Here is a 55363-nt window from a genome sequence, read left to right as displayed (position 1 = left end):
AGTGATTTTAATACCAGGTATCAAACATGTCATCATCGTAAACACTGCTCAAAATTAAGCTTAATTAAAGCAATCTAATGGATGTGAAATCACTCGGTGGATACGAGCCCGAATAAAGGGGATGAAGCATTCAGCTCAGACACACACACGCATTAACAATCACTGGCTTTATGAGTGCACCCACTCCCATCAATCACAGTGCTTCACAAAGCCAATGCCAATCCTTTCATTAAGCTGAGGAAGAGCCTCATAATTAAGATAATGCAATAATCTAATAGAGTCGTTGCCTCTGTCTCTCTCAGTTTAGAGCACCTGGGAGGCACCACTCAATCTCCATAAAATGCAGACGACGGACAAATCAGTTTCTCCTAGTTGATGTAATGCTCTTTGAATATTCATAGAGTTTGCAGAATTTTAATCAAAGTCAGTGATGGACTGGAATATGAGCCGGGCTGAGCAGACACACACAGACGCATGCAAGCAAATGTATAATTCATATTGCTTAGCTCACGGTAGTCTGGCCGCAGCTGGCTAAAGGAAATGTGTGGGTGTGAAAAGTGTGTGTCCTGGCTTGAGGGGTTTTGGCTGCACTTGCTGGACACATGGCAGGTCCAGATGTTCTTGTTTCATATGTGCATAGCTCATCAAAAACTCCATGCCTGTGCCACCCTTGGGCCCCTGCCAACCCAGACACCAAGCAGGACTCACTCTACCATCTGCCATGAGCGTGTCCCAATGCATTATGGGCTTGCTGTGTGAGTTTTGTGATGTCACAATAAGCTGATGCACAGGACAACTAGCTGGTTACCTTCCGACATGGCAAAAGACCTTTTGGCCTACATTACACAACCACCCAACGTCTTTCATACAAGTGTGTTTTGTTCTAATCTATTGCTCTCATGATTATTTAAAAAGAAACTTAATCGATGTGCTACTGCTCCCCAATATTTTGTTTCAGCCCTGTCCAGTGCTCAGTCTGAAAAACCCTACAGACTACATCCAGGCAGCTTATGCACAAGATTTGAGTCATTGAACTGTGTGGCTGTCAATACCTTATTTACCAATATGCACATATGAACACACACAAGCACACACACTAGAAGCACTATAGGCGTAAAACTGAAGGGACCAAACAGAAGCAGGTTTGGCACAGAGTGATGATGTATCCCCAGTGACTGCCTGCTATTTGGTTTTGCTTCGCTAAGCATGTCCCAAGTCTTCAGTCAGTCTCACTAGCCAGCACTGGTCTATGGGAGCGTGTCAGAGATGCTAATACTCTCCCTCCATCTCTCAGACTCCCTCTCACTCTCTAAAGTTCAGTTTTTAATTCAGCTCAGTTCACTTGAAGTAGTAATGCAACTAAATGATAAATCAAATGATTCTGGTACACTTTGTTGTCCCTTGATACTTCTCATTGATTTCTTTACAGTTTTACACAAATTACAGCAATGACTGCATCTGCAGAGCTTCACCTTCATTCCTATCATTCAAGTATTTTATCAAAATATTTGTCTTTAAGGAAATAAATGTTTATCAGTACTTACCTACAACCCAATTTATAGTCCCAATCTAGTTAGCACCTACTGATTGACAGCTTAATCCTGGCTAAATCTCTTACCCTATTGCACATTTAGTTTGTAACATTTATTCTTACATTGATTTCCTAACATTTTACAAATTGCAAGACAAGCCATAAATACAAACCAGTGTTGTTATAAAAAAATATTTCAGTCATTGAAAAAGATTAAACAAAATTAAAATATATCTGGAAATATAAAAGTAATTCATAATTAATTAATAAATATTATGATAGTATATAGATAATACTAAAATAACACTGCAACAAACTCATTTCTCTGTTTATTTCTCTTAATAAGTGGAAATGGGCATATCTCACTGTCCCAGTCTCTGCTGCTGTCAGTGTTTGGCTGCCTGCTGGATGCTGACAGTTAGATTGAGTGTCATCAAACACCATCCCTCTCCTCCTCTCCTCTCTCCATCTCCTTCTTCCTCCATCAGATAGAGAGAGAGAGAGAGAGAGAGAGAGAGAGAGAGAGAGAGAGAGAGAGAGAGAGGAAAGTAAAGAGACATAGGGAAGAAACGCTATTCCTACTGCCAAGTTTTATTATGCCTTTTTTCGCTGTGCCTGAAGCATTGAGGTGTGTGTGAGTGGAATACAGGTATACCCGACTGAATTGTCAAAGTCTAACAGATCCTCTGTCTGCATCCTCCTGAAGAGATCTGAACATCTGGACTGCTGATGAGTTCTTCTCATCTTCCGCAGGTTTTTTTTTTTACAAGGGAAATAAATACCTAATGAAATTAGCCATTAGTGAAAGTGATAGTGAGAACTTTCTGCCTCATCAGGTGTTATGTCCATATGTGCACAAACACACACATACACACACACACACACACATCTTGTATCAGAGCCACCCACAGCAAAGAGATTATTTACTGCTGTTGTATGCAAGCAAAGTTCCAGTTCCACATATGAATGATTAATATGGCTATAAAATATAATCCCTCTGTAATCAGAACTCTCTGACTCTCTCACAGACTTAATACATCTGTGTGGTACACACACACACACACACACACACTACATCTGAGTAAGAGAGAGACAGACACACATTATTAATTATTCATGCACTCATGAGTAGCATTAAAATTTGCCTCTAAAACAAAATAAACCATAAATGTTTTTGTCATCCTCAGCTAGCTGCACTATAAACCCAGGTAACCTGTCTCACTTGTGTAAATGTTCTTTTCTTACCAAAAAAAAAAAAAAAAAAAAAAGCAAAGCACCAATGCTGTGGCGCATTAGAGCAACACAACTGCAGTCATACTAAAATAGCTAGATTTTGTTCCTGATTTATTTGAAAAATGATTTAAACATGAGCGTAGTAAGCTATTTCTGAGGTTTCAGGATTTCTTTATTCAAGCAGCTATAGTACTTTGTCTTGGACACCTAAAAATAGCAGTCAGGATATGAAAACTGAGGACAGATTTAAATTTTCTAGTGTGCACGAGTTGAGCGCCTGAGACATTTACAATGCAGTACACTTATTGCTATGCATATGCATTTGCTATCGTTAACATCAAAACTTGTGTATTGGCCTTAATTATCAGCTAGCTAACTAACAGTTAGTTAAAAACCCTATTTGTGTCATCATATTATACAATAACAGTACTCCATAAACAAGCGCACAATGCAAACAGACACATGTATCAAAACAGCAGTGGACAAGATATTCTCTGGATTAAATGAAACAGAAACTGCATAACTGTGGTGTTAAATTAGACATAACACATTCCCCCTAACAACCTGCCCCAAACAACATGAATTCACACACACACACACACACACACACACAGTAAGTAAAGTAGTGGAGAGTAAATGCTGTTGTAAATGTGTTTTTTTTTTTTTTTTTTTTTTTTTTTTTTTTTGCACACAGGGAAACACCAGCCAATCCAAAATGAGATTAGTGAGCTACTATTTCACGCTGATCTGAAAATTTGAATGTCTTAATTGCAACATGGGAAACCACAGAGATGACCTCAGCTCAGGGTGAGAGGGGTTGTGGGTAAACAGAAGGGCCAAAGGGAAGCTAATTTGCTTATTTAAAAAAGCCAGAGAGTGGATGTGTCTGTGGATGTGATGTGGGTTAAGACTGTCAGTTGGACATTTTATTCATGCTCCTTATGCATGTCTCAAATATACACTTATACAAGGCTGTAGCACCCTACTGAACCAGGGTTTGTGTGTTTGAATGGACCTTGCAGACACCTGATAGTAGCTTTGGATATCCATCAGCATTATCGGAAGCTCTTTATCTTACTCATTCAAGAGCGGTTCTCAAACTGCAACTGATAAGAGGTCAAAGCTGACACTGATCAAAGAGGAGGCATTAGAAAGAAACTGGAGATGGCCTGAGCTCTTCGTGATCATAATCGTGCAACAGGAGATGCTTTCTTGAGCTTAAAAGCTTTGAATGCGATTTGTGCTACATAAGCAGTGGAATACATCTAATTTATCTTCATTTTCCTTGTGCATGGACTACAATGAAATCTATCATTGTGCACACAGGTTTTCAGAGGGCACTACATTTTACCTTCCTCTTTGGCCTGAGGCAGAGGGCACAGGATCCACACTTATACATACACACAGATAAGCCCCGCCATTGACTACTATTAATCCTGGCTGATTTGCATTGTCAGAGCGCCTGTGTTTGAACAATGCTGTTGTTTCCTTGTTTGCTAATTTAGGAACAAACATTTGCCTGTGCAGCAAACAAGCTCTCCCAGGATGTGTTATTAATAGGCTAATTAAGCCAGCGGTAATGAGCAGGATTACAGCTAATTATGACAAGATTTGTTTTGGCATTCCATCTGGGAAGAAGCAGTGGAGTGTGTACATCTACCTGGGAGTTCATTACTGCCATCACCATGCACCTGAGTGCACAGAGTACACCGCTGGGGAAGGAGGGGGAGCGCTGTGTGGTTTTATGTAAAAGAGAACAAAGGTAAAGAAAGCATGAAGGTGTGAACGGTTAGGGTGGCGGTATCCTGCTGATATACAGCTCACGACAAACAATACAGTTGTGTTGTTAAGACATTCAATTTGGCATTCAAACTCACCCACCTGGTGAGCATTTCTGCCATGTTATATTGTTGAGAGACCTGACTCTCCACTAAACTCCGCCCCCTTGGTTAAGTTACTAAGGCAGACGAGCCTTAACGAACATTCCATTTGGAATGAAGCGGAGATTTGTGCAAACAATGAGACATTTAATGTTGAGAGCAACCAAAGACTTTAGATATAAAAAGATAGTGCACTCATATTACTTTTTGAATGGAAGAAAGTGCAATGCACAATATGGCGGAATAGTCCCACTTTCTAAATAAAAGGGCAAATCGCTACTAAAATCATAGGGTCACTGCACATGCGCAATGGCCTGAAAATTAACCTTTTAACAGCATAAGAAACAAAAAATTATGAGACAGTTGTTTGACATGGTTCAAATATGAAATTAATGCTAAACCATTTGAACAGCTTTGGAGAACCGTTCAACCTGGACACTTCAAGGGGGGCGGGGCATCCAGAAAGGCAGGCTTTCTTCGACCCTTTATTTTCAGTAAAATACATGTGCAAAGACTTGATATTAAATATTAGTTGTTTCGATATTAATCTTCTGAGCTGAAATTAATTTGGACAATTCCTTAAATATTTAAGTTCAACATGAAACAAAAATTGACAACAAATTGAACTGTGTGTTTATTATAAGTTATTTATCTGTGCATACAGTTGCTGGGTACAAACTAAAGATTCCAAAAGGAAACAACAAATAGTGGTAATATTCAGAGTGTGCTGTATTACAACTGAAAAAAATCATTTTCTTAACCTTTATCCCCATACTGAAATCTCATTTGGCCAGTGATTAATTCTTTCTGAATCTCAAAATATTAGCATCCAGGACAGTGTAATAATCTAGGAAACCAAATCCACATGTTAAATACATTTAAAAAGCTTTTAATCCTATTTTTTTGTAATACACCGTGAAAATATGTGCCAGCTGATGTTACGAGTCTTTAAACGGGCATGAGAAAAGAAAGAGAGATGACATGATAAGAAAAGAGATTGGGATTTACAGCTAAACTACATTTTTTCCACCTTCATCTCTCTAAGAGAACAGCCAACACAAATCCCTGCATCTCACATACACAGAGAGGGAGAGAGAGTGAGAAGGGAAGAACAGAAATAAATATACTTCTAGCGAAAGCTCCTTTTGAACAAGTGGATTTATTTGCCTGGGTCAAAGATTAGGTCACATGTAGAACCTCAGCTCTAGAAATGTTTGCTCACATTGTTCCAGTATTAACCCCTATTGTTCTGAAAATTAAGCAAATTATAATTAATATCAACGTGACAACTCAAAACCTAACCATAAACATATTCTCAAAATGAATAGAAATTATCAACATCATTTTATTTTAATGATGTCCAGACTTCTTGTTTCAGAAATGTCACTAACAATATAGATAGGCCATAAATAGACCTACATGTCCATATATATGTCTGTCATTTTCCATTTTGTTGAGAGAGAGAGGGAGAGAGAAAGAGAGAGGATATTTACTGATAAACTTGAATAAGTTTCCCCAAATAAAACTGCTTTTATTCTTCTCAACATGTGTTCACAAAGATTAGGCCACTGTAATCTTGGAGGGTTTAATAATACGCAAACACACACACACACAGAGAGAGAGAGAGAGAGAGAGAGAGAGAAAACCGAAATGAAACAAGGCTACACTGCTTCAACAGATGACTTTAATCCTGTTTATTAAATTATAAAGAATCCGTGAGGATCAAGAATAGAGAGTCGAGGATTTAAGCGATTTGTGGATTTTTTTTTTTCCTCAGAGTTATATGATGAAAGTAGAAGTAGGGGAGCTTTGCGAGTGTGTGACAGCAGACGTGAACTGGGATAAATTGCTTGAGAAACAGAGCACAACCGACAGGATCAGACGCAGACGCTTATTTGTTCCAAATGTATGACGTATTAAAGGGAATAATTCACTCATTCTCACACAGTGGGAGGCAGATCCCAGAACAGCATGTGTTTGATGGAGTACTGACAAGTCTATAAAACAAACAGAACAAAAAAGATCAATAATCAAATCAAATCTGCAGGCTGTTTTCAAAATTGTACATACCATACAGAAATCTGAGACTGATTAATGAAAGTCTATGTAAACTGGGATTTCAAAGTGAAAACACATGGATGTGTTGAATTATGAACACTCATTTAAATGACTAAGTTTCTTACCGCTAGGAGCTTTATATCTCATTGACATGCATTTAGGAAGAATGGTGGAGGCAATTTGTGACCCCAGAAAAATCTTCAGAGCACTCTTTGTGAAGTCTTTTAAGAGATACTTGGATGCTGTGATTGGGGAAGATTAGAGCGAATGAGAATTAGCTGGCTGGTTTTGGCTGGGTGGATTCGCCTGGCTCCTGGGGACCTCTATGTCACTGATAACTTCCACTGAGCTGTTTGCTAAGAGGATAGAATGTGCTAATCCAAATCAAAAGACATGCCATGTGAATTACATCCCCAAACAGATAATTAGACCGATTTGGATGAAACCAATAAATCTCGTCATGTCATTCTTGATACTTGCATACGCAGAAATCAGAACTAGCAGATGATCTTGAAAGACATTAACATGTTGGCCTATTAAAGTCAACGCGAAGCAAAGAGCCATGAGAAAATCAAATCAAAGGTGTGAAAACTGGATTAGTATTCTAAAATTCAGTGTAATGCTAAAGCAGCTGTCTCTATGCCTTCTAATATATATTTAACACTCTTAAATATAGTTTAAGCAAGGATCAGCATTTATTTTACTTGATTTGCTGTGCAGATTTTGTCTAGTCCACAATGTTTTTGTAGTTCTATTGCATATAGAGTGTGCTTGTGCTCATGCACACAATAAGAAAGTTGGGGTGGACTGTAATTATTTCGCTCCCCTCACACATAGAGGGTGTGTTCAAATAAAGTGAGAAAGAAGAAAACGGCAGAGAGGTGTGTGCTGTCTTGTGCATTTGAAACTGTGGTACCCAGGGAGTTTCCAATGCACACATAGGCACAGATGACCATAACACATACCCACAATGCATCTGGGCCCCTAACACACCACACAAAAAATAGCTTCACTATAAGACAAACACTGTTTTTTCACCTGTGAATGTGGAGGAAGACGATAGGGCACGAACAAAGAGAAGAGTAAGAGGAGTCAGACAGGCATGCTATACAGTAGGTCATCAAGATTCTCAAAGGCATTAGATCTGACTCACACCTGGGTCACACTAGCCGGCATTCTGGGACTGCAGGGAGCAGGTGTATGCGTATGTGTGCTTTTATGCGTGTCTGTGCAACTGCATTGAGCAGATGGTAAGAGCAATAACTGACAAACCCTGAGAAGGAACAGAAAGCACCTAATAATTATCCCTGTTTTCTGACACGTCAATTAGAATCCCAGCAACACCTTGCCAACACATATGTTTGTATGTCTGACACTGAGGCCATGTGTACTAGGATATACTAAAGCAACATGCTGCTCTGAACAAAAGGCCATTGTTTACACTGAGAATGACTCATAATAACATGTTCTTTCTTTCCTTTCTCCTCGCTGTTTCGGTCTCGGTCTTGCAGGTCTCCAGAGGCTAAAAGCAGAGATGTAGCTGTGGATCCCAACAGATGGAACGCTTGTTAGAACAAGAAGTGCACTTACAGGACCCACTGGGCTCCCCAGAGGACCTGCTTCTCAGACTCAACATACTTTCAGATTCAGCTAACAGCAAGTTCACATTGCTTTTGTCAATTTTAAGCTGTCAGTATATTTGCAAGCACACCTGGAATCATGTGTTTGCACATTCGAGCTACAGTCTTCATCTGTCTGTCCAACTGTAAATCTGTAATATTAAACATCACACATCACCTCTTTTTTAGATTCATGTCAAGGCCAGTTGTAGTCTGATTAATGTGTAGTACTATTTTATAATTAGTAATAATTAATAATAATAATAGTAGTAATAGTAATAATAATAGTCATACTAACTGTTTAGTCCAACTAGAATCAAACTTTTAAAGTGCATGTAAATGTAGCCTAGTTAAAGAGAAAGTTCACTTAAAAATGAAAATTCTGTCATCATTACTTGTTACTATCCCTTTAAATGCTGGATTTGATTTTCAAACATTTAAATATGAAAGCTCTAAAATTGACATTTTGGACTGTTTTTCAAATGTATTTCCCTTAAAATCAAGATGTTCCCCTCTCTGTGTCTGCATTTTTAGTTTATGGCATTCAAGGTACCAAAAGTCGTGGCAATTACGACATGAGTCAGATCCCTGGACTTCATCCACTTAAGATTTTCATTCCAATGAGGCAAAAAGGCAATCCATACCTCTTCGCAACATCCACATGATCGTATCAGAGCCTGAAGCACTCTGGTAATCCAGGATTAGGCTTGGTTATGAATGCAGAGACCAACTGTAAAACAGTAAATAATAATAATAATAATAATAAAAAAGTTGGTCAGTTGGTCTCTCCTTCCTTTAGACATATCTAGTATCAGTTTGAAGATAAAGCAAGATGCAAGTATAGATATGTAAGCAATACACAGGCTGATCGAAGATCAAATTAAAAACCTGGGATCAGTGTAGAGGTGGAGGAGGCTAGGATCAACCAGATTCCTCCTGTGGTTCATTCTAATATAAAATCATAGAGAGACACAACAAATATTTGAGCTCCTGTCTGGGAAGTGTTGTTCTGTGTGGAATTTGCTCAATTTACTCATCACATTTGCTCTAGCTTGTATTTGTTAAACCTAAGTGATGGCTTAGACCATTTCAAACCAACTGAAACCAGAAAGACATTCTCATATTTAAATGTATGCCATTATATTCATGCGTTTCAAACAGTACACCGCACACTCTCAGAAATAAAAGGTACAAAAGCAAACATGTACCTTTTCAAAAGGTACATGTTTGTTCCTAAAGGATCCATTTTGGTATCTTAAAGGTACATATTAGAACCTAATTGGAACAAAACTGTACCTTTTGTAAAGGTACCGCCCCAGGAACAGCTTTTATACCTTTATTTCTGAGAGTGTAGTGACCACATCAGAGAGTGACAGGTTAGCATGCTTTACTTTACTCCGCTATAGAAGAAACCTAATGCCTTGGACATTTTTTACATAAGCCATCATATGCTCTTTTTTTCTGTCTTACCCACTCTTCTTACTCCCAGCACTGGAAATGTATTTCCTGAAGCTGTCTTAAAGTTAAACAGTGAGTGTGAAATCAGGAGAGAAAGATTTTTCAAAGTATTCTAGACTCATTTTCAACAAGAAATCAAATATTCAAAAAAAAAAAAAAAAAAAAAAAAAACTTGTGATTATGTACTACTTCCACATCAGATGCTCACTTTCCACAAATTGGTATGATTCTTTAGGGCCTTCATGAAATGTCTGCAACATACTTTGGTTAAAATCTCCCAGTGGTTGTGTAAAACAACACACTTTTTACCTTGTCAAAAACAGCTCTAATCACAGCAACCTGTTTGGGTGAATGTCTCTTTAAATGATAATGAGTTCTGCTCACCTCACCTCACCTCACCCCACCCCACCCCTCTCTTCCTTGGACATGGTGGACAGGGTACAACTGGCTCAGGGTGGAGATATGCTAATATGGGACAGTCCGTCAGTGGTTGTGGGTGTGGCTTGAGCATTACTACTTGGTCATACTACTCAAAATCAAAACACTTGCTTAAGACTATTTAAGATTTTTGGGGATTAAAAAAAGGAGTGAATGGATTTCTATCATTGTAGGGTGTTTTTGTCTTCACACTGCTAAGACACACAGGAACACAGCTCAATTAATAACAAAACTTAAATTATTTACAGATTAATATTGTGGTCACAGTGGTTAAAGGACCTCGATGGATGACCTGGAGAGTGAAACACAATGTGTGACACATGAACTGGAGAGCTGAAAATTCCACTTGTGTTGGCCAATGAAAAATTAACTAAAAAAATTTAAATGTCCCTTCTTTATTTTATGGCCTCCCACACAAGTTTAAACAACCTGAGGCAGCTTAACTGTATAAAGACACCATGAAGTAAAAAAAAAAAAAAAAAAAAAGACACACCCACATCTAAAATAAATAAATTATTGTGTATTCACAATTATTTTTTATTATCATACAGAATACAGAAATTGTGGGAAATATTTCCACAATTAAAAATAACAAATAATAATAGAAAATCATCTGTGCCCTAAAACTCTTGATTCTCAGTGGATTTCACATGTACATGTCTTCTGAGAGGGATTGTTAAGAGATTTAAGCTAGCATTAGACAAAATACTGCTTGAGTCTGATCTGTAAGAATAGCTTCCCACCACCTAATCAACCCGAGGCCTGTGCTGTCTGTCTGCCTGGGTGCCTTGCCTTTGTTGCACCCTGAATAGACGCTAAATATCCTCCCAATCTCCTTTCTGGCTCTGGTTGAGCTCTCAGGACCCAGTCTATTCACATGCTAATGCAGACAGGCTTGATTCCTTAATCACAATCCTGCTGAAATCCAGGAACAAGGACATCTAATAGGGAACCATTTCCTCATTGTTATTTTCCTTTCCGTAATTCTCTTACATTCTCAGTTTTGCCATGAATTGCAAAGCAGGGCTATGAGAATGGAAAAAGCTAGAGTCTAAGACGAGCCATTCTTTACTGTAGCAGTGGATGGTTAGTGGCAGCGACACTGCATCAATTCAGTGGAGGATTTGATTTGTTTCTGTTGACGAGCTCTGTTAATTTCCTCTCCCGCCTCATTAAGCTCTAACTGCCAATTAATGTCTTTTGTTCTCTGTAATGACTGCCTCCCAAACAGAGCTGCACACACGCACACACGGACACGGGCTTACACAAGAATAGGGGGGAAAATATCAGTAGCACACCCCTATACAGACGGGGAAAAAAAGAGCGAGAGAGGGATCCGTTGATTAATTAGGAGCTCGGCTGAACAGCAGGCAGACAGGATCTCTCATTAGCTCCTCTCCAAACCCCACCAGCACTCAGACACCACTCGTAGCCCCTCAGGACATGAGGTCATGATCTCCCATGGCAACAGTTGGACAGACTAACAACGCCCTAATTGTGAAGAACTAAACAATGACACCATAACTTTACAAGTTTGCACACACAGGCACATACACACACACTTTGGATTACGAAAGCTGCTTTGGGGAACAACAGCATTCGTTGATGTAGTTTAAGGAAGATTTCAAACAGGCCCAAGAAATGATGGTTAGGGTGGTGTAGATTGTTTATCTTGGGGTAATGATTGTGTGTCACAACACCAATCTCCGCTTTGAGAAATCTTTAAATATGGACCAATTATTGGCAAATAGTGGCTTTTTTTAAACACAGGGCTCTTAGATTGTCGAGTGACAGGGAGAACCACGCGTCACCCTTCGGTCCATTATGAAAGAATGGATGTTTTTGTTCCAGCAAGGTAACAGAGACTTTTGCGAGTGCTCCTACAGGGGCTTTTATGGGAAAATATGATTATGCTGTGATTCAGTTTTCAAAGAGATCCATCGGAAAGGTTTTTGAACCTTTCATTTTCGAGATGACCTTAATGAACTTTGGTCAGCCCAACTTCTGAAGTACTGAGAACAGTCATCCACTTTTCATTTGAGTATGAGAGAGTGGGAGAGAAAGAGAGAGAGAGAGCGCTAGTGAGCGAAAGAGAGGGTTCATACATTTTTAGAGCATTTTTATGGACTTCAAAGAATGAAGGCAGTGGTGTACGGTATGTGTGTGTTTGTGCATTCAAGTAGACTGCAGAAATTTAAAAGAACCTTTATTTTTAAGAGTGTAAAGAAACTAAATTGTGTACAGCTCAACTGACGTCAGGTCACATGACAAAGCCGACTAGGTGAATGTAGTAAGTCCCAATTTTACTCATACTATGCACATTTATACTATATTACGGAGCCCCGCACATGACATGCAAGAAAAAATAAATCGTGCATACGATTTAGCATAATATTTTTTCCTGCATGTCATGTGCGGGGCTCCATACTATATAGAATGTATGTTTTTAACATTTCACAAAATGCATCCCACATGAAATGCAGTACAGTACCTCATCCAGGTGGATGCTGCACACTGGTGGTGGATGAGGAGATACCCCCTGACTATGTAAGCGCTTTGAGTGCCTAGAAAAGCGCTATATAAATGTAATGAATTATTATTATTGTTATTACTCACAGACTGTATGTGATTTCGGACATACCCCATTCAAGTAGATAAAAGTTTTCCATCAAATGGATTGACTAAAAAAAGAGTTTGTACAGGTACAGGGTGACAATCCTCACCTATTTGTACCAGTACGTGCCAACAATACAAGTACTTTTAAGAGTATCTGCTCTGACACCACATGTGTCAAGTACAGTGTCGATGTATCTCCTAACAGGCCTGATTTGATAGTATTGTAGACATTAATAAGGCAGAAGTGAGGCTTCAACTTCCTGTCACTAAGCAGCTGTTGCTGTGTTGACATATCAAACTGTGTATCATTAAACACCTCCAAAGCACTTAATGACTTAATGTGAAAGAGGAAGCTTTAAAACAGAACAAGTTTACACCATGTACAGGAGCCTGTATTAGAAATTCATAGAAATAGACACTAGCTGCTGAAAGCAAAACAAAACCCCAAACTAAATCATCTCCAGATCCAGCACAAGCATTTTCAGATCCAGACACCCTCCTCTCACATTCTCTGCTCCCATCACTGATCGGTGGATTACACTGATCAAATGAGACAGACAATATGCCCAACATGGTGGCAAAGCACCCGTTCTGCTGTGCCAAGGATTGACAGAACCCACTCACTCTCCTCTGCCAACCCATAGAGGACAAGCAGACAGGGGCTGGCACGGGTCCTGAGCCCCGACCACTGCAGCTTCACACTCATTATCTCTTCTTGGGGTTTCCTGTTAGCACACATGCATGAAACAAAAAGTACACACTTACACACTGCTAGCATTAGCAAGAAACTGTTTTGGCCAGCTAACATAGTGACAGAAAAAGATCATAGACAATATCCACCCCTCTCTTTCTGGAACACATATTTCACACTTTAAATCAAGTTTAAAGTTTCAAACATTCAATTTGAAATTTTAACATTATAATTTAATAGAAAAAAGGTAATTATTGATATTATACCATAAAATTGTCATTAAAGTATAATAATATCAAACATGTAAAACTGCCAGCATTTAAACTGATTTATAAATTCTTTTATTCTCCCCACAGTTTATGGTGGGATTAACTGCTGTCATCAGAACTAAAGAACTCTCTCCCTGTTTTCCATTTCTGTACTTCTGTTTATCATTGTTTAATTGATTTATGAAATACAATAATGAAATTAAAAGTATGTGGTTAATGAGTTGTTTTGTGGTCCATTAGAAATCTGTGCTCTTTCTCACCACACATTTGAGAGCACAGAATATTATTTCTTTTGTATATGTGCAGGTATTCATTGAATATTATTTTTAATTTGAATATGCATACACATTTGAATTTGAGTATTTCATTTGAATATTTTAACAATAATGAAAAAATATTTTGGTTATATTGACATTTGGCTTCGCCTGTACTGACCATACATATTACTATTTTCATACGTACGATATATGTTTGCATAAATCTGAAGAGCTTAATGCATGAAAACAAGTTTCCCTTGCAGCCAAATTCCAGATGTAAAACAGCAGTAATGAAGATAAGCAATAATCCAAGCATCACGTCTCCATTTGCATCTGCAACTGACTGAGCAAAAGTTCAACTGCACCAGAACAATCAACAATCTCCTTTTCTCTAGTCACTCAGTGATCAGTCTTTTCTCTTTCTAACACTTATTTTGCTTTGATCACTCTTTCAATCTCTCCTTTTCATTCCCCCTCTGCTGTCTCCTCCCTTTCCTGGTGGCAATGCTGTTTGGTAGGGATGGAAAGATTTCATACTGTGCAATGGGCACTTCAAGACAAAGCAATGCAATATTAAAGCAGGAAATATTGTACGATTTGCTTCACTTACTATACTGTATATCAGGTGTCAAATGGAGGAATCTCCAAGGTGATAGGCTGTGAACCATAGACTTGTATAAAAACATGGACGTAGTGTCTGTGATGTCACCCATTGGTTTCCGAAGAGAGTTTTTGAAGCCAAAAGTGGGCAGAGGTGGCGGTTGCCATCTTGGCAGGCTTGTCACCTTATGTCACTCCAGGATATTGAAAATGGGCAAAGAGGCGGGAGCTGGTTGGTGAAGCCACGCCCACCTAACTTGACAGCATTGACAGCAGCGGCAATCCACCTGTCACTCAAGTGCCCACGCCTTAATTACGCCAAACTTTAAGGCTTAATATATTTTAAATGGATGAGTTATAAATAAATAAAAAATCACCCCCCTCACAGTTGTCATAAAGGACAAAATTTGCTATATAGACCAAAGCCACTTTTTGAACAGGCCGTAAACATGTTTTTTTCAGCAGTAAAGATGGGTGTTTAAACATGGGGAGTCTACGGGATTGACTCCCTTTTGCAGCCAGCCTCAAGCGGCCAGTCGATGAATTACAGTTTAAGTCACTTCTGTATGGGCTTCACGAGAGAGAGTGAGAGGTTGCTGCTTGCTGTTAACACACAGGCTTGGTTAAACAGAAAAAAGGCAAGCTGATATCTTACACATATGGTTCCTTATAAAGAACAGTGGAAGGTCTAAATCCTAGAAATGGGCTGCATCTTTTTTCACTTTCACAGCTTTAATAGATAAGATAATTAAGCCAAAGTCTTTGAGAGAAGGTGAATGATATGTTTGGGAATTCTCTTGTAAAGACTGCATTATTCCACCTCCACACCATTGCACATCCCGGTCCAATTTTAAGCCTTAGGCCTTCCAGCCTCATAAACAACAGCCGCCTTTCTTCTCTGTCTTACTTGTACCCTCTCCCTTTTCTGTAAAGGACCCCCACATGTGACAATCCCCTTGGGAATGACCATTTTCTAAACCCATATATTTGTGTGTATATGTATATAAATAAATTCAACCTAGGTAAGCATAATTGACTTCTTTCAAAAAACATTAAAAGATCTTAATTATTCCAAAAACTTATTTCTAAAAAAATTCAAATGTATTAATTATTCATAATTATAAACAATTTACTCAACTGTAAGGTGCATGTAATTTAGGTTTTGCTGGTTGTTTACAGTGTTGTTGGTAAAGCCGAATAATCCATTACTGAATTGTTCACATCGAACATGAGCTTGGCTCTATATTAAAAGAAAATGGGGAATGTCAAGTAATACGCAGTCGAGTGTATGAATGGCGTAAAGGTGGAGAGTGTTTACTGACAGAAGCAGTTGTGCACCCAGCACCAGCTGTCTCTCTCTCACACACAAACATCACCATCTGCTTCTGTGTGCGCCGTTAGTCCAATGGAAGAACGTATTAGCATTGTGTAATGTGTGTGTAGGTGGGTCAGCTCAGTCACGGCAGCGATCAGGGACAGAGGCAGAAAAAAGTAGATCATCAGATTAGAAAGGAAAACGCTTATGGGTGTCAAGAGGTATGAAATACAATCACCCCCATCTGTTCTCACTCTCTCGGTGTCATTATCATCAACTTTCTAATTATTCTCATTATGACTATTTATTTAGAGTCACAGTAGTCATTCGCAACATACCTCGAGAGCACGACCACCGGCGTCCCGTCAGCTCTGACATTCATCGCTCAGCGCTAGCACGAGACAAACAGGTCGTGCTTCACTAGGACTACTGAGGCTGAGATCTTCAAGAACTTGACTGCGACCTAAAGGAATAAAAAAGATGCTCATAAATATATATTTAAATCAGCCTTTAAGGATTTAATGACATTTCTGAGGCAGCGAGTTGACAAGCACCCTCAGTGCACCAGTAACCGCAGGAAATCATTAGCAGTAAGAGTTCATTTCAGCTCTGCTCCATCTGATTGAGGAGTTAAAGGAGAACTTCATAATCATGTTAAATTAAAGGTCCATTAGATTTAATCTCACCCTTTCCAATCTCTTAATTACTTATTTGTCCCAATTATTTGCTTTACTGAGTCCATTAGCGTCCCTTTTCACCTCAGAATTAACTAGTAGCAGCTGTAATCATGCCAGTGTGAAGCCCTCTTCATTAGAGCACACACACACACACACACACACACACACTGGGGAACATGTCAGAGGAAGCTCACACTCTTCTGATGAAAACCAGCATTAAAATCAGTTCAGGTGGCGTTTCAGAGGAAGAACCCAACTGTGCTGATCTGCAGCTGACACACTTCCCTACACAACACACACACACTCATCACAGAATATGAATCATCATCCAATACTCATGTCCCACTCTTTGTGTAATGTATCACTGCATATGTAATGTAATTTATGTGCAAATAAAATATTTCCTCCGTCACCTTCTCAGCATGGTGCAAATCTTTCATATCTGTTGTGAATCATCCTGAAGATGCCTGCTCCGCTCGATCTGGCAAAACAGGATATTAACAATTAAAGCAGCACCGATACATCATAATTTCGCAACAACACCATAAAATGCTGGCACATGACGGACATTTATCACAATTAGAATGAAGATGAGCAGCGAAAGATGTGCGGCGATAGCGCAAGCCTTGCTGTGCTAAAAACCGAAGGAGAGAAGATTAATGTCATAGTGCTGCTCAAAAGAGCTTCCAAAACATTGTCTGGATAAGGATTAAGGTGAAACCTTCCCAGCTTTATCGGCCCATCTGTGTGGAACAGCATGCATTCAGTTCCTGCAGTTATTACATCTGATTTTTTTCAGAGAGATGTGCCACAAAACTGTTCAGGGCAGGCCATTCAAGAAATGGATGGTCAGTTGGCACTGGTGCTAAATGACCTTAGCAGAGAGATTGAGCTATTATACTTTTAATGACCACTACAGGAAACGTTCCCTTAATCCTGTCTGATTGCTGAAGTTATACATTTCCACTTCCAGCAGGTTTAAAGCTAATGACCATTATGGACATACCTGATAATTGACTTCACAATAATCACATCTCGCACATCTTTCTTCTTCAGTCCTGTCTGTCAGAGCACCATAATGGAAGTAACTGTAAGGTACGATAACATTTGTACACATGATGGGCATAAGCAATATATTACACACACATACAGCAAATTTGATAAAGAATTATATTGTGATGTGATAACCTTTGTCACCTCTTAATACTGTGTCCATTACGCAACCTATTTTTAGTTTGGGGTCAGTGAGATTTTGTCCTTTTTTTTATGTTATTATGATAAACACATTTTTAAAAAGCAATGTAAAATATTATTACAATTTAAAATAAAACACCTATTTTAATATATTTTAAAAGTATTCTTTTGATGACAAAGCTGAATTTTCACTCTACTCTTCAGTGCCACATGGTCCTTCAGAAACCATTGTAATATGCTGATTTGCTGCTCAAGAAACATTTCTTAAATATTATCAAGATTAAAAACAGTAGGGCCGCTTATTTTTGTGAAAGTTTTTGTTATTTTATTTTTTCAAGATTCATTTTATAACAACCATTGTGTCAGTTCTTGCTAAACAAGTGTTTCAAAAATAATCTTTAAAACTAAATTTTGAACAGTAGTGTACTTTGGTGACAGAGCACTCCATTTTCAGCATTGATAATAATAATAATAATAATAATAATGTTTCTTGAGCACTAAATCAGCATATTAGAATGATTTGCATGTGATACTGACAACGGGAGTAACGGCTGCTGGAAATTCAACTTTGCGATCACAGAAATAAATTACATTTTAAAATATATTCAAATAGAAAGCAGTAGATTTAATATCACTGCTTTTGGCGTATCTTTTTCTGATCAAATACACAAAGTCTTAGTAAGCATCAAAGATTTTTTCATAAATAACTTTTGCTGGTCCCCAAAATATTACTGCAAGTGGTCGGTTTCTGCTATAATGTTTCAGACTGAACAGATATAAAGACATGCGGTGAGACTGTCATGTCTGAGCTTAAATAACAGTAACTTTACCTCAGTCTACAACTGCAAATTCTGCAAGAAACTCATGAACTAAGGATCACATCACACACCCTAAGCTGCCCTCTGTCTAATCAGACGGATGAAACTAATCTTCTCACACAGACTTCTCCCCCAGGTTCAGTAGGAGTCTCCTCAAGAGCCGCTAGAAAGATTCCCGAACACGCTCGTATCGCAGGATGAGAGAGACGGCAGCAGAGGATGAGTGAGGTTACTGTTTCATCCGGCTCAGTAAGCCCGGTCTAATTTGAGGCCTGAGTGGAGAGGGCACTTGTGTGCAGGCCTGATGAAAGCTCTTCAGAGGAGAGAAAAGAGTGGAGGATTGTATCAAATCACTGGTCGCTCTCATAGAGAAGCCCTTCTCCATCTCTCTCTCTCTTTCTTCAGTGGTGCCACTCAACGGGATAGCCCTTTAATCTCTACCTAGTCAGCGGTTCCCTTATTAAGAGTGAAACTAGAAAGAAACAAAGAAAAAGAGAAAAGAAAAACACACCTTGTCTATGTACAGCCTTTTCACATCAGAGCAAAAGAAATGAAAGAGTGAGAGCAGAACGAAAATCAGTATGCTAGGATTTTGAGTGCATCTCTCCCTCTCCTTCATCCTCTCAGCACTTTTTCTGAGGAGAACTTCAAACTCCGGGCTGCCAGCTAAGAAAGGTAAGCTTTAGAAAGACAGAAAACAGAAAGCAACCAAAGGAGAGAAACAAGGACCGTCTCTTCACATATGCTAAAAGGCACTCTGTCAGTCAAGTTCAAACAGCATATATGGGAACTGAATTAGCTCTGGGTTTGAGGTTCTGAAAGGGCTACTGGACAGGGAGGATAATGCAGACGCCTGACTCACCAAGCAAGGGAACGGAGTGGGTCCATTCGTCATCGTCTGAGGAAGACAATCGACACCAGTCCAGAGCTGAATCATGAAAACTGACACTCCTTTGCCAACAACAAGAACAACTTCTCCTTATTAAAGAATGCACTCATGCTAATGTGAAATAGAGTTCAAAATCTGTCTATGGGAGACTGTAAGGTGTAAGAAAGGCATAAAAGAGGCCCATTTTGATTCATTTTACCACATTTAAACCTTTAAAATTGTGCAGATTTCCCCCTAAACCAGTGAAGACAATGCATTAAAAGTAAAGAACTCTGATGTTCACCCTGTATGGTTCTCACACACATACATATTATATATATATATATATATATATATATATATATATCTCAGTGCCAATTATAAATGGCTCCTATAGAGTCAAGTATACACTTTTAGCCTGTGCTGTTGTGGGCAAACATTGATCGCAATATTTACGGGCAGAGGAAGTGTGAGAAAGTTTAATTTCTCTAAGTTACAGTCATTTTACTTTTAAAGAATGCAGGAGGTGAGAGACAGGCATTTACTGCAATCACTCTCAACGAAACCAGCTCAAACTATCAGAATAAATCGAATGACAATGCACTTCCTTGCCAATAATCCACTTGAGGTCATGAAATCAAAACATTGTGTTGTGCGTCACCAGCTGTGGCTGGGGGACCACAGGGCATATTTGAGTCAGCTGGTCTGTGGTTGCAACAACTATGTCTCTTTTACAAAAACACACACACACCTTCACGTCTCAACTCGTCTCAATCAGTCAGCCTTTCAGCAGCTTGAAACCATGTGGGAACATCTAGATAACACATCCAGTGATCCTGGCCTTTGTCATTAGTCTACATAAGACATAGGAGGTTAATGGGACACACACCCAGACTGTGATTCAAATACAACAATGGTGCTCTCAATTAAACCAACATTCATGATATGTTTTTAAAAAAAAATAATAATAATTTTAAGAATTTTTTTTTAATTATTAACAACTGAACATGATCAGTGCTGACACAGTTTGCTATATACTTTGTTGTGAAGTTGGGAGACTGTGAAAGGCAGGCGGGTCATATTTTGTATTGTTATAAAGATGGACGGTATTGTACGGTTACCGTGACGGTTCTGCTGCGGTCCCATGAAGACGACTCCAGTTCCCACAGTTAAAACAGTACACATTTACACAAAAAGGGTTGGCCAGGATCCGGTTTAAAAAAAGCAGATGTCTTCGGTCTTGGTCTCTCTCTCAGTGCAGGCAAATAAATATATTCATTAGAGAACTGGCTCAACTTGTACAGAAGCGTATCCCCAATTGACTCCGATCACTCATGTAGAAGAAGGTTTACATCAATCTGTGAGTGAAACCAGGGCTGCAGGCTCATTAGGGTGGAGCTCTACAGCAGAAGTAAGCCGTCAATCACTGAGGTGAATCATATCCCATTTCAACAACAGCAACTACAGTGGAGCCACTTGTGGGATCAGTTGGCAAGTTACTCGTCACTTGCGATCCTCACCGAGTCAGCATGTTACAATCACACATCATTATCCGAATTCCTCTTTCCAACAAGACACCACACAATGCAAAGTGCACAGAAATGCAGCACATTTAGTCATTCTCCAAGTTTAATAATCGCTGTCAATTTACAAACATCTCCTCACTCTCCTCTGGGCTGTTTCCGTCGTATTCCGACTTCCACAGGATTCCGGTCTGATCCCATTTTCAATGAACAGATAGGCTCAATAAGCAAAAAATAAAATAAAAAAAATTAACGAAGATTATTCTGGAGCCTTTTAGCAAATGGCCAGCCCAGAGAGTGTGCTTACAAAATCAAAATTAAAAAGTGTGTCCTAATCTACATTCATCAAGCATTGAGGACATGAGGACAAAGAAACCCATCACAAGTATATCAGGACATGGAAATATATATAATTATATATATTTATAAAACGTCTTTATTACTCCATATATACACTTTTAAACAAATTGTCCACGGAGCAGGAGGCTAAAACTGAAGCACTGCTTCATATTATAATCACAGATTGTTCACTTTTTGTAAAAAGGAAGGAACAAAGATGGGGAGAGGGGATGGCAAGGTAGAAATAGGCACACACAATCCCGTGAGCAGACCTAAAGCAAAGGCAAGACAATATTTACTACATTAGTGCTGTCAGGAAGTCCTTGGGACAGTTTGACATGTTTCCGTTTTGATCAGTAGTGGACTGCTCCACTGCTAGAATCCAGGTGTGCTAAAAATAAAAACATCTGGGAAACCGATCCCAACGGATCAACCAGTTCCTAACCTGGGTTCCTACTATAAAAGGAGGAAAAAGTGGAGGAGTGATCCCTTCAATCCATTAAACATCAGGTCCAAAGAGAAGCTCCATACGTAAGTCTTTATATCTGGCGAAGCAGTGAATTCAGTAGATCACTTCATAAACAGTAGCCTTCTTGTCTCCAGATCCTGTCACAATGTACTTATCGTCAGCTGAGATGTCACAACTCAAGACAGAGGACGACTCCTTGGACTGTGGAGGGAAGAAAGCAGGGAAACTATTAGCTGACATAAACAGAGACTCAGTGACATCATGAACCACAGAGCAGCATGTCAACATTACTCTCTTCTAAAGATCAACTGAAGCATTTAAGTCACTCTTAGAGGCAAGCAGGTCACTTAATAGTAAACAGAGAGCAAGTAATATGAAATGTAGTGGAATAGCAGTTGACCGAGTACAACCCCCCCCCCCCCCCCCCTTAGTTTTATTCTTGTTTCAGTTTTAGTCATTTTATTTCAGTCAGTTGGCAAGGCCACAGTTTTTCCCAAGATTTATATTTATTTAAAGCAATAATTAATTTGTATTAACATTTATTTAAAACAAATGTTAATAGTTTTAAACTTTAGTTTAACAATAACAAACACTGATTTAAGACTGTAGTTGAAACCGTTACTGATTTATGATGCCCATTATTTTGACGAGGCCATTCAGAATGGTTGGAAAATGGCAGCCTTGCTTCCTCAAACTTGTGCTAAACCATTAAACTTGCAGAATGTTTGTCAAAAAAAGATGCTGTTTTTAGCAGACTAATGGCCCATTTTATGTACAGCTGCATCTCCACAGCAAAAATAAAAGCTATCACTCAAAGACCCTACTGCAACAGGGATAGTCCAAAAGAAAGCCTGAAGACAGAATCTATCAATCTCACACTAGAAATCCCACAAACACACGTTCATTCCCAATGTATTGTGGTCTGTAGCGAAGGGAGGCAATGAGGTATTGACTGACATACCTGGAAAATGCTGGCACCATAGGGAGTCCTCCAAGCATTCAAGAGGTTGTCCTTTCCAGTGCTCACAAACCATTTACCTTTAGGAAATGGAACAAACACACATGCACTGAGTCAAGGTTGATATAAATGACTTGATTCACTACAGCTAGACTTATTTGGAAGTAGAGCGATCCATTAAGAGAAAAAGAGAGAGCATGCCGGGGGTGGTACAAAGTGCAACTTGGCCCGGCTAAAATGGACAAACCCCACTGAATACTAAAGTAAGGCTGAAGTACTCCATGCAATGTCATGTCTCAGACATATTTCATAGCAAGTCTACTGTTTTTTTTCCCTATGCATTCTCAGGTGCAAGATGCACTACATATAAGGTGAAGTAACAGTACTGTGGTCTCTTACCACAGTAGGCAAATTTGAGGGAGAGGACACAGCTCTCGTGCAGGTGCAGCTGGTACTTGTCAGGCTTGGTGTGATGAAGAACCTCCACATTACTGCTCTCCATTCCCACAGCCAGCCACTCACCCATCGGACAGTAGCCCAGAGAGAAGATCTAGATGAGAGCACAAAGCACAAAGGCAATCGCACACTTATCTAAAAGCATACAGACAATGAAAGCATAAACACTGATTTGGATTATCAGAAACAGAACCGTAAAGAAGTCATTCAAATAAGTCAAGAAAACATTGTGGTACAATGCAATTTATATAGATAAATACACTAGATGTCAAAGTTTTTTTTTTTTTTTTCAAAAATTAATTTTAATTAAACTTACATTTATTCAGCAAGGTTCAGCATAATTGTTTTCTACATTAATTTGTTATTCAAAAGAACCAAGACAGCATAATAATCAGTTTGTTTTTGAAGGATCATGTGACACTGAGGACGGGAGTAATGGCTGCTGAAAATCAGCTGTAAATCACAGGAATAAATTACATTTTAAAATAAATTAAATAGAAAATGCTTACTTTAAAGGGGTCATGAATTGAGAAAAATCAACTTTTACTTGAGCTTTTGATATACATGAAATCATTGTACTGAAATAATATCTTGAACAAAATAATGTCTTCAATGTGGCACACCCATAAACACACATCGTTGCTCGAACTGGCCTTAAAACCAGGGTAGAAAACAGCTTATTACTTATTGATTTTTATGTTTTTGAATGCAAAAACAAGGGGCGCATCGTCAAGAATCTTGTGATACAATACAGGGGTTGTGATACTGTAATCAAGGACATATTTATTTTACATCTTGCTTTAAAGGTTCAGTTTAAGTTTAAAATTGTAATATACAATGTCATAATATTTTGATCTGAACAAAATATTTACATCAGCTTAATATTAATGAAAAATAAAGTGCTTGCACACACAGACACACACACACACACACTATCAGTGTGTGAATGGCAGTATAGAAAATTAAATGCAAATTCACTCCAAAAGTAAAAGTGCACTTCATGACTTGCATTATATGAAAATCTAGTTATGAACGTCAAGGATAATAGATTTTTAGCTATTTTTAGTCATTTAAAGCACACTTCAGCTTTGAACAATTTTCCATCCTTCATTACTAGCAGCAAACTATATTAATGCTAAAATTAGCGGCGTGCCCTTATGCTAGCACTTCCTGTCACTCTTTAAGTTCAGAGATTAGACTGGAATCTAGCGGTCGAGATATAAACTCGAAACGAAACTGCCATGAATCTTGTAGGATCATTATTTTAATTTTTTTATAAATATCGATATCATGATTTTGAGATTCGATACAGTATTGCCAAACAAAATATCACGATATTCACGGTTATCAATATTTTCTTACATCCCTAGTAAAAACCACGCGAACGTCATAAGTGAACCTCAGACAACAGTATAAAATTAACCATTTAAATCATAATATTTTGCAATATTACCGTTTTTCACTGTATTTTTGATAAATGCAGTGTTGGTAAGCAAGTTTGGGGTTGGTAAGCTTTTATTATTTTTGTGTGTTAAAAGGTTTTACCTGTGAAGTAAAGTCATGCTGCTGGAGCTGTCGTCCTTCTCTCAGGTCCCAGGACCGTACTGTGTTGTCCAGACCACCTGTCCACAGTTTGGTGCCATCATGGGAAATGTCTATACAACTTGCACCATCTGTGTGTCCTTGGAACTGCCTACATACATAGATAAGACATATACACATTGGCGTTTAAAGCATCAGAACAGCGTTTGCATCGCTATCCACAAAGAGACACTATGCCATGCAACTCCTGGCTTGCTTCCTACCTGACAAGGGTTTGGTTATGAAGGTCCCAGACAGCAATGTTTCCATCACTGCAGCAAGAGAAGCAGACCTTGGCGTCAGGGCTGATAGCCAGTGCATAGCAGGCCGGGGCAGAAGAGGTGAGCTCGGCTTTGATACGGGGAGTCTGAGAGGCCAAATCCCATATGGTCAGAGTGCTGGCTTCCCCTCCAACGATCAAAGTACGGCCATCCGGAAGCAGCTTACAGGAACGGATATAGTTGTCCCTGTTCTAAAGAGAGAGAGAAGCATGGAACATATGTTTAAAGACAGACATTTTTGGAAAGCTGCATTAAAAGAGGATTTTGGTGAAAAAAAAATTGTGTATTTTAATAATATGCATTAAACATCCCTCTCTAGCCCCTTAATAATCAGGCTGAAGAGTTGAACCAATCAAAATGGCAGGGCTGAAAAGCAGCCATTCAGCTCCCTGTTATTTGCTCTGGCTCCCTAATTCCTGTCTAACCTGTGTTTATGAAGGTTAGTCAAGGAGGCGAGGCGACCGATAAAAGGGCACAGAATGGTAAGTGGGTATTGGAAAGGCTTTTAAGGGTTTTTAGTTGCAGCACAAGGATGAAGCACATTTTCAAATTAGCAGGAGAATTCTAGATCTGTTCCTGAGGGAGATCAATAAGTCCAGGCTTTCAGACAAATTAAATCACTTTATAATGGCCGAACAGCTCATCAGATACACTGCTTTCTGCACTATGGAGCAAGCACAGGGACACAAAGACTGAGGGGGATAATTCAGAGACATCATGGTATTTTCCCCTAGAATGACTTCTCATAGCCCCAAAATTGGTTCTTTATTTAGCAAGGGGATTAAAGGGAAAGATTAAACATAGAAATGTTTTTAAAAAAATTAAAAGAATGTAACTGTACTTCAGAAGAGAATTCTTGTGATTTTGTGTGGATTGATTAGACAACACATACCAGACAGTCGAGTTGTGAGACGGGGCTCTTGCTGCCAGGCTGACTGATGTCCCAGATCTTCACGCAGCCTTTGCCGCCAGTATAGACGTGCCGTGTGGGGTTGCTGATGGTTACGGCGCACACCACCTCACCGTGGCTGAGTGTGTTGATCTGACGGGCATGACGGGGAATACCTGGTCCAATCAGAGCATCTGGAGGAAAAGGTACTGGCTGCATCTGGCCGTCCGCGCTAACGTGGAAGGAGTAGGCCCTATTTATCAGAGCATTAAAGGAGGAGAATGATCAATAATCAGAAATTCTCATCTCACATGTCACATGATCCTTAATGAATCATTCGTTGATTTGGTGCTCAACATTGCTTATTATTATCAGTCAAAAAAAATCTGTGCTGCTTTATATTTTTATGGCATTGTGATTATTTGATTAATAGAAAGTTCAAAAGAACAACATTTATTTGAAATTGATCAAAAGTGCCATTTATAATGTGAGATAAGATTTCAATGTAATGCATTCTTGCTGAATTAAAGTATTCATTTCTTTCAAAAAAAAAAAAAAAAAAAACTTGTTATACATAGTTTGGAGTTTAATAACAGCACTTACGGTTTCCCTCCAGGTATAGAGGTCAGACTTGCTGGCAGACCAGGGGCACGCATGTGGGGATGTGGATCAAAGCCCGCCTGCAACACACAGACATCTTAGTATCTTAGCATTAAAGAGTAAAATGTGAAAAATACATAAGCTGCAAAATAAACCGAAACTAATTTTGTAGTCTAATTTTTCTCTTTATCAGCTCTATTGTCATTGTAATTTATTGTTAATATTCCAGTTAAGCTATCACCTCAAGCCATTATTAGAGACCCCCCCAGGATATATATTACTTCCCATGGCCTCAGCACAAACACAGAGATCCAGAACAAATTCTGCACAAACGCAAAAGGTAATATTGAAACCGAATGCTATTCTAACAGGGTTTGCATGTGAAGCTTGACTTTGAGTTAAGGAAGAGAGCTGCTAAAGGCCATTCAGCGAGAGAGAGAGAGAGAGAGAACAAGAGAGAGAGAGAGAAACCGGAACAGGAAAACAAGCTTCTGCAAACCTTTAGGAATGTATATGCAATCAAAGTAAATAAAGACTAACCATAGGCGAGCGTCCATAGGCAGCAGCGGCTGCGGCACTCATCTGAGGGGAGATGTGAAGGCCATGGTAAACACCTGGACTGGTCAATGAGCCGTTCATCTCTGGGTGGTGACCCATCATGGCAAACGGAGCCCCATATGGTGGCGCAATCGACAATGGCGTACGTAGGGCAGGCGCTGCTGGGAATATATAAGGAAGAAAAGCCATAAATGCATACTCACACTCACAGGTTAATTTTTTCTTTGACTCCAGATTAACCACATGACATCACAAGCTCAGGTAACTGGTTTCAAAAAGTTATTCAATGATCAAAAATATGGTCAAAAGTTTAGACAAACGAGTATGCTTGATGAATGGAAAGCTTAAAAAAAAGAGCGCATTTACAACTTACTCAGTGCTTCTATGCCAGGTGGTTTTCCAGGTATGGGCCTGAGTCCAGGGGTGTTGCTAGTTCCTGGGGTGGGAGCGTCGTTGCGTGGGGTGGGGGTGTTGGACTTTAAACCTGGGGTGGAGGACTTGTCATTCTGAAAGATGAAGGAACAAAGATGGAATTAAAGCTAGCTAAAGCTACATTCCACAAATGCTCAAATCCAGAGAGCACACCCACACTAATCCAGTCAAACACTGACAGCTCATTATAGCTGAGGAGGATAAAGCTAAACTTCAGACCAAACCCTTCCCCGAGACTTCATCCTCTCACTCATCTTTAATCACTCTCTCTTTTCTCCTCTTCCCCTCTGAGGCTAGCTAAGCGCGTTGAGACATTAGCCAAGGCTAGCGGCTAAGCCGCTGTTTGTCTGACAGTAGCTGATGTATTCATGTTACGCTTCAATCTGACATTTTCACTGCAGCTATAAATCTGAGGAGAGGAAGAAGGTCTTGCAAATGTGCAGAGACGCATCACCATCAATGCCCATTCTCTTTTCCCTAACACTTACATGTGGGTGGTCCTTCACTTTAGAGGAGGGGGTACTCCCAGAGGAGGCCACAGAAGCCGGGCTGTTGGGGGCATCTTTCTTCAGTGCTCTGGCCTTATCAAGTCCATTCTCAGGAGGAGAATGAGACGGGCTGACCCTTGGAGTGGCAGGATCCTACAGTGGGAAAGAGAAACTTCAGTTACATAAGAGAGACTAGTAGCTCTCAAAACAAAAATGGGAAACTAGTTTTTAAATATAATAAATAAAATACTAGTTTTTACCTCATTGGACACATCCACGACCAGATCATCACTTTTGTCACCATCACTGTCCTGTATTGTATAAACAACAGTTATAGACTTGAGCGATCCAAGATAGTACTGTATTTCTGGAAGTAACACTGATATGAAAAATAACATTTGGCTAAAACAAAGCTGGCAGTAAATCTGTCAGTATGAACACAATCATAAATTTATAGCATGGACAGTTTATATATACACACATCATAATATACACTCCCACTCAAAAGTTTGGGGTCAGTGTTTTTAGTGGGGTTTTTTATGCTCACCCGGACTGCATGTATTTGATCCAAAATACAGTAAAGACAGTAATGTTGTCAATTATAATTTAAAATAACATCACGATTTTAAAAAGTAATTTTTTTTCAGGACTCTTGGACGGATAGAAAGTTCAAAAGAACAGCATTTATTTGAAACAGAAATATAATGTAACAATGTAAAATTATTTACTGACTTTTGATTAATTTGATACAACCTTGCTGAATAAAACTTTTGGACAGCAGTGTACGTTTTTAACAGCAAAATGAAAATGACTTCATTAGGAACGGACAATATATCCGTATCTTATCAGCCATTAGAGATCACTTACTGGTCTCTGTAAATATTAGTAGAAAAATAAAATCACAAAATGAATGACCACTGAAAATGATTGATTTCTGTATGTGTGGCTGTACTATAAGAATCTTACATATCGGCTCATGTTGTCCTTCTCCTCTACTCTGCGTTTCTTCGGGTCCAGACTATATTCAGAAGAGCCTCTGTGTTTCTCACTGGCCCTCAGGCTGTCTGACGGTGATACTGAATTATTCTGCTTAAAGAAAAAAAAAAAAAAAATATATATATATATATAAAAACATGAAGTTGATCAGCACAAATCATAAACAAAAGCTCATCACTGTGCACTTGGTTTCAATACACTTAATGATTCCCGTAAATAATGCCACATTTATAGAATTTGTACACTTTGCACTTCAATACCAAATCAATACCCAAACTAATAGAACCCCCTGAATATCACGTAGCATACATGTATTTATATATGCAGGTTTATTACATTTTAAAGAAATACTCCATGTAAGAGCTCCTCCCTCAGTATAACATAACAGACGATTTAGGTTCAGCTCATTAGCTGCAGACAGTCAGATATGCTCAGGATGGCCCAGGCTTTCAGCAGCACAAATACAAATATCAGAGGTGACATGGGTCCACTGGTGGCTTTGAACGAGCCATGTGTGTAAATTCCTCGCTCGTACAAGGTAAACACAAAGAAGCGAGGGGGTTAAGCCCCAGGCCCTGTTAGATCACACCCTGTACTCCCTGGCATGGAGGAAAGGAGAGAGCGTAGGTCCTGCCAAGCAGGCAAGTCCAGGCCCCATGAAGCAAAGCAGGCGGGACAGCTGAGCAAACTATCCCTGAAGAGTGAGGCCTCTAAACCAGCCTGACCACACCACGCTTCAAACATTCTGGGCTAACCTCACAGCACTGGGCAACCTGCACCAAGCATTACACAACGCGCCAAACTGGACAGCAGGTTCAAGCGAAAACTAATCCCTGTGGCACAGAGGGGGGAGAGACAGAGAGAATAACAGTGAAATTCAAAGACCAGACAAGAATAAACTGCCCCTTACCATGAGAGTTAACCAGCCAGATGACGTCTTGTTTTCCTACCCTCCTGCACATGCCCACCTCTACTAAAACACAGCAAACCTTTCAACACAACTAATGGGCCTTAAAAGGGAAGGTGAGTTTAAGTACGCCTCTTTCACTCCACAGCCCTCTGCCAAGACCACTTGCTGCCTTAAGCTCAGTTCACACTACATGACTTTAAACATCTGCAGATCACGGTACTGTTCAGAATACATGACTTGCTGTCTGTCTTGAAGTCGTTATAGTGTTCACAGTCCACACTAGACAACACTACGTAAATGATTCACAACAGGGGGTCACACACTACACAAGCTGAAAACAACTCTGTCACACAACAACTCTACATGGTCCACAAACCACATCATGATGAAAACCCACACGAGAATTAGAATGGGAACAACACGAATTAAGAAGTGAAACAGGAGTGGTTTATTTAAAAATGGACATTAGGAAGAAATCAGTCCGACCTGTTGGCGAGCTCGTAACTTGGAAACCGGGGTTAAAATCCTGTAGTGTAAGCTAGGCATTAGAGCTACACAATCAAAATAAAAGTGAAATCTCAATACGGATTATTGCAATTATCAAACTGCAAATGCTGTGGATTCAATTAAATATAAATATATGCACAGTGAATTACAGAGTGAAGCGTTCTGTGTACAAGCAAGCATCGGTCTCTCAAAGTGGTTTGCTCCAAGTAATGAGATGTGAGTTTGGGTCGCTCATAATGTGTATTTGAAAACACAGCACACACCAATCATTTATGAATAAGCTGTGGTCTTAAAAAAAAAAAAAAAAAAAAAAAAATTAAAGGGGTTCCTACGGATTTCGGTCCAAAAAGCTTGATTTTTTTATATTTGAAACATATTAAATGAAAGCACCCATAAATATTAGTACTGTAATTTTACAGTTGTGCTATAAAATAAAATTATGACCCACTATTTTACAGTGAATTACAATAATAATATTTCCTATTTGTTTAATGTTGTAAATTGCAAAAATCCAATTTTGACAAATTGTGAAGCCCTTCAAAAAAAAAAAAATAATAATAATCGACAGCAAACCTGGAGCTTCTTTTTAAATAATTCTAATAGTATTAATAGTAATAATAATAATAAGAAGAAGAAGAAGAAGAACTACTGCATTTTTTTAATCCTTACTTTTTTAAAACCACCTAATACAAGTAAGTATACTTAAACTACTTAAACTGTGTGTAGGTACCGTAGAAGAAAGTCAGGAAAGCGGAAAAGACAGGAAAGGAAGATGGAAGATCACATATCCCAGGATGCACTGAGAGTGGCAGCGGCTGAGTGGCGCTAGCACTTTGAGCAAGGCTGGGCAGGCGGGCATCATCTCTGGCCCAGAGAGTGTGGCACTGCCAGTGCATGATCTCAGTGCCAAGCCCACACTCTCGTCTGACTGACAAACCTCTATTCATGCAGAGAGAGAGGGGAGATAGATGAAAAGGAGGATGTGGCTGGGCCAAAGGAAGTGATCTCCAGGCAGAAGGAAGCCCAACGCTCTCCTGGAGGCAACACAAAGGATTCCCGGCATCTTAAACCCCACTCACAAACACTCTACAACAATCTCAGTGTTGCTTTTGTCCCGTTTTCCCCACCCCCCTCTTCTGCTAATCCAAAAGTAATAAACAGACCTAGACTGCTCTCTCAGCCTGACAGGGGAGCATGTGTGTGTGCGTCTCAGCTGCGGGTTTAATAGGCTGACCTTTTAAGACAGGCTTAACGTGACTCAATAAGCGAAGTCAGAGCAGTGCTATCAGATGACCCATGACAACAGGAAGTCCCGGCGGGCAGAGAGCAGGATGGACGCTGCTGCACTAAGCGCTAATGAACAGCAGAGTCTGATTTCTGCAGGCATGACTGCACCCATTCACACTGTTGCCCATTCAACACACACACACACACACACACACACAAAACACACAAAACTCTATTGCCAAGTAAAACCTTTCTGCATATCCAGTTTAAGAGGTGAAACGGGGTAATCCAGCCTTTGGGAGATAGGAAGACTTTAAGTGGTTGTATGGAAACTGCAAATAAACACGACAAGAGAAATGCACATAGGGACAGAACAACAGCTGTGGAGACAGAGCCAAACGAACAAGTGAAAGAGCAGTTAACAAAATTGAAGAAAAGAGGCACAAGGAGAAACAAAGGTGGAGGCAATGACACATAGTTGAATGAGTCAGGTTTATCTGAGCCAGGAGCCGGAGACATGAAGAGTGGGTGAGGACAAATCCTCTAAGATAGAGAGTCAAAGTCTTTTTTAATTGTGATGAAATTATAGCGCTGCTAATCCCTGGCCTGTGCTTTTGCGCATTTTTTACCTGGATTAAAAGTAGGATTATACAGCAGGCTCCCTTCTCCTTTTTATTATTTTTTTATAGGCTTAGTGTGCCCTAATGCTGCCTGCTCCGCTCTCCTCACGCTGTTAATATGCCACTGACTTCCCTCTTCATCAAACATCAGGACTTAAAGGAATAGTTCAACAAAAAATTCTGTCACAATTTACTTCATGTCACTCCAAACACAACAGGAACTAGGGATGTCAACGATTAATCGATGATCGATTAATTGTCGATAAGAGATGCAATTGATTAAGGCTATCGATGGTCGGTTAACCGATTCAATGTTGGGCTGCGTGCGGCTCATGCGCACTCAACACGTGCGAGCGGCTGTGAGTGACGGTGACGATATATAAAAGCATCATCATTCATTCACAATGTACAAATTAAGCTTTTAATGTGATTTAAACTTTAAAGTACATTAAAATAGAAACAACATAAAAGTTCTTCAACATTAAAAGCAATAGAAATGTAGTTACTAATCATTTCATCAGATAACTGTTTTATATCATGCGCTTTGCAGGGCTGCGCTTTGCAGGGCTGCGCTTTGCAGGGCTGCGGGACACAGTGACAGGACAGGTAGTCTATTCATTGCTACAACTTGTTAATTCATTCCTACGAATTATTAATGTGGCAATTGTCCATGTTTCATTAATTTTGTTCCCTAAATAACCCATGATTTAAGTGAAATAAGGGAACAAATTAATAAATCGAACGAATTCTTAATTCATGAAATCTTTAATTTCCCTTCCCATGTTTAGGCCTACCACAGTAAGAGATGCGAAAACAGTTATTAAAAGCGAAAGATAATAAAATAAACCTGGGAAATTAGAGGGTTAGACTATGAAGATTTAGGAAAAGAAACAATGCCTAAATGTACTGAATTTGTGGAAATTCGTGACCAACCGGCAAACCAGAACAAAGCCGTGTAAATGAAGACTATGGGGTCCAAAAGCATGGTCGCGATCTAACATTTTCCAGTTAACCTATTATACCTCTAATAAACAAAGCTTTTATACCACACTTGTCATAATCAGATCTTATAATTTCTAAATAAATAATTGCTGGATTCAAAACAGCGATTAATAGGCGCTGTGACCGACACATTCCTGGAGCATTCACTGCTGTCACTAAACGGTGACGCCGAGCATCGTTCACAAGTTTCTGCATGGACCTGACTAGGGCACAGGTTCTAAGCCCTGGGACAAAATGGGATGCTTTAAGAAAAATGTATAGCCTACTAAGTAATAGGCCCAACATAAAAATAACAATTTGTTTTCATGTTGTTGTTTTTTTTTTTAAATAGGCTATGCGAAATATATCCGACTTAAATAATTAAGATTAACGGATTTAAAACAGAAGTGTGGGCGCTCCATAAGTTCACAAAAAAAAAAAAAAAAGGATGACAACGCATTCTGTTTGTTTGCTTTATTTTACAAGAGCACAAATCCTCTGTTTTTATTGTGAGTGTGCACAAATGAAAGTAAACACTTTTGCGGAAAATATATATATTTTTTAATTTCTCAGCTGCTTCGATCGCGCTGGAGCCTGCTGCACACGTATATTCTAGCGATTCAAACTTACATCGCAGTCTGTTCATTATCAAAATAAAATAGTCAACTAAACATTTAAAAGGTTACACTGGTCAGTTTAAATAGACCGTAGTATACCGGTCCTCTCTGCTGTTCCAAGGACGTTTTTGCTCATATGAAGAGGATCATCTTTTCCGTCTATATGCGAATGCGTGTTAAGTACAAGCCTAGTTTACATTATAAATAATAGTTTAACATTCAAATACATTGCGAATATGGAAACATTTCGATTTGTGCCGAATGAGACATGAGCAATAACCTCCAAATAAATCTAGCCAAAGCCGCGCTCGCTCATCCTCGTGTGCACGCATGCACTGTCACGATCTAATGCGCTGTATGCCGGATTTTTAAAAATCTGACATTTTCTAGGACAGAATCCAGCAGGATCAAATTAATGTGAGCAACAGTGTGTTTTGGTGCAGCAGCGCCGATGTAGTTCACTTAATGTGCAGCGCAGTCACACGCGCTCCACATTTCGGATAATTTTATTTTAAATACAATAATGTCAGTTGAAAACATTGCAATTGTGCTTTAAAATACAACAACGAGCACCACAAAACCATTTCAAGAGGCGCGTTCAGCGTTCTCCGTGCGGGATTGGAAACTGTCAACAAAGTAAAATTACCTCAAAAGTATGGCGCGCTCTCTTCATTTTATCAAATGATCATAATCGCATCTATTCATTTTATAATCCTGCTACTAGCATTTTATTCAGACTAAAACCTCTTTAATTCAAGTGAGAAAGCGTTTTGTGTGTGGCTTTTGCACATCCTGTCATACCGCTGACTGCGTGCCTGCAATAGATGCATTTTGCATTATTATGGTTAACGATTAATCGATTAATTGATCGTTAATTTAAACGACGATCGATCATGGAAATAATCGAAATTTGACATCCCTAACAGGAACACAACAGGAGTAATTTTAAAGAATGGCTTTGTAAAAACACTAGCAGTGTTATGTTGTTTGATGAGGCAACGAGCAAAAAAACCAAAGGTTTGAAACAATAGGATTTTTTTTTTTTTGGATAAAACGTATGGCCCAAGATGAAAGGATTTACTGACGCAGAAATGAGATGCACAAGGTATCTCTTTTTTTGTTGGACAGTAAAGGGAATTGTTGTGTAGACCCCTCTCTAAAACTCACCATGATCAGTGTAATTTACATAAAACTTAAGAGACAATCACGCTGATCCACTTTGACAGCCAGTGCAACATCTAACACCATTGTGGTATCGGTACTTAAAGATGCATTCAGTAGTTTTTTTTTTACATCGTTCTTCTTTGTGTACTTTAAAATGGAAATGAAGTAGCACAGAAATAAAAATCCATATGACTCATGTTTGAAGCCTTCAGCACCATACAGTAGTTTTGTGTAAGGAACAGATTACATTTTATGAAGATATGCATAAAGAAATGCAAGTAGAGACAGATATGGAAAATTAGAAAATGACAGTCTTGAACTCACCGTGCTAGATTCCCGCTCTTTATCCAAGTAAGAATGAAGAAGTCGTTAAAAGAAAAAAATATAAAGAAAAGCACCAAGTCAGCATTTACATTTATTTTCTTACCAAAGCATGAGCATACCACTTCAGGGCATGTATTTTTGTTTTCTCTTCAGTGCATTTGTGCGTTACCTCTGTGCTCCAGGTCATGGTGGTTCTTCTCATCTTTGACTGACAGGTGCGCCTGGCTACCCAGAGCTCCCAGCGCCAGCAGACCTGACCCTGAGCCCGTGACTGGAGGGATGCCTGGGGGCTGCAGGTGAGGGGGCAGCTGGACTGGGGGTCCGTGGGCAGCATGAGAAAGGTGTTGAGCCTGGAGCTGCTGCTGCTGTCAACACACACATGCACAGCAAGTGGGTCAGAGGGAAAAAGGCATATGGAAAGCAAACACTGAATAAAGGTGACTGGTTAAGCCCTTCTCTCACAGGATGCACAGAGAGAGACACTAGCACCACAACACTTCCATTAGTGGCTGGATCAAAGCAGGACACTGTTCACAAGGACATGTCCTCCTTGAGCTCAGCAGGAACGGCTTACTCGAACACATACTATAGATTTCTTAACATGCACTGCTCTTAAGAAACTACACTACTTAACATGCATCCTTTTACAACAAACAAGACATACACAAATCCTTGACTAATTACATGAGCTTCAAACAGGATTTATACACACTTCGTTCTATCCTATGCAATCAAGAAGCAATATTAAATTAAGGGTGCATGAGTCAAAATGTACACACATTCATTCACATACTAATATACACACACATACAAGCACGGTCCAATGTATGGCATTCACTAGTCACCTCTTTACATAAGGTCCATGGCTACCCTCTCCTAAACTAAGCCACTCCTCCATGCCTCCTTAACAACAGCCAATAAGACAAGCCATCCTATGTTTGTGTTAATTTAATGGTCAGTAACATATATAGTGTCAAAGCAGTGGCTGTTTACAACTAAGAGGGGAAGATGTGATAATGCAACTGATCAGATCAGGTAAATGTCTGTTGCATTGTGTGATTTTCATCCGAATCAAAAATATATTGGTCTTCATCTAATACTACAATTAAAGCTACATTTCTCATGGTGCTGCCTTCATTTTGGATTTAGTCATTTTGGCTAAAATATCAGAATCCCTTTTGATGAGAAAAGGATTTAATATGAGTCCAATCACATATAGCTCAGAACGGCCTCTGTGGTGGCAGCATTAGGTATAATTTTCACCTTAATTCCCACAATTGTACACAGTAATTATGACATTTATCATCAGACCAATTTTGCTGGATTAAATGTTCTGTGATACATACATCCAAAGCAAAGACCTTCGCAAATCTATATGAGATAGATATTCCCACATTAGTAATTACCTTAAAAAAACCAAATCAGTCCAAAAACTAATGCGGTCCATACAGTGCTTTAAAAAATGATATTACATTTCAGATGGAAAAGCTGGCACACTACCATTCAAAGGTTCAAATGAGGTCGATACAATTTTTTCTTTAAACTGATCAAAAGTGATAGTAAAGATGTTAACAAATGTTACAAAAATACATACAGTATATTTCAAATAAACTCAATTTCAAGTTAATCTCAATTCAGGTTATTTTTTTCATACGATAAGACATCAGCATATTAGAATGATTACTGAAGGATCATGTGACACTGAAGGCAAATCCAGCTTTGCCATTTAATAATTTTTACAAATGTATTAAAATGAGTTATTGGATGTATTTCACAAAGTCTTGGTGAGCACAAAGTGGATTTAAAAATAAATAAACAAACAAAACTGACAGTAGTGCATTTGTGATTTATGAACCGGTAACTGCAAATAATTTAACAATTTTATATGCAGAATTTTAGCTCTAAATACATAAATGTTCTCATGCAAATATAGTGCATTTAGTTAATGCATTCGGTTCAAAATAATCTAAATATGTATCAAATACTTTTTATTGATGTCTCAGCAGTCCTGCAGTGATCATATTAATGTAAACAGGGATCATAAATATATAATATGAATTTCTAAACCTATGTAAAAAAGCATTAATATTCTCCCAATAAGCAGCCACTGCTTTGAAACCAACAACTAAAGGAAGCACAACGCTGAACAAACACACAAGATACAACAGAGAAGCGTTAGGGTCTAAAGAATGCTGGGGTATCAACTTCACTTCAAAAACCCAAATATAACATACACAGAGGCTGTTTTAGCACTGACCATCAGAGCAGGGTAGACAGCATGAGGCTGCTGTTGATGAGAGAAAAGAGATGAGCATGTCATTACAAGCTCACTCATGAATAACACATCACTACTTCACAAATCCACCCAGGCACATGAATGCTGACCAACAGGGTGCTTTTGTATTTAAATGTGTGTTTCTAACCTTACCACAATGCTGAAAACCCTTAAACATCATAAAAAGAAACACTGATCCCTATTAGTCTTCCACTAATAGCATAACAGTGCTGGCAAAAAATGTATTGTTGGGTATCGAGAACTGGTTCCAAATTTCCAAAAACCAGGGATTCGATAGGAGACGTGCATTTCGATTCTGCTTAACGATTACTGCATTTACATTTAAATGTGATTTTAAATCATTTAAGCTCAAGAATGGAAAGAACTTGCACACGGTTTTGCTTGCCATGCATGTATCTGAAGCGTGAGCACAGAGAACCACTGTACAGGCACTAGTGCAGGTTCCCAGCCTATGTCCGTATCTGTGCATTTCTACAGCGGAAGTAGTTGTTCTGGGCCGGAACGGACTTCTCTTTTTACCTCTTGTGACCAATATGCACAAAATGATGTCAGTATATCCTCACAAGCACAGTCATCTTTTGTGACCGTAAATAGATGAGAAAGAAAGCACATGTATAAGCATGAAGAAAATCATTCACTGATCTTGACCGAATATCGGAAATAATAAGCAGAATCGTAACCTATAAAATTCAAACGAAACCCAACTCGACAAACATAAAGCTGAAATCAGAAATCTGGGTGTTATATTAGACAGCAATTTGTCTTTTGAAAATCATATTTCCAATGTTACAAAAATTGCATTCTTCCATCTTAGAAACATTGCCAAGCTACGAAACATGTTATCTGTTTCTGATGCAGAAAAGCTAGTTCATGCATTCATGACCTCTAGACTGGACTATTGTAATGCACTTCTAGGTGGTTGTCCTGCTTCTTCAATAAACAAGCTACAGGTCGTCCAAAATGCAGCAGCGAGAGTCCTTACGAGGTCAAGAAAATATGATCATATTACCCCAATTTTACAGTCTCTGCACTGGCTACCTATTAAGTTCCGCATCAGTTACAAATTATCATTACTTACCTATAAGGCCCTAAATGGTTTAGCTCCAGCGTACCTAACTAGCCTTCTACCACGTTACAACCCATCACGCACCCTAAGGTCACAAAACGCTGGACTTTTGGTAGTTCCTAGGATAGCAAAGTCCACTAAAGGAGGTAGAGCCTTCTCACATTTGGCTCCCAAACTCTGGAATAGCCTTCCTGATAATGTTCGGGGTTCAGACACACTCTCTTTGTTTAAATCTAGATTAAAAACACATCTCTTTCGCCAAGCATTCGAATAATGTATCTTTTTAATTGTGAGTGTAGTTGCATCTGATCAAAGGTGCATTTTTATTCATTAGCTTGGGTTAAACTAATTTTACTTTGTTGGATCAGCAGCTATGCTAATGATGTCTGTATTTTGTTTCTATGTTTTGCCACGGGATTCACATCCCGTGGTAACTAGGATTTACACAAGCTCCAGTCTGGATCCAGAACACCTGAGAAGAGATGATGCTGACTCTCAGAGGACCCCAGATGATGCTAACCCTGAATGAACAAACAGAACTAACAATTATTCCTAAATGTGTGACTTAATCATATAATAACTTAATTAATAATATTGATAGTTCATCGTCTAGCTGACTACGTCTTGTATTATTATTATTTTTTAGTTTTTCTAAAATCCTGTCAAATGTGCACAAACTACTAGCTACTACTAAATATTGTAGAAACATAATTTTCTGTAAAGTTGCTTTGTAACGATTTGTTTTGTAAAAAGCGCTATACAAATAAATAAACTTGAGGATACACAGGGCAACATTGGCCAATGTTGATGTCAACGAGCAACTAGCTGAGACAAGGCCCACAACTAGGGGTTGAGACAGTGAGGAAATTTTCATCAGCACTGACACTTTAACAGGTCAGTGGTACCGCAGACTAGAGGTTTCATGGGCATCTCTCTTCTCTTGCTAACCCACTTATTTGCCTCTACCCCTCCCTTTGAATATCACTCCCTCTCACAATGTCTCTCTCTCCTTTCACAATCTTCCTTCTCCTCACTGTCTCTATCACTGTGCCAAACACTGCTGGCTCCTGATTAACAGTGAATCTAATGACCCCCTGGCATCTCACCAGCCAACAAATAAAAGCTTTTTTTTTTTTAAGCCTGTAAGGGTGTGTGAGAGATTGTGTGTTAATTCCTGTAACAGTGTGGCAAGTGTCTGCCTGACTACATCTATTTACCCACCATCATGATGATGATGATGATCCACCATCATGACCATGTGACTGCTAAGTGTGCACAAGTGAGCAGAAGCAGCAAGCCCTGCCCCCATGCCTCCCCACGTCTCACCAAGCTGCTCTGCTGAATGGCTAGCTGTTAAATGATGGAGCCCCGTCGACAGTTGCATTCAGGCAGATTCGAGGAAGCAATTACCTTGAAAACAGAGGTCAGAGTCTTGGCTCACTTGCCTTAATTGAATTCCAATATCTTGCTCTGGCTGTCCTGACCCAGCTCAGGACCTCCTACCCACTAGCCCAGCCCAGGCAAATCAAAGTTGGATAGTCACCTTCACCACTGGAGACACACTAAGTACTTTAACATCTAATAAAACTTTGATTTGAATTATTTAGTAAAATCTATCAAGTAAAATTTTCTAAAAACATTTTTTTTTTGTAAAATGAAAAGGAAATGGCCCATTGACACAAAGGATAATAATTAAACTGAAATCACTCCAGTTTAGTTTTCAGAACGTCTGACTACTGGACCTAGATGAAGTGACTGTAGCTAGTCTTCATCAAGCATAGCATTGTGTGCTTGCTCTGAAGGACACAGGTGACACTGTGCATTTTAATACTTTAAACAATACACACTGTGTATATTTGGACAGAAAGATCATGCCTACAAAAATGTGATTAACTGTGCATGTAAGAGCACTTCTGTTTTTGGCCTACTGACCTACAGAAATGAATAGTTTAGATTAAACACTGAACAAAATTAACTCTGGATAAGATTCAAACACATTGTCTGACAAAGTCTTTTCACACTTGAAACCGTTAACCCTGGGTAATTCTAAATGGAATCCTGAATTATTTTGATTCACATTTCATACTGCTCATACTTTTTCCCAAAGTTTGCAATTAGTCCTGGGTATTCATATGTTGACATTAAACACAGTACATGTCAGTGTCTCTGAATGGTTGACCACAGCGTGCAACATCTTTACCCGTTACCAATTCACACGTTTATCACCAGATTACATTTTCCCACTTAAACACTGCAACAATTGTTTATACAATGCGCAGTGTTTCCATATGATGTACACTATTGGTTGTCTGTTGCTAAGCATCTTGCAATAACATTCTTTAATACACCGCATCATTTCACACTCTACAAGATTGACACCACAGTGCAGGGTTAGTACCATGAAAGCAGTGGAGTAAACCTGCTTCTAAATTACAAGTGTAAAACCTACCTTTAACTAAGGTTAAAAGTGGGGTTTAGAATGACGATAACCCAGGCTTAGGTACAGAGAAAACAGTCTAACACACAAACCAGTTTTCCAGATACTAAATGAAGTGATTCAAGTAATGTTTGTGTTGCCAAATTCAATAGGAAGCTTCTCATTCTCAATGCTCCTTAACACAGGCTCTTTAAAGTATTTAACATGACTAATCGCAGACAACCCTGACAGAATTAGACTTCTCCCTTTTTGTGATCAAAACGAGAGCTTAACTACACAATCCTTAACATGTTTCTCTCCACATGCCTCTGAAACCCTGTGACAAACAGACACAGAGAGAGAGAGGCACTACAGGCACAAATTAACTCAAATGATCCAAACGGCACACTGTGACAAGACAAAAACGATGGCATAATAAAAGCAAACATCATGGTGTAAATGCATGGCATTACAAATTAAAAAAGTGAAAATCACATCATGAAGGACAGGGGCAAATCTGCAGCCAGACACACCAACAATCCTGATCTGCTCCCAGAGCACAACTTTAAACGTCTCTAGCAATCACGGATTTGCCCTTAGACTGTTTACGAGCTTCTGAGGTAATATGTGTTGGATTGAAGGTTTTACAGCGGAGGATTACAGCTTATGTATCACCTTTGACCCAAACCCGGCCTGTGGGAGTAGGCTGGTGTAACTTCTTTAAGAGCAAATTTGATCTTTATTACTACATACTATAAATCCAATTGTCATTTAGGAGCCAGGCATGAATGCATTAGTACAGTGAGTGGCATGAGTGCAGATTTGACCCTGGCCTTGGTCAAATGAAGGAGAAAGAAGGGTATACACACGGTGAGAGGCAGATTGGGAAGTCCACGTACCCCGATGATGGCATTCAACTCTGTCATTGTCACTTGCTTAGCACGTTCAACAGCCTGCGCAACCTGCTGTTGGTGCTGGAGGAAATAGAAAAGACAGATTAATACACAGAACATTAGCATGGGCTACCGGAAATAATGGGGCTAAAATGGCAAGCAGCTCATTTTATGAGAATATTTATTTACCTCTTGTGACAAAAAAGGCATTATTTGGGCAAGAATTGCATTTAGACGTTTGGCAATCTCAGTCTAAAAGAGAAAAACAGAGACATACAAACAGTACGGTTATTAAATGTTGTCAGCTCTTCCCGAATCACTCAAATGTACTTAAATCACTACAACATGCACTCGAACACTCTCACATTACTTTCACATTGCTGAATGCTCTAATCAAGACTCTAAATGAGGCATGATGGGAAACCTCCAGAGCTCCAGATTAATGAAGTCAAAACTTCAGAACTGTCTGTCGTCGCTGATGTTGCCATGTGTATGATTTGGAGCATAATGAACATGATGCTCTTTGAGCGCTGATATGGTGTGTGTGGCTCACAAAGCCAAACGGCGCTCCAGCACACTGCTACTGAAACAGATCTGGCCAAATCAACCGCTCTGCCAGGCCAAGATGGGCAGAAGGCCTGCGGTGCCCATCTGGTCAAGAGATGAAGAGAGGGAAGGAGGGATGGGGGGGGGGTTGTCTGGCCTCAACCTCCCCTCCACCCCCTCATTACCCAGACAGATTATTTCATTAACATGTTGAAATATGCTAATGCTAATTTGGTGCTGGGAGATTAACGATGGCAATACTGAGCAATTACCATTTTCCCCCATGCTCCCATTCCAGCAGCGCAGGAGCCGAGGAACCAGAGCCCTACAGCAATATTCAAAATGACTTTTATTGATATGGAGAGACGGACAGGGTAATCAGCCAACATGCTCTGGTTCTCCTGCATTACTCACAGTTACCTGAAGCCCCAAAAAGCTATATTTCATCATGAGCTATGCTAATGCTCCAGGATGAAAAGAAGAGACGGGAAGGGAGAGTGTGAGGAGGGTGGGAGAGGAAATGTGGGGCGGTGAACAAATTGATTATAGGTTGGAGCAGATGGCCCAGCAGGTGAGGGAGGGGAGAAATTTCTCTTTCTTTCCTGCAAGCCACATTCCGTTCATGTTTTGGCAGCGTGACCTCTGTGCCTGTGGGAGGGTGCCGACCCTGGCACTCTGATGGATTCGGTCTCTCTTTAGAGCGGGTGAGAGTGGATGTGTCCTGACCTGTGATGAACTGACTGTCAGGGATGTGAACAAAGGATCTAAGCTCTCTCCACACCCCTTCAGAGTCATTCAGCTATTAATGCTTTCTCAGCCCGGCTTTGCTACACAAACACATACTCCTTTGTAAAACAAACACATACAATAACAATAATCAGTTGGTATCTAACCAAAACAAGGAAATATTGAAATAGGTTGCCTGCTCTCAAACGTAAGCCATAGACTGAGGTTCTTTTTCCTCGCTCACTTCATCAGTTCACCCCCCTCCCCTTGGCTTCCATTCCTGTAAGCCACTCTGAGGTTGCCACAGCAACCGGTCCGCCCCTATCTCTCCCTCTGATCATTATGTAAATTGGAGCTCTGCTTGACCATAACAGGCAGTAAAATCATATTACGCGCACAGGGGCAGGTCATTAAATTTAATTTTCAGCCTGTCGATCAGATCAGCTCTGCAAGTTAATGTGGGATGAAAGGGGGCAGATGGGGGAGGGGGAGTAACGGCTTCTCTTTCATGGGTGGGGTGAAGTGTGTGTGTGTGTGTGTGTGTGTGTGTGTGTGTGTGTGTGTGTGTGTGTGTGCGCGCGCGTGTTAAAAAAGGAAAGATTGGGAAACATTACCAATATGCCCAATCCAATAAACCTTTGTGCCTGTCCGAAGTAAAATATAATCTACAGTAATTATCAGAAAATACTTTTCCACTGATATATGGCATAAATGACTTACACAGGAGCTTCCTATTGTGATGCTGGCTTGAAAGAACGTGACTTATGGTAATAATATCTACATTTATATTCATTAAAAATAATAAAATGAACACCAAGCAAGATATGATACAAGGGGAATATCATTAAAAAAAAAGTGTTACGCATCATGAAAAATATTTTTTTTCCACTGTGACATTGACAATCACATTTTATCCTCTCATAAATGTTACAAAAAACACTGTTAAAGTAGGGGAAAAAAACAAAAATGAGAATCAAAGTAAAGATAATTAAGGGAACTTCAGAAAAAAAAAGTAATAATTAATTGAGTGGGAGAAAAAAGTCATGAAATTGCCACAGTATCAATCAATCATTTTTCTTTTCTTTTTTTGTGTGACCTGAACATGTTTTTATGACATTCACTTTTGGTAGACTCCATAAAACAAGCTAAAAGGATTTTAATCAGAATCACTTTACACAAACTACCCTACAAAATACATTAACCTCAGATTAAACCACTGCACCATGGGATAAGAACAGGAAGTGTGGTTTTGCTGAGTTCCAGAGGCTTGCCGTAAGCTACTAGAACAGCTCCCACACAGGCTGATGAAAAACAGGGCACAGGGAGTGAAAACAAGGCCCTTCAACAGAGCAATGCTTTCTGCTCAGCTTCACCATCCCAGGTGCTCAGTGCTGTCAAGCAGCGTGTGAAGAGCTCTCACGCACAGCCCTGTCAATGGCACGCCAGAAGCCATTTACCTGTTGCTGTGGGTACGAGCTGAGTGCTGGGAGACACTGATGAGGATAAAATATGCTGCAAAACAACTGCACACTGAAGGAGAGCCAATCGGTAACAAATGAACACACATACAGACCACTGCACTGTCTCTCTGTGACTCAATGAACAATTACAGACAAGAGGGAGAGAAATAGGGAGTGAGTTTGTGTAGATGAACTTACATTTACATGCTCACTCAGACACAAAAAAAAACATTAATTTTCATTCTGATGACAGATGAAGCAACCTTCACAGATAAGACGTTAACAAATAAACCAAAGCACTCAGTGGCATTCACACACTTGAGCTCACTCCTTCCTGCCTGACACAGGCTCCTCTAAACCTCGGGCTGAAAGGCTGCTTTGAGCAGCAGCCGTCTGTACAGGCTGTCTCTGTCTTGCCCCCACTGCATATGCAGCACAAATCCTGTTGGAACCGTTTAGTGATGTTTGTGTCTCTCTGTGCATTCATCTGCTGAAGCTGGACATGGGACCTGGACAAAGGACACAGACACGACCACCTAATCCAATGCACAGGGCTGAGAGACAGTTGTGATCCAAAATTCACACGAGCACACTCTACCGTATCTATATTCAACACTGAATATACAATGTGGCAAGCAGCTTAAAACGTCCTGTAGGCTAGTATTTCATTACACACTGCAGTCCAAAAACACTTTATTCAACGAGCTTTATCGAGGAAGACAAACAGATGAATCTGTCAGTATTAAACACTTTTTAATTAATCAGTACTGGTTTATATTTAGAACATACATTTGTTGGCGGATATTAAACCTTTAACTGTAAGTGATTTAAAGTGCTCAGTTAAAGTTAATTCTTTAAAGCATTAATCAATAAACAGTTAAAAACAAGCATTAAGCAAAAAATTAAATGTCTAATTTGCATAATGACAATTATAATAACAATAATAATGTTTAATATCAGGCATTACATGGAAAAATAAGGCTTACTGGTGTATGCCTAAAAAGTAAATGTAATGTAAAATAAATAAATAAAAATACAACCCACACTCATTAACTCAAACGGTGTTTCAAATAAGACAAACTACCAGTAATCAGAATAAAATATTATAATATAACCCTGTCTGCATTCTGTTAGGAATACACTGGCCTGTCATGAGAATGCGGGCTCATTTTGTCACCACTAGACATCTCACTCACATGTACACAAACACTTCTGAAGAGACTGCAGTGTGCTCGGAGTCCGTTTGCTTTGGCTCAGAATCAAATCGACCATCATCACCTTGGCAAACAATTCCTGGAATCCTGAATAAATTATTCATCTGAACAAGTTCCCTCCTTGCTGCCCATCTCAGCCCCCCTCCTTGCTCTCGGGCCACAGACTAAGCTTAACTTAATGAATCTGGCTCAGTGTGCGTGCGCACACACACATACACACAAAACTGACCAAATACGGCCACATCAATGACAACACACACTAGTTCTGCATTCATTCAGCAGTGAGAACTTCAGGACAAAATGAGGAAGAGAATGAAGACAGAGGGAACTGTGTTAACCACAGAGGGACAGCAGATCAGGGGCCTCTGAGGCTCCGTAATTAAAGGGCTACATTGACAAGAACAGCCGTCCACTTCCTGCCCCCACACGGCCAGTCCTCCCACTCATGAGTGTAAACTCACCATCCTGCCCCGAGGCTTTAACGTACCGCAAGATTAGCGCTGACCCTTGCACAATTAGAAACTCTCAAGTGTGTTTACATAATACAGTTATTTAATTGCAATCCGAATCTGGTGGATACTGAAAGCACATGACAAATCTGGTACCTAGATGAATTTTCCCTTTCTTTTCCAAAAGCACTACATGAAGGGCAGACTGTGTGTTATCAGACTGCTGTCATCGCTAACTCCGAAGAGAGCAGGGAGTCCATGCTCCAATGAATAATTCATGCGTTTGAGTCCACTCAGTCAGAGCTCTATTGATAAACAAAAGAGAGGCCCTGAAAAAAAAAAAAAGCCAGTCGATTAACCTGTTTGAGCAAAGCCCCTGCACCTTCCCTTCCCTCCCTTTTCATTTTCTCTCCATCTCTCTCACAGCTGGAGATAAGTGCCTGACAGAACCTTTCAGAAAATGCAGTGTCTTTCAGAGAGAGACATGTGGCTCAGATACACACACACACACACTTGGAGAAGCTGATGGATTGTGCATGCTGTTCCAATTCAGCACCCTCACACTGATACCATTAACCTTGTGAGGCCTCAGGGTGAGAACCATAAAGGGCCTCTTCAAACTGAGCCCTCCTCATATGACTATATATCACATCACTACTAATGACAGAGAGATAGAGAAACAGAGGAAATGTGGGTGTTGGCTGGTCTCGCTTTTAAAATGCATCAATTTCATAACCTCACTTGGTAACAAAACCCCAATCGATCAGTTGCAGAAAAAAAACCATACAGGCTGACAACAATCAGGACAGTCTGTGATGCCAAACATTCACATAAATTACTAAAAGAGGTTAAACAACACTTCCTGCTGGACGCGACTGACCTAAACCTTTATCTGCCCTCCATCTTTCTCTTGATTATACTTTTATTTTTTGTTATGTTGGGTGCAGACTCACTTTTTGCAGCATAGGAAACAAAGACAATAAAAGGGAACAGAATTGGGAAATGGGTTCAAACTTGCACAAGCCAGGTTCAAACATGCACTAACCACTATGCCGACAACAACTGTAATCAATTCAATTACATGTTTAACTGCTCAAAATATGTATTGTACATGCACCCCTTGCAGGCTCTTTGACATGAAAAAACAGCCTTTATTGGACAATATAGTGCTTTTAAGAAATGTACAGTAATGTAATCATCATCCTTCTAACCAGAAGAATTTGTCATGTCAAAAGACATGCAATATTTTTTTATCATACAAATGTTACCTACAAAATGCACATTAAAAAGACATGGCGTCCAAGTAGATCACATACCTGTTTATGCATTTCAATGTTCAGCCCATAGGACATCTCATAATACTGCAAGAAAAAAAAAAGAGAAATGCATTTAGCTCACAATAGTATAATGCTATTGACTGCAGTAATGCAGAGTATCACCTCTATATATCATGCACACATACAAAAAAAGTAGTTCGAATAGCAAATCCGTATTCGAAAAGGCACGGAAAGTTAGTCATGTGTTGTACGGAGCCACTAAAGGGACATGGTTAGCTGCTTGCTAGCGGTTGCCTTTTACATAACAGTAATGTTACATAATATTTCACTTACCACATAAACAGAAAGAGGTAAGGAGACATGACTGATAGGACGATGGCGGATGATTTGCACATCCTGAGCATCACTGACAAACATCTAATCTTGTGAAATGTGTGTAAAAAGGACCGCTCTTTAGTAGAGTAGGCTACTTGTGAACGCAAATCTCAAAAGTAGAAGTAAAAAGCCAATGCGCATTTATAAGTGATTTCAATGTCCTACATATTAATAACAGCTCCCTGATTCCTCCAATTTATATACAGGATAATTACCCAATTACATAATTGTGAAAGAAACCATCGAAAAAAAAATGTTTCATACATCATGTATTTATTCCCTTTAGGGGTGTTGTAGTACACGTCATTATCTTTCCAAATACTGTATTCAGATTAGGGCACATCCCTAAAAAAAAGCATCCACAAAACCAGGACTCCGATAACTGCCTGATTATAGAAGTAGAGGGCAATGTGTATGAAACTCTCTGGCAACATTTGTTTAGAGGTATTTACTTACTACTAGCATTCATGGAAGCGGTTATCTCATACCAGTTACTAAAGAGCAGTTAAAAAACAAACAAACTAAGCAAAGATAGGCAAATATGTGTCTGAGGTACATTTCTTCACAATTCTACGTCTCTAAGAAACATCTATTTCAGATCCATCATAAGCATCCCTGTCATTTCGAGATAAAAGTGGTTTTCAGTACTCAAAATAACTGATCAGACTATGTTCATCCTAACAACTACTGCAAACATCAGATTTTCTCAGAGCATGTCTGTATATTTCATTTCGTTTATCTGGTAGTGTACTTTATACCACTCAGCATTCCTCTGAAAAACAATATTTAACAAAGGTGCCGGCATGTTGAGTCAATATCTACTGCAAGTTCAAATAAGATAAGAGAGAGTAAAGCTTGGTTAACACTGTTCAACCTGTGTACTATTACATCACATGCAGATGGAATTAAATTTCCACTCAATGGACTTCTAATAAGAGGCATTCAGCGACACTAACATTAGTGTAAATCTTGAACTGCACACAAGGTTCAAAATTGAGTGAGAATGCAATCATCCTTAATGTTGATGACATTTCATTTGGGTCAGGTCTCTATGTAATTAAAGAAAAACAAACTATAAGCCCCTCTATTGAATTAATGCATACATTGTTTTATATTTAACTGGTTAGCTGAGAAGATCGTTGTTTATTTACACTCACTGCACATTATCAATATAACTATTTAACCTTGACAAGTCTCTTAAACCCAGTTTGTTCCAAATATTCAAATCTGATTAAATTGAGCAAGCCTCCCTTTCTCTCATTTGAATCAAGAGACACTTAGCCCCCGGGTCAGAGTGGATGGAACAAGCAGTTACTAAACGCCCAAAACAGCCTCCAGGCATTTTACAACAAACAAACACACTCACACTCCTATAATCTCAAAGCTGATCCTTCGGTGCAATCAATGCAAATGGTATCACATAATAAATAAGGGCAGTGGATACTAAACACCAGCTCAGATGGGCAGCTGGTGACCCTACTGATGTTTTGAAGCAACAAAAGAACAACAGATAGAAGACCTCAAATTAAAAAGAAAACCACATCTTGCTCTTACCATGACATAATGTCGCTGCATCTCTGTCTTCTCATTGGCCAGTTTGTCAAACTCCACTTTAAGACTGTGAGGAGAGAGAAAGACCCAGAATGAGTTAACGGTCCATGCTGGCAAATCCTCTCAAAGAGCACTATTTGGTCACATACACAGAAAACTTACTGACATATAACAAAAGTTATGCTAATATGAAATTACAAATACAAATATGAAACTATAGTTTTAACAGCTACAGCGTACACTGATATATTACATACTATAATGTTGTTATAGTTACTATTCATCTGTTATGGTTACACTGTTAAGGTTGCACCGATGCTGCATTTGATTTACACAGAATCAAAGTAGCATCAGGACTGCTTCACAGTCTAGTAGCAGGTGTGACATTAATCCCACACATACATCAAGCAGGTCATTAATAACAGCACAGCAGCAATATTTACCTGTGGTACTGAGCTTGAAGGAACTGGAATTCATCTTTGATCCTGTCACAAGATTCTGCTACAGTGAATTTGAAGCCTGGCTGACCAGGCTGGTGAGGTGCCTGAAAAATCATAGCAATAATATATGTGAACTGCTGCAAAGCATAAACTTCACATTATCAATATAATCTAACCTAGTCACTGATGCAATCCGCTTTCACACGAAGTGTTTTTAGCATGTCATTGTACCTTTGACTTCCTACCACCATTACCAAAACAACCTACGACCTTCTCCATTACTCCTTTTACGGCAGTCCACAGGTCTCAGGTTTTACTTTCACTGTGTTTTTGAAGTCATGGGTATAACCACGGGTGTCAATAACACATTTCATGCTTCCCGATTTTCAGGGAAATTTTATTTCATCAGAGCTGAATTGCGGTTCTTCACAGGCGCTCCTTCGAGCTCGGCCTGTCGGTGGTTTAGAGAGTCTAGTGGGAACAGTCAGCAGAGGTCGGCGTGACACAGACGGGTCACTGCGTCTAAACAGCCCCGGAGAAAAACTAGTAGCTGATTCCCCTCCATTCATTTTTTCCTAGGCATTTTACCACTTTTAAGTTAAATGAAGATGCACTACTGTTCAGAACCAAGACAACGGACGTCCAGAAAAGCACATCCTTATTTAGATTGAGCACAGATAAAGGACACACCGCGCGACGGAAACGTCACGCGACACAATAGTCCATCCACGAGATCTTGGACCGAGAAGGAAACGCGCTCTGGCGCGGAGTTGCCAGGGCACAATGAATCAATATAATTTATGCTACTCACCGGATGCCGGCCCTGCGGATACATCTTGAATGTATCCTTTCTGAAGTGAAGATCCAGGGGTCGTGGCGCTCTTCAGTAATCCGAGTAGATGAGCGAGAATCCGTCGGTCACCCCTCCCAGCGCTCTCGGACACACAAAGCCCAGTCCGTCCACCCGATCCACGCGCTTCTTATATAGCCGATTTAACCCCTTTATCCTTCACACAGTCGAGGAGCAAGACAAAAACACATCGCGTTGGCTCATTATCTCCTTAAGAGTCAAGCATTCAGCTGCGCTTGTTCTGTAAACACAAGAGTAGTTGTGCAGAGCGAGTCAAACACACATTTGCTGCTTGTCATCTGCGCTGTGACTAACAAGCTGTTTGAGTCTTCTCGCAATAACAAGATTACCTGACTGCTGTTTGACTGAATGTACCCGACAGGAGTACAGAACAATGTAAAGACGTTAGTTAAGATATACAGTAACAGAACCCCAGTCAACTTAGAGCAATTCCTCGACAAATGTGTCAAATGTTTTTGTTTTTTACACTTATTCTTTATAGCACAAAGTCGAGCCTCAAAGTGGATACGGCAATAGCATTTTTGCAAATTACAAAACAGGAACGGAGAAAATAAGGCACGTAGAGTGTTCAGTTGTCTAAATTACAAGTAGATTCGTTTTAAAGTTATCTACCGCGTTACCTTCAGTCTCCATAAAATCGTTTTCCGCCAATGTAACAACAGCAATAATTCCTTGCACCGAGGAAATGTCGAAGTCCTCCACTCGTGACCTTATACGAGCAGTATTAGGCGCTGGTTGGGAATCAATCCCAACCATAGAAAAGCAGCGCCTACAATCGCTTCGATGTTTTCCTCAGTTAAGACTGGGTTCTCGCAGTATTCCTGTTGTTGGTAAACTCTCCCAATCCCTGTTTGCGTGTTTGTTTAAAAAAGGTCTGATTGTGAAAAGTTTGCCCCGTACGTGCCAGCCGCTCGAAATCGCTTTGCCTAGTTTCTCCAGCACTCACAGTACCACACACACAGGCTGCCCACTGACACGCGGACTCAACTACCGCGAGAACAACTGAGCGCGACCAATCAAATCTCGACAAGGACTTCGCCGCGTTCGACCAATCAAACGTGGGATCCCCACGTGGGGCGCGTATATTCTACGCGTTCTGATTGGCCAATAAAAAAACTGACCTTCTGTTCGCCATCTTGGCTCTAAATAGGTTGCTTTCCCCGTAGACAAACAACTTACATGAGCGACGATTGTACGAAGGCCAGCCACAAACTGAAATCTCAAGAGATAGACCGTATCCTAAGAAATACATGTTACAAGTGAAATTGTCTGTTGCACTTCTGTTCACTAATTTAGGAGCACGACTGCTGTTGTTCCACGGAAAGCAGTTGAAAGTTGCATCAAATCTGGTTATGATTGCTTTGACGTTTCCTAAACGATGTCCTAATGGCTAATGGTATGTTTTCGTTACACTGCGAATTTAATATGTGAGCAACTGATCGCTGAATTGGGCCAAAACATCCTTCAAATGTCCCAGTTTGTCCTTTCCAAGGACGCCCTTTAACATGGACAGCACAGTGATGCGAGAGAGCACCCTTATAGCCAATCTATAGTTAGGCTACCGATTTTGAATGTAACTCAAATTAACAGCATAATATGTGAAATCAGCCCTCATTACTTGATTCACACTGTCTGCTCAGCAACACCCACCGTGCCCATGTCTGCGCCATAAAAAAAATCCCCATCCTATCTTGTGTTGCTCAGACCCACGTGGGGCGCAGCTCTTCGTTCTGTGCGTGCTGACCAATCAGAGGACTTGCGTGCATCTGATTGGCTTAGAGCAACACGGGTTGTCAGTTCGAGACCTAAGTTGTCAATCAAGCCCACGAGGGGTAGAGCGCTGACAAATGCCTCTGCCTCTCAGCCTCCCGCCTGCGAATAGTGCTTGGAATGGCTGCTTAATTAGCTTCGAATGGCTTTTCCTTCCAGCTCAAACAATCTGTCACTACCATGTGGTAAAAAGAGCCTTGCGTAAAACAAAAGAGGGAAGAGCTAGTAGGGGCTAAATATCAGTTTTTTTTTCTATGTATGCAAGTCGTATTACCACAAAACAAAACATTTATTCCACTCAAAGGCTGGTTCATCGTAGCCAACTATTTCTGGCTTTATTTGTTCACCAAATAGGGTTGTAATCTGATATGATAAATAATACTCTGTTCTTTTTTATAGATTTTTTTGATAATTAAAAAAAATAATATTAGACATTTGCTGTATAAAACAGTAATCTGGAATGTACTTTTAAATGGACTAAGTGGACACGTTTAAGATGTTTGCACTCAGGGGACTTCTGGGCCACTTCAATACAAAGATCTGGGAAAAAGCCAACTATTGTTCGATTAAACTGTAAACATTTGTCCATCCTTTTGGGAGGGTTATTGGCTGGAACAAATGTCTGGAATGGAAGCAAGGATGGAGCATGGAGTCATTATGAGAGCTATTATTGACATACCACTGCTCTAATATTTAAAAGAACTACATTTTGTCAGTGCACAAATATAATATTGATTCTTTCCTCTGGAATTGCAAAAATGTTTGAAATGCTAAACTGTGTTAATGGCAAATATACTTCTATGAACAGTAAGTTTTCTGCATGCTACTTGTGTATCATTGATGTGTGCAATAGAGATTTCCTGCTTGCTCAGTGATCCCTCACAAAAACGTTCTGTATAATACAACAAAAGTGTGAGTCAATGAGCTTTCAACCCACAGACAAGGACTACAATAGTAGTGTCAAGTCTATTTTGATGACCAAAGTAACAGCTGAAGACTGCAGACTGCACTCCACCCCTCTTTCAAATTACTGACTGGGCTATAAAACCAGATATTTGCCATATACCTGCAACAGTTTAATTTCAGCACATATTTATGTGTTGCTATATAACCACTGCAATAGGATGGAACTGATTTAGCTGTAATGATGGAGAGGAAACACTACAGTTTCATATCCGAGTGCCTGTTCATTCACACCTTTGTTCTGACAAACATGCTTTGTATTTTCATGCTAATGCAGCTCCAAATGATAGCTGTCATGATTATCCTCAGTATGTGAGAAATACTTCTTTCTCAGTCTCTGCCTGCCTGTTTTTTTTCATGCATGCAACCTTCCACTACCTACCTCTCTCTTCTTTGCTTGATTTCCCTGGTAGTGGAGCAGAAAACTATCTGACTCTGCATGGCGTGCATGTATTGAGCGGTGCCTCTGTCTCTGGTTTATTGACGTGCTTTCATATGTGGGAATGGGGCCTTAAAAGAGAGATTTTCCTGCCTACAATAGCTTCAGTGTGCAGCACTAGGCTGAATGGGCTATGGTGTATCAGAGAGACTTGTCAGGCTGTAATCAATGCAAACAGGATGAAAAGCTTGATCAAAAGAGACAAACGCAGACATGAGCACTGTCGCCAAATGAAAACAAGAGTAAGAAAGATGGAGGCTTTGGCAGTTGGCCATGGCCTGTTGTATGTGGAGTATGTGTGTGTAAGAACGAGGGAGAGAAATTGAGCCAAATTCTCATTCTGTTCCAGCATAAGTAATATCTTCAATACAGGAGCCGCGGCGTAACCGCGCTGACTCACACAGCGCTCCCAGGAATAGCATATATTAGATGCTAATGTGCAGGTAATGGATGATATATATCCATATAAAAGGACTCGGTGCTTGTGGATCTCTGAGTGTTAATCCAACACTGATTTGGGAGCTGCCAGGGATGATGGGTAAAGAAAGCTTCTCTTTAGGGATTCTCCTCCCAATCCAATCTGCATCTGTACTGATGGATTCACTATAATCTCACTCTAAAGAAGAAAGGGATTCCACACAGGAACCTGTGGCACATAAGCCTGTTGAGATCTCTGCGGGCTGTCACAGTGTGCATGAGTGTGTATAAGCCTGTTTTGAGCACAGCCGAGTGAGTGTGTGTGTGTGTGTGTGTGTGTGTGTTTGGAGAGAGTGTTATATGTTCGTAAGCCTGTTTGGGACACAGCTGCCCATCACAGCTATTTGAAAAGCTCCAGGGGTAAGCCATAGGGGCATGAGAGCTCTCTTGATAAAATTTGTCAGCCATATACTTGAGTTTTTCCTCCATGTTGTCTAAGCAATCAATAGCTGTGTCAATTCTTAGGTTCAGAGACAGGTTAAGTACACATTTAAAGAGAATCTGGACTATTTTCCGAGGGTAAAAACATTTATTGACCTCTTTCTGTATGTTATACTCACAGTAAAAATGGAGTAATTGAGAACATTTTAGGATCCATAAGAGTCTGAAGTTTCATTGGTTTTTGGAGAAGGTTTTGGAAAGAATGCTATCTTTGCTGTAAATGTTCACTGTGAAATTAGCAGTATGACACA

General features: G+C 39.7%; 1 protein-coding gene across 17 annotated transcripts; it reads right to left on the bottom strand.

Annotated features, from left to right (window-relative positions):
• Window positions 1–21133: 21133 nt before the first annotated feature.
• Window positions 21134–52716, bottom strand: LOC128016906 (transducin-like enhancer protein 3-B). Of its 17 annotated transcripts, none has more exons than XM_052601836.1 (22): window positions 51643–52014; window positions 50963–51242; window positions 50155–50255; window positions 49715–49778; window positions 47825–47869; window positions 42303–42365; window positions 42090–42194; window positions 37700–37729; window positions 35612–35807; window positions 35443–35459; window positions 29063–29182; window positions 28357–28407; window positions 28097–28249; window positions 27550–27682; window positions 27159–27337; window positions 26622–26698; window positions 26022–26271; window positions 25073–25320; window positions 24813–24960; window positions 23211–23361; window positions 22815–22891; window positions 21134–22054 (listed from the first exon to the last, which is right to left on the bottom strand). In XM_052601836.1, exons 2-22 carry the CDS (start codon window positions 50984–50986, stop codon window positions 21947–21949), a joined length of 2340 nt encoding a protein of 779 aa, XP_052457796.1. In that variant the 5' UTR covers window positions 50987–51242; window positions 51643–52014; the 3' UTR covers window positions 21134–21946. The 17 variants fall into 17 exon arrangements, with proteins under 17 accessions (XP_052457796.1, XP_052457799.1, XP_052457800.1 ...); XM_052601839.1 differs by having other exon boundaries at window positions 27159–27334; XM_052601840.1 differs by having other exon boundaries at window positions 35612–35804.
• Between the last annotated feature and the right edge of the window lie 2647 nt (window positions 52717–55363).

Source organism: Carassius gibelio, chromosome A7 (genome assembly GCF_023724105.1).
Source record: "Carassius gibelio isolate Cgi1373 ecotype wild population from Czech Republic chromosome A7, carGib1.2-hapl.c, whole genome shotgun sequence".
Lineage (NCBI taxonomy): Eukaryota > Metazoa > Chordata > Actinopteri > Cypriniformes > Cyprinidae > Carassius > Carassius gibelio.
The sequence above is the reverse complement of the archived record's forward strand: the minus strand, read 5'-3'. Positions and strand labels throughout refer to the sequence as shown.

What these genes read in the sequence shown, in the direction of transcription:
- LOC128016906 (XM_052601836.1), bottom strand. Translation starts at nt 50,986, where the DNA reads ATGTATCCGCAGGGCCGGCATCCG. An exon ending in TGCAGCGACATTATGTCATG is followed by an intron (nt 47,870 to 49,714) that starts GTAAGAGCAAGA and finishes TTTTTCTTGCAG; the next exon opens with TATTATGAGATGTCCTATGG. An exon ending in TCGTGGATGTGTCCAATGAG is followed by an intron (nt 28,250 to 28,356) that starts GTAAAAACTAGT and finishes TTCCCACTGTAG; the next exon opens with GATCCTGCCACTCCAAGGGT.